This window comes from Oncorhynchus keta, chromosome 8, assembly GCF_023373465.1.
Source record: "Oncorhynchus keta strain PuntledgeMale-10-30-2019 chromosome 8, Oket_V2, whole genome shotgun sequence".
NCBI classification, from domain to species: domain Eukaryota; kingdom Metazoa; phylum Chordata; class Actinopteri; order Salmoniformes; family Salmonidae; genus Oncorhynchus; species Oncorhynchus keta.
The window spans coordinates 362,581-434,669 of NC_068428.1; the positions used below are offsets into that span (position 1 = coordinate 362,581).

Sequence of the window (72,089 nt, forward strand, 5' to 3'; positions counted from 1 at the left end):
GCCAGCTCTAGGAAGATTCTTGGTGGTTCCAAACTTCTTCCACTTAAAACTTCTTCGGGATCGGTGTCCCTTCCACGGGACGGATGAGCTAACGTAGGCTAATTCAATTAGCATGCGATTGTAAGTAAACAAGAACATTTCCCAGGACATAGACATATCTGATATTGGCAGAAAGCTTTCATTCTTGTTAATCTAACTGCACTGTCCAATTTACAGTAGCTATTACAGTGAAATAATACCATGCTATTGTTTGAGGAGAGTGCACAATTTTGAACATGAAAAGTTCACATCACATGTGTGCTTAAAGCACTACAGAAAACCCGCTAACCAAACAACAGTGCAGGGCATGCTCACGGAATTAAAGGGCAACTATACTGAAAAATAAAAGTTTCTTACATTTTTTCCAGACCTCAAAAGTCATCCGCTGATGTGCATAAGCATTGTTGTGTACAAAGAAAATCCAATTGAGTTGTTTTTCTATTAAGAAAGTGTGAAAAAAAATGGGGTAATCCAGAATTTGGGTGGGGAAATCTGAAAGGGTTCTGTCACATTTGACATTGGTGGTTATGACACATTTATGAGCCCTTTATAAAGCATGACATATGGTTATAGATGGTTTGTAACGGATTTATGTAGCGTTTAGGAAGGCTTTATAAGCTGCATGTCGTTTAAAGTGGGAGCCCCCCATTGAAAAAGCATTGGCTCCATTCAACATTTTCAGACACAAAATCACAAAAGTGATTGATCAATATAATGAATGCATATGGTAATATTTCATTGTCACTAATGACATTTTCCTCTTTAAATGTTTGTCCCTTTATACTGTAGCACTCATTTTTAAACATTACAATTTAGAGCCTCTCTTTAACCTCTTTTACTCTCTTTTACCAATGTGGCATATTGGAAAACCAAGATGGAAACCAAGATGGCTGCTCTCTCTTTCTGTTCTCCAACCATAGAAGAACTTGACAGAGGAGGGGGTAATAATATCCCTCAACATGTGGAAGCGATTTCCAACAGGTCTGGGAACAGGTCCACAGAACAACAGAAAAGCGTAGCTGGCAGAGTTTGAATACATATGCCGCTCATTCATAAGACTCTTTAGGCCTACTGACGGACCCATGCCCAGTGGTAATTTGGTAGAAAGCTTCGGGTTGTTAGCACAAACAGGACCTTTACTGTGGGAACCAGTCACAGAGGGATAAAGTGGGGGTACAAACTTAAGTGGAACAGCTTGAATGTGGGAGGAAGGCTGGCTACGGGAAAGGCTGCATTGGGAGAGATACTGTGTGGAATCCAAATTTGGTAATGCACTTTCTTAACACTGGCAGGTGTAATGCATTAACTTATTAGGCAAGACTTGTCAAATGACTCCTTAAAATGTTGAGTTTGGGAGGTTGGCTATGGGAAGGCTGCATTGTGAGAGAAGCAAAGTTAGATAATTCACTTTAACACTGGCATATGTAATGTATTTTTAGGCAATACTTGTCATATTACTCCCCTTAAAATGTATTTTTTTATTTTATTTCATAATGATCCTGATAAAATAACAGGCATGCTGTGCAGAACATTTACTACATAGAAACATGACATTATACTCCTTATAAGACATTATATATTATCATATATGCTTATAACAAGTTATTAAGAATTATACCTGTAAATGTCTACTCTGATTAGTTGTAATAATGGCACACAGTAGGAGGAGTGTCTTTGAATGGATTTAAATCAAATCCACACTGCATTGACACTGGCCATGTGCTACAACATGTGTATTTAAATAAATACATTTAGATTCATATTAAAGTGTATATTTGCACAGCACATGATGAGCATTTTTTTGTCTACCATTTGACTGGATTATGCCTCAACATAACATGACATTGCAATTGCACTTGTGATCCGGGGATAAACACATTGGCTTAGATACACTATCCATACAAAAGTATGTGGACACCCTTTCAAATGAGTGAATTTGTCTATTTCAGCCACACCCGTTGCTGACAGGTGTATAAAATCGAGCACACAATCATGCAATTTCCATAGACAAACAATGGTTCTCGAATTGCCTTACTATCAGAACTCAGGAGAAGACTCAGATGCAGACAGCTAGAGTCACATGTTTATTGACCCAAACAGGGGGCAGGCAGAGGTCCGTAATCCAGGGCAGAGTCAATAAGGTACAGAATGACAGGAAGGCTCGGGGTCAGGGCAGGCATAATGGTCAGAACCGGGGAAACTAGGAAACAGAACTTGAGATAACAGGGAAACTGGAAAACACGCTGGAAAGACCTGACAAGACAAGCCAAAATGGCAACAGACAAACAGAGAAAACAGGTATAAATACACTGGGGATAATGGGGAAGATTGGCGACACCTGCAGGAGGGTGGAGACAAGCACAAAGACAGGTGAAACAGATCAGGGTGTGATACTTACTGAAGAGCTCAGTGAGTTTCAACGTGGCACCTTTCCAACAAGTCAGTTTGTCAAATTTCTGCCCTGCTAGAGCTGCTCCGGTCAACTGTAAGTGCTGATATTGTAAAGTGGAAACGTCTAGGAACAACGATGGCTCAGCCGAGAAATGGTAGGCCACACAAGCTCACAGAACGGGACCGTTGAAGCATAAAAAATTGTCTGTCCTTGTTTGTGATACTCACTACCAAACTGCCTCTGGAAGCAACGCCAGCACAACAACTGTTAGTTGTGAGCTTCATGCATTTGTTTTCCATGGCCAAGCAGCCGCACACAAGCCTAAGATCACCATGCGCAATGCCAAGTGTCAGCTAGAGTGGTATAAAGCTTTCCGCCATTGGACTGGAGCAGTGGAAATGAATCACGAATCTGGGTTTGCTAAATGCCAGGAGAATGCTACCTGCCCAAATGCATAGTGCCAACTGTAAAGTTTGACGGAAGAGGAATAATGGTCTGTGGCTGTTTTTCATGGTTCGGGATAGGTTCCAGTGAAGGAAAATCTTAATGCTACAGCATACCCATGTTAGACGATTCTGTAATTCCAACTTTGTGCAGGCATGACAATGCCCCCGTGCACAAAGCGAGGTCCATACAGAAATGGTTTGTCAAGATAGGTGTGGGAATAACTTGACTGGCCTGCACAGAGCCCTGACCTCAACCCCATCGAACACCTTTGTGATGAATTGGAACGCCGATTGTGAGCCTAATCGTCCCCGCAACAATGTTCCAACATCTAGTGGAAAGCCTTCCCAAAAGAGTGGAGGCTGTTATAGTAGGAAAGAGGGAACTACTCCATATTAATGCCCATGATTTTGAAATGAGATGTTCGACGAGCAGGTGTCCATATACTTTTGGTCATGTAGTGTATCACCCAAACACACCAGCATGACTCTGACAGTGACAAATTAGTTGAAAAAAGCTCATTAGCCATTCATCTCATGTCTCTGTCACTGGCCGGGGGTCATTACTGTGTGTTTTGCCAAAGTCTTGTTTTTTCCCCCTCTTTTAAAAAGAGTAAACACCCAACAGTGAGGAAACCCATCCCCATGAGCAAAGTGAAGAAAGGGGAGTAACCATGCGGGCCTGACTGTTCTGCCCTGCAATTGGTCCCCACGAAACCTGCACCAATTTAAAACCAGACACCAGTTGCTCTCCACCCATCAGACTATTACCACAAGCCCCAAAAGATAGATAGGGCGAGAGAGAAAAAGTGAGCGTGTGTCAGAGACAGAGGGTCAGCCTGAGATTAACAGAGAGAGAGAGAGAGAGCGAGAGAGAGAGACACACACAGTTAGTTAATATTGGCATGCCTGCATACTCCACCAACATGAGGCTTAAGTTTCCTATCCTGGCTCTGACTCTGGAGATTATCACCATCATCCTGTTCGCTGTGTTTGTGGACTACGATGATGGGAAACACGGGGGGCACGGAGCCCACAACACCACACACCATGAGAAGAAGACGGAACAGGATCCTCTGACCCTTTATCCCAGTAAGTGACACCTGAAGGCTCCTTCATGTTAGCCTGTTCCCAGATCAGTTTCTGTGGTCTTGGAATGACAATGACCATAGGAGTTGGCAAGACAGGAACAGGTCTGGGAGCAGGCTGTCAGTGTGTCAGCCTGGTTGTGGGAGCTTGGCTGAATCATGGATTTTATTGTATTGACTCCTTAATGCCAACCCTGGTTGCTATGGATGAAGGGCTATTGAAGTTGAGTCTCAAAGATTTGACCCTTATTATCTTAATAATTGTGCAGTAGCTTTGAGGGATAAGCTATAGATCATTGGAGATGGTATTATTGAGTTATCAGATACTCCTGTGAACAATCAGAGAGAGAGATGTCGTGGGAATGCATGGTGTGAGGTTGTTGTGCACGTGCCCATTCCAGCATCCTCACACCTAGAAATACTCTTTAGGGAATGGGCCAGATGCTCGAGCTGTCATAGGGGCACCACTCTCTCTCATACTGGACAGGTTCACTGTGGCTAGCCTCCAGATGGATTGTGCAAATGGGAAGATGAATGCCAGGACTGAATGGCATCGACATACTTACAATAGAACTCGCAAGTGCACTTAAGGGAAATGCAGTCATGTATTTTAGTGAGACATAGGATTGAGTTAAAAATGTACATGAATTTGTGTTTGGAGATAGATAAGTCTATCTATGAAAAGTGGCAAAGCCCACCCCTACTACTTTACCTTTTGTACAAAAAATAATTTAGATGTTAGTCTTGTGTTCTTTGGGTGGTTCTTGGAATCCCAGAAAGTGTATTTTCTACCTATTTTAAAACAGCATAAATACTTGCAGACTTACAATATAGAGGTTTGCCCAGAAATGGGCAGGGCAGGTGTGACCCGAAGAGATTAGCGTAGTGCTTAGCATTTGGGCCGATCCTTTTCCATTCCAAGAATATTGCATATCCAAAGACATCCTAAAACCTTTAGAACTATTGGTTGTTTTTAAATAAACTGAGAGAATATTTTTATTTCAAGATGTTGTTTAATGGGTTATACAGCTAGAGATGTGTAATTAAAGGCGACATTGACTTTCTTTTCTTAAGAAAGCTTTAACATTTGCAGATTCCATTCATAACTATCATAATTGACCCCCCAAAACGGTCAATTTACTCAACAGACTGGCTAATTAACGTCCCATAACATGCTCATTCAGCTGAACAACCACAAGTTGCCGCAAATACAGGTTCATAGCAGAGGAAATAAGAGGAGGAATGCAATTTTGAAAAATATGAGCCTATGTTGTTGCTAGGCTTTACCATCAATGGACAAAATCATTGTTAAAAAAAATATTGAGAGGAACCAATGGTTTCTGTGGCTCTGTGAAGTACTTGTTTTCCTCAAAGAATGGGGACCTTAAGATTTGTTACAAAGGGTTGTTTTACAGCCATAGTCTACTCCTTTCATCAAAGTCAGGCCGAATTTGTAATTTGCAATTACAGTTCACAAAAAGCAACTTCACCAATTGCACTGGCGTAAAAAGCTCCCCAATTGTCATACCAGAATAAAAGTATAGATATCTTCATAGAAAATGTCTCAATTAAAAGTGAAAGTCACCCAGTAAAATACCACTTGAGGAAAAGTATCTGGTTTTAAATGTAAACTCAGCAAAAAAAGAAACATCCTCTCACTTTCAACTGTGTTTATTTTCAGCAAACTTAACATGTGTAAATATTTGTAAGAACACAAGATTCAACAACTGAGACATAAACTGAACAAGTTCCACAGACATGTGACAAAACAGAAATGGAATAATATGTCCCTGAACAAAGGGGGGGTCAAAATCAAAAGTAACAATCAGTATCTGGTGTGGCCACCAGCTGCATTAAGTACTGCGTGCATCTCCTCCTCATGGACTGCACCAAATTTGTCAGTTCTTGCTGTGAGTTGTCATCCTGTACCTGTCGTGCAGGTGTGATGTTCGGATGTACCGATCCTGTGCAGGTGTTGTTACACGTGGTCTGCCACTGCGAGGACGATCAGCTGTCCATCCTGTCTCCCTGTAGCGCTGTCTTAGGCGTCTCACAGTACGGACATTGCAATTTATTGCCCTGGCCACATCTGCAGTCCTCATGCCTCCTTGCAGCATGCCTAAGGCACGTTCACGCAGATGAGCAGGGACCCTGGGCATCTTTCTTTTGGTGTTTTTCAGAGTTAGTAGAAAGGCCTCTTTTAGTGTCCTAAGTTTTCATAACTGTGACCTTAATTGCCTACCGTCTGTAAGCTGTTAGTGTCTTAATGGCGGTTCCACAGGTGCATGTTCATTAATTGTTTGTTCTTTGAACAAGCATGGGAAACAGTGTTTAAACCCTTTACAATGAAGATCTGTTAATTAAGTTATTTGGATTTTTACAAATTATCTTTGAAAGACAGGGTCCTGAAAAAGGGACATTTCTTTTTTTTAGTACAGTGGTGGAAAAAGTACTACGTTCTCATACTCAATTCTCCTTATATTATGCAAACCAGGAGGCACAATTTGTGTTTTTTAAATGTATTTACGAACTGCCAGGGGCACACTCCAACACTCAGACATAATTTACAAACACAGTATTTGTGTTTAGTGAGTCAGATCAGAGGTAAAATAAAAGCTGAAATAAATAATTCTCTCTACTATTATTCTGACATTTTACATCCTTAATTTAAAGTGGTGATCCTAACTGACCTAAGACAGGGAATCTTTACTAGGAGTTTAAATGTATTTGCCTAAGGTGTATGTAAACTTCCGACTTCAACTGTATGTCTGTAAATTAGATTTTTCCAGTGCTATTACATATTTGTAATCCCTAAATGCTATTTGTTCAGTATAAAAACACAATTTCTACCATATCAACCTCACTCAAACATTGTGGTGGTGTTGTGGGGTATCCAGGGTACATTCAAGTGTCATTTCAACCTCTCCAGAGTGTCAGAATGTGGTAATTGCACTGCTTTGGCACACTGGATGTGGCAAAATATTTATTGTTCACTATAAAAACTACATTTCTACAACAACAACCTCTCTCAAACATTGTGGTGGTGGCAGGGGACATACAGGGGATATCCACTGTTTTTTTCAACCTCTCCAAAATGCCTGAATAATTAGCCTAGGCTATTGGTCCCACATACAAAGTAACTGTTTACAAAAACAATATAAAATAAATAGATGTACAGTACCAGTCAAAAGTGTGGACACACCTACTCGTTCAAGGGTTTTTCTTTATTTGTACTATTTTCTACATTTGTAGAATAACAGTGAAGACATCAACACTATGAAATAACACATATGGAATCATGTAGTAACAAAAAAAAAGTGTTAAACAAATCAAAACTTCATACTTTATATTCAGATTCTTCAAAGTAGCCACTGGACATTAAAGAAGATACAAAAATGTCTTATCAAACACAAACTTGGTTACACAAGTGTCCTCCAATAAAAAAGGTGTACAAATAGAAATTAGCTGAATGATTTACAAATGGCATTCGTGTTCATTTTTACATCCCAGATGATTGGATTTCACTTTCATCATAGCTTGTGCATGTCTTGACAGTCTTTGACGCAGTCCCTCTCTGCCAGGAAACACCCTTTTTTTCTCTTTGTGTTTTGTGCAATGCTTGCAGTTCTTCCTTTTGTCTTTTGGCAGGTGTGTTAGATAGTGGCGCTCACCTTGAGTGGAGGGTCTTGTGATGGTGGTGCGGTTGCTTTGGGCCCGCAATTCAGCCATTTCCAATACCAGCTACTCTCGGAAGGCCAACTGGGAGAGATGGGTTTGACATTTACATTTACATTTAAGTCATTTAGCAGACGCTCTTATCCAGAGCGACTTACAAATTGGTGCATTCACCTTATGACATCCAGTGGAACAGCCACTTTACAATAGTGCATCTAAATCTTTTAAGGGGGGTGAGAAGGATTACTTTATCCTATCCTAGGTATTCCTTAAAGAGGTGGGGTTTCAGGTGTCTCCGGAAGGTGGTGATTGACTCCGCTGTCCTGGCGTCGTGAGGGAGTTTGTTCCACCATTGGGGGCCAGAGCAGCGAACAGTTTTGACTGGGCTGAGCGGGAACTGTACTTCCTCAGTGGTAGGGAGGCGAGCAGGCCAGAGGTGGATGAACGCAGTGCCCTTGTTTGGGTGTAGGGCCTGATCAGAGCCTGGAGGTACTGAGGTGCCGTTCCCCTCACAGCTCCGTAGGCAAGCACCATGGTCTTGTAGCGGATGCGAGCTTCAACTGGAAGCCAGTGGAGAGAGCGGAGGAGCGGGGTGACGTGAGAGAACTTGGGAAGGTTGAACACCAGACGGGCTGCGGCGTTCTGGATGAGTTGTAGGGGTTTAATGGCACAGGCAGGGAGCCCAGCCAACAGCGAGTTGCAGTAATCCAGATGGGAGATGACAAGTGCCTGGATTAGGACCTGCGCTGCTTCCTGTGTGAGGCAGGGTCGTACTCTGCGGATGTTGTAGAGCATGAACCTACAGGAACGGGCCACCGCCTTGATGTTAGTTGAGAACGACAGGGTGTTGTCCAGGATCACGCCAAGGTTCTTAGCGCTCTGGGAGGAGGACACAATGGAGTTGTCAACCGTGATGGCGAGATCATGGAACGGGCAGTCCTTCCCCGGGAGGAAGAGCAGCTCCGTCTTGCCGAGGTTCAGCTTGAGGTGGTGATCCGTCATCCACACTGATATGTCTGCCAGACATGCAGAGATGCGATTCGCCACCTGGTCATCAGAAGGGGGAACCTTTTGGTTTGGCCATGTGCTTGTGGAGAATGAAAGCCTTTACTGTAGCAATGTCCACAAAGTGGTAGAAAAAAAGTTATATACTACCTCCTGGTCTTGTGGAAGACCTGGTAATAGCCTATCAGATGATCAGATAGGTCAAGAACCTCCATGCTGGCATTGAAGTCCTTCACAGAAACAGGAATGGGGACACTCTTCCTCACCCATATGCCCCATCGGCTAGCACAAAGAGCTTGTAACCCCATTTGGTCTGCAAGCCAATTCGAGCATTTGAGGCAACCAAGCGCTCATCTATATATAGATTTTGAGCAGGCTGGAAGTACATTTTGCTTGCCTCCACCATGTCATGATAAAGGGGCTTGACTCTTGCAAGACGATCATACCCTGCAGTCCCCTTTTTCTGGTCATTCTCCTGATCCTTTTGTGGATCACTCATGTTAAGAGTACGGTTGATGGCCAAGAATCAGTTTTCACTCAAGCTGATAGAGTGGGGATCTTTCTCCAGTTGTCAACTAATCTTGATACCTTTACCAGTCCCATGTAAATCACCAAGGAAATGTAGTTGAGTGTGTCACCCATGGTGACAGGTTTCCAGGACATCTTCCCTCCCCCTGTTGCTTCCAGCTGTGCATATTCATTTTAATTTGATTACTTTACTGTTTTATATTCCTTAATAACCAAAAAAATAAGAAATATTGGTAAATCGCTCAGCACTAATGCCAAAACTAAAGATAAAAAACAAACGAAAGGCCTCACGGCCACCCAAAACGTCCTTTTAGCACAGCACTTGGACATGGTTGGTGCTGCCACCTGGGGTGCGGAGTGTTGAAGTCTATCCTGGTCCAGTGTGGTGCCTAACTGTGTGCTAACACTAAACTACCTTCTACAGTACATAGCAATAGTGCATATCTCTGTATTATTTATTTGGTTTTGCAAGGTTGGAGATTTTAGATGACAATGTTGGGTAAGATGAATGTGTAGTGGTAGGCCGAAGAAGGGAGATATCCAATATGGACCAGATAAAAGCTGAGACTTGTTTTGCTGCTATGTTCCTAAGCTTCAAGTTTAGTACTCTACGTCTCAGTTGGTATAGTAGGGTGCTGACACCGGAAGGAATTTATCAGGTTAGTTAGTTCCCAGCAATAATACACGATACATCATGTATCCTAGTTTTTGTTACCCTATTGTCCATTCCCTTGCATCAACCCACTCATTGTGAGGTAATGTTTTGCACGTTGCTTGATTTGCACATTCCCAATCAGTACCCTCAATCAATGCTAAAGAACAGAAAACATTGCATGCAATGTATTAACAACAAAAATGCTGATTTGTTCAGTCAACACATGGCTATCTTATCTTGTACAGTCGTGACCAAAAGTTTTGAGAATGACACAAATATCAATTTTCAAAAAGTCTGCTGCCTCAGTTTGTATGATGGCAATTTGCATATACTCCAGAATGTTATGAAGAGTGATCAGATGAATTGCAATTAATTGCAAAGTCCCTCTTTGCCATGCAAGTTAACTGAACCCCCCAACAAAAAAAAATTCCACTGCATTTCAGCCCTGCCACAAAAGGACCAGCTGACATCATGTCAGGGATTCTCTCGTTAACACAGGTGTGAGTGTTGACGAGGACAAGGCTGGAGATCACTCTGTCATGCTGATTGAGTTTGAATAACAGACTGGAAGCTTCAAAAGGAGGGTGGTGCTTGGAATCATTGTTTTACTCTGTCAATCATGGTTACCTGCAAGGAAACACATGCGGTCATCATTGCTTTGCACAAAAAGAGCTTCACAGGCAAGGATATTGCTGCCAGTAAGATTGCACCTAAATCAACCATTTATCGGATCACCAAGAACTTAAAGGAGAGCGATTCAATTGTTGTGAAGAAGGCTTCAGGGCACCCAAGAAAGTCCAGCAAGCGCCAGGACCGTCTCCTAAAGTTGATTTATCTGCAGGATCGGGGGACCATCAGTACAGAGCTTGCTCAGGAATGACAGCAGGCAGGTGTGAGTGCATCTGCATGCACAAGTGAGGCGAAGACTTTTGGAGGATGGCCTGGTGTCAAGAAGGGCAGCAAAGAAGCCACTTCTCTCCAGGAAAAACATCAGGGACAGACAGATATTCTGCAAAAGGTTCAGGGATTGCACTGCTGAAGACTGGGGTAAAGTCATTTTCTCTGATGAATCCCCTTTCCGATTGTTTTGGGCATCCGAAAAAAAAGCTTTTCCGGAGAAGACAAGGTGAGCACTACCATCAGTCCTGTGTCATGCCAACAGTAAAGCGTCCTGAGACCATTCATGTGTGGGGTTGCTTCTCTGCCAAGGGAGTGGGCTCACTCACAATTTTGCCTAAGAACATAGCCATGAATAAAGAATGGTACCAACACATCCTCCGAGAGCAACTTATCCCAACCATCCAGGAATAGTTTGGTGATGAACAATGCCTTTTCCAGCATGATGGAGCACCTTGCCATAAGGCAAAAGTGATAACTAAGTGGCTCGGGGAACAAAACATCGATATTTTGGGTCCATGGCCAGGAAACTCCCCAGACCTCAATCCCATTGAGAACTTGTGGTCAACCATCAAGAGGCGGGTGGACAAACAAAATCCCACAAATTCTGACAAACTCCAAGCATTGATTATGCAAGAATGGGCTGCCATCAGTCAGGATGTGGCCAAGAAGTGAATTGACAGTATGCCAGGGTGGATTTCAGAGGTCTTGAAAAAGAAGGGTCAACACTGCAAATATTGACTCTTTGCATCAACTTCATGTAATTGTCAATAAAAGCCTCAGACACTTATGAAATGCTTGTAATTATAATTCAGTATTCCATAGTAACATCTGACAAAAATTATCTACAGACACTGAAGCAGCTAACTTTGTGGAAATTTATATTTGTGTCATTCTCAATACTTTTGGCCAAGACTGTATATATCTTACAAGGCATTTTGTATATCTTACATATTTTACATTGTTCAGACTTTGATATCAGGGAAAATATTGGATAGATTTTAGTTATTTGTTTGTTACCGGATAGGCGCAGGTGTTCTGGCCAGTGCCAGAGGGGTTATAATGTATCCTATGACGTCTCGGAGGCATTGCATAAGTAATACTAAACCTGATTATAATCATGGTCCAGTGCGCTGAATCTCATCCATAGCAATATACAATGCACTCCTGGGTAGAAAGAGACAGTCACATGTAAACACGATAATGAGTGAGGAATTCATGGACTTCTAATTTGAGACTAAATCTGTGTAGAAGAGCTAACCTTCCTGTTTATTCTGTCTCTATCACTGTGTGGCATAAAGAGGGAGCCTCCGAACAAACTCAACTCTTAAATGAATTGCCAGTTACAATTGCCTAAAATGTAGCATCGGTTTTTACTTATAGTAAGGCCTGGTATGGCACAGAGACACATACAGAGAAAGAGATGTGTATGGCACTGGAATGGCATGCTGGTAGACATGTTTCTTGGAGAGTCATACACAGCTTACATAGAGTACATAGAGTAGTCACATATAGTCACAGACAAAACAAGACAACGGACCTATCGGGCTAGTCTATGCTGCACCTAAAGCCCCCCAACCGCACACCCTGTATTCCATTACTTCCCCAGGACAGTCTGGGTGGTGACTGTCCTTTTTTTATTTTTTATTTTACCTTTATTTAAGTCAGTTAAGAACAAATTCTTATTTTCAATGACGGCCTAGGAACAGTGGGTTAACTGCCTGTTCAGGGGCAGATTGACAGGTTTGTACCTTGTCAGCTCAGGGGTTTGAACTTGCAACCTTCCGGTTACTAGTCCAACGCTCTAACCACTAGGCTACCCTACCCAGCTTCCCTGACACCACAATGCTAACTTCACACCACAATGCTACCCAGAGGTGGGGAAACACGGACTATTGTTTCCACATTCTGCAAACGGCCACACCTTGATGTACTTTCCAGATGAGGACCCGTCATCCATCGCACAATGACTGATCACTTTTGGGAATTGGGAGTCTGGCTTCCTGTGGTCAGGCATTTCAGGGAAGATAACCTTTTCTGAGTGTCGAGCGAGAGTGGGAGTAGAGTGTGTGGGTGGGAGTGGGAGTGGAGCTTGGAGAATTAGGATTGTTCCTCCAGCGGTGGTGGACAAACCGTTTTAAGCTCCACGCACCTACGTACGTACGCACACACATACACACATTTGGTCAGTCTCTTGGGCCAGTAGCCTGATCCTTATCTGCAGAAACTCGGATAGTGCTCACATCCTGCTGTCCGCACACAGAGTGAGCTAAAGTCCTTATAAGTAAAGTCTGTCCTCTTGTATACATCAATCTAAACATGCATAAAGTGCGAGCACAGTGATCCATCTATTAAGTTTAGAATTGGGAGCCTCAGTTCTCAGTATCCCATTCACAGACTAATCTAATTGGTCTTCCCTCCTCAGGATTTTCATTGACCCCCTCATGGGGATAGGGGTTACTAATGTTGCTGCACAATCCAATGCGGGTGCTCTGTGAATCATTTGAGCAGCCAAAGTCAAAGCAACATAATGAATGGCATATTTACATGCCACTTATAGCCCTAGGTTTTGATCAATAGCTAGACTGTCAACTGATGTGAATGTCTTTGACGTGTTGTAATAGAGGATTATACTCACATAGCAAGCCCTCCCAGGGTTTTATTCATTTGTTTTAGTTTTCATTCACTATTCATTCAAAGTGAATAAATCATATGGGGCCTGTTTTATAGAGAAAATATGCAATTATATTATGTTAACACTACCACCAATGTGTTTTGGATTTCATGTGAATTTAAAATGTTAATATCTCTGCCATTTTGGAAGTCACTTTTTTTAATGAATCAAACTCCACTGAGCTGACCTCTGACCTGCCATTTGTTCCCCAGTGTTCCAGGATGTCCACGTTATGATCTTCATTGGCTTTGGCTTCCTGATGACCTTTCTGAAGAGATATGGCTTCAGCAGCGTGGGCCTCAACCTGCTCCTGGCCGCCTTCGCTCTGCAGTGGGGTCTAATCATGCAAGGCCTCTGGCACCTGGACGACGGCAAGATCAAAGTCTCCATCTTCAAGTAAATACAAATAGTACACTAACAGAACGTTCAGAATAAATAAAGCTAGAAGTATCATCATAGTACCCATGATAGAAGACATCTTCAAGTAAATACAACATAGACATTACCAAAACCGTCAAAACCAATAATCAGCTTGCAGTAATAGCACATGTACGTACAGTTGAAGTCTGAAGTTTGCATACACTATAGCCAAATACATTTAAACTCAGTTTTTCACAATTCCTGACATTTAATCCTAGTAAAAATTATGTTTCAGGTCAGTTAGGATCACCACTTTATTTTAAGAATGTGAAATGTCAGAATAATAGTAGAGAGAATGATTTATTTCAGCTTTTATTTCTTTCATCACATTCCCAGTGGGTCAGAAGTTTACATACACTCACTTGGTATTTGGTAGCATTGCCTTTAAATTGTTTAAATTGGGTCAAACGTTTTGGGTATTATTCCACAACCTTCCCACAATAAGTTTGGTGAATTACGGCCCATTCCTCCTGACAGAGCTGGTGTAACTGAGTCAGATTTGTAGGCCTCCTTGTTCGCACAAGCTTTTTTCAGTTCTGCCCACAAATATTCTATAGGATTGAGGTCAGGGCTTTGGCGATGGCCACTCCAATACCTTGACTTTGTTGTCCTTAAGCCATTTTGCGACAACATTGGAAGTATGCTTGGGGTCATTGTCCATTTGGAAGACCCATTTGCGACCAAGCTTTAACTTGAGATGTTACTTCAATATATCCACATAATTTTCTTTCCTCATGATGCCATCAAATTTGTGAAGTGCACCAGGCCCTCCTGCAGCAAAGCACCCACACAACATGATGCTGCAACCCCCGTGCTTCCCGGTTGGGATGGTGTTCTTCGGCTTGCAAGCCTCCCCCTTTTTCCTCCAAGCATAACAATGTTCATTATGGCCAAACAGTTCTATTTTTGTTTCATCAGACCAGAGGACATTTCTCCAAAAAGTACGATCTTTGTCCCCATGTGCAGTTGCAAACCATAATCTGGCTTTTTTATAGCGGTTTTCGAGCAGTGGCTTCTTCCTTGCTGAGTGGCCTTTCAGGTTATGTCGATATAGGACTCGTTTTTACTGTGGATATAGATACTTTTAGACCTGTTTCCTCCAGCGTCTTCACAAGGTCCTTTGCTGTTGCTCTGGGATTGATTTGCACTTTTCGCACCAAAGTACGTTCATCTCTGGGAGACAGAACGCGTCTCCTTCCTGAGCGGTATGACAGCTGCGTGGTCCCATGTTGTTTATACTTGCGCACTATTGTTTGTACAGATGAATGTGGTACCTTCAGGCATTTGGAAATTGCTCCCAAGGATGAACCAGACTTGTGGAGGTCTTGGCTGATTTCTTTTGATTTTCCCATGATGTCAAGCAAAGAGGCACTGGGATTGAAGGTAGTCCTTGAAATACATCCACAGGTAAACCTCCAATTGACTCAAATGATATCAATTAGCATATCAGAAGCTTCTAAAGCCACGGCATCATTTTCTGGAACGTTCCAAGCTGTTTAAAAGCACAGTCAACTTAGTGTAACTTCTGACCCAATGGAATTGTAATACAGTGAGTTATTAGTCAAATAATCTGTCTGTAAACAATTTTTGGAAAAATGACTTGTGTCATGCACAAAGTAGATGTCCTAATCGACTTGCCAAAACTATAGTTTGTTAACAAGACATTTGTGGAGTGGTTGAAAAACAAGTTTTAATGACTCCAACCTAAGTGTATGTAAACTTCCGACTTCAACTGTACACATTAGATGACAGTCGTAGAGAAGCCTTCTATTCTAGACACATTAACCTTTCTAGTGCGGAACCCCTCGACAACATTCCGCTGAAAAGGCATTGCGCGAAATTCAAAAATGTTTTTTAGAAATATGTAACTTTCACACATTAGCAAGTCCAATACAGCAAATGAAAGATAAACATCTTGTTAATCTACCCATCGTGTCCGATTTCAAAAATGCTTTACAGCTGAAGCACAACATGTGATTATGTTAGGTCATAGCCGTGTCGAAAAAACACACAGCCATTTTCCCAGCCAAAGATAGGAGTCACAGAAATATAGATACAATTAATAACTAAACTTTGATGATCTTCATCAGATAACACTCATAGCACATCATGTTACACAATACATGTATGTTTTGTTCGATAATGTGCATATTTATATCCAAAAATCTCAGTTTACATTGGCGCCTTACGTGCAGTAATGTTTTGATTCCAAAACATCCAGTGATTCTGCAAAAATACTCATAATAAACATTGATAAAATATACAAGTGTTATTCACAGAATTAAAGATAAACTTCTCCTTTAATGCAACCGCTGTGTCAGATTTCAATTTTTTTTTACGGAAAAAGCATAATATGAGAACGGCGCTCAGAACCCAAAACAGCCAGAGGAATATCCACCATTTTGGAATCAACAAAGTTAGAAACAACACCATAAATATTCACTTACCTTTGATGATCTTCATTAGAAGGCACTCCCAGGAATCCCAGTTCGACAATAAATGACTGATTTGATCCATAAAGTTCCATCATTTATGTTCAAAAAGCCACTTGTTGTTAGAAGTAATCCATCTTCATGAGGCGCAGGCACTTCATCCAGACAAAAACTCAAAAAGTTCCATTACAGTCCTTTAGAAACATGTCAAACGATGTATGGAATCAATCGTTAGGATGAAATTAACATAAAACACCAATAATGTTCCAACCGGAGAATTCCTTTGTCTTCAGAAAAGCACTGGAACGAGAAGTAACTCTGTCGGGAGCGCGCATCATGAGACCAAGGCTCTCTGCCAGACCACTGACTCAAATAGGTCTCATGAGCCCCTCCTTTATAGTAGAATACTCAAATGAGTTTCTAAAGACGGTTGACATCTAGTGGAAGCCCTAGGAAGTGCAACCTCATCCAAATCTCAATGTGTATTCGGTAGGCCAAGCTTTGAAAACCTACAAACCTCAGATATCCCACTTCCTGGTTGGATTCTTCTCAGGTTTTCACTTGCCATATGAGTTCTGTTATACTCACAGACATCATTCAAACAATTTTGGAAACTTCAGAGTGTTTTCTATCCAATATTCCTAATGATATGCATATATTAGCATCTGGGACAGAGTAGGAGGCAGTTCACTCGGGGCACGCTATTCTTCCAAAAGTGAAAATGCTGCCCCCTATCCCAAAAAGGTTAATACAGCAACAGAACGGGTAGAATGAATGAAGCTAGCATTAGTGGTATTCTGTGCACAAGATAGAGGACAATCATAGAGAAGTGTTCTGTTCTAGTGTTAACAAGACATCTCTCGCTCTCTCTTTCTCTCTCTCCTACTCGTCCTCTCCCTCCTCACCATAAGGATGATCAACGCAGATTTCAGCACAGCCACCGTTCTGATCTCGTTCGGGGCAGTGCTGGGTAAAACCAGTCCTGTCCAGCTCCTCATCATGACCATCCTGGAGATCACCATCTTCAGCATCAACGAACATCTGGTGGCCGAAATCCTGGAGGTCAGTGCACTTCACCATAATCTCAGATCCCAGAACTAACCCTTATTCTAACAGTCTGTCACAACAAACTAACTTCAACCTTGTCCACTCATCAAAGAACTTGTGAACATGAAAAACACTATACTAGAAAATGATATTAGTTAATACAGTTCAATAAGCAATATTGCATGCAATCTTGTGAGTAGCAGCAAAAACTGTGTGAATCTCCTGTTGACCCATATATGTGCACTATCTGTTTACCGGGGACCTTATACACCTGGCCCATAACCCTAGTGAGACTGCCCTCCAGTGGTGAGAAGTGACAGCCCAAGATAACCGCGATCAGACAACATGAACTAACTACTTTATGTGGTTTGTCCCACTCACAGGCCAATGATGTTGGGGCCTCCATGATTATCCATGCCTTTGGGGCATACTTCGGTCTCGCAGTGGCCCGCATGCTGTACCGGCCAGCTCTGAGGAACAGCCATGAGAACGATGGCTCTGTTTACCACTCTGACCTCTTCGCCATGATCGGTAAGAGCAGCTCACATGGCAGTCATCAAGATCAATGCATTTTGGCCTCCCGCGTGGCGCAGCGGTAAAAGGCACTGCAACGCAGTGCTAGAGGCGTCACTACAGACCCGGGTTTGATCCGGGCTGTGTCACAGCCGGCCGTGAACAGGAGACCCATGAGGCAGCGCACAATTGGCCCAGCGTCGTCCGGGTTAGGCGACTTCGGTCGCCAGTTGTATGTTGTTTCCTCTGACACATTGGTGCGTCTGGCTTCTGGGTTAAGCAAGCAGTGTGTCAAGATGCAGTGCACCTTGGAGGGGTCGTGTTTCGGAGGACGCATAGCTCTCGACCTTTGCCTCTCCCGAGTCCGTACGGAGTTGCAGCAATGGGACAAGCCTGCAACTACCAATTGGATATCATGAAATTGGGGAGAAAGAAATGTATCATAATAATCTATGCATTTTATTGATTAGCGTAGACAGTCACTAACAACTGTTATAGATTAAAGAGTAGTAGATAGATCCGCTAAATATTGTTAAAATGTTCTTTGGAACACTAGAAAAAACAATTCAGCAATAAGGGGGTTCTAAGTATCAAGCATCTCAGAGTAGGAGTGCGGATTTTAGTATAATTTTAGTATCATTCATTTAAACATTTATTTTACTAGGAAAGTCAGTTAAGAACAAATTCTTATTTACAATGACAACCTACCGGGGAACTTCCTATGCCTTGTTTAGGGGGAAAACAACAGATTTCTTATCTTGTAAACTTGGGGATTCAATCCATCAACACTTTTGGTTACTGGCCCAACGCTCTGACCACTAGGCTATTCGCCACAACATTTTTAGATCACAATTAATGGGATTGCATGGACAGCGGGACCTGAACCTAGATTACCATTCCTACTCTGAGACGCTTGATACATACGGCTCCTGGTGTCTGTTTGCGCTGTACATTTTATCACAGGGGAAGTGGAAGCTCCCCCAAATCATAGTCTCATTCACCACCTAGTGGAAATACAGTGTATCACTTCTAAAACTCACTGTATTATAAAAACAGTGACACTAGCAGGCATAATTCTGTTCAATGTAGTTTCAATATATTTAATACATCACTTTTTTGTTTATATATTTTAGAATTAACTGAAGTAGCAGACAAATCAAAATCCTCCTTGAATATCTTCTCCAGGTACCGTGTTCCTCTGGATGTTCTGGCCCAGTTTCAACTCTGCCATCGCTGAATCTGGCACTGATCAGCTCATGGCGGTGACCAACACCTACTTCTCCCTGGCTGCCTGCGTACTCTCTGCCTATGCCGTCTCCAGCTTGGTGGAGCACAAAGGCAAACTAGACATGGTGAGTCTTCCAATGCTTCATTCAAACCACAAAGGATCACAGCAAATCTGTAAATTGTTTACTTTCTTTCAATTTATTTTTACTTGTTTATGTTCAAACAAGAATATTGAGTGTGTGCGCGTGTATTGTGTGTCTTCGGGAAAGCGACAATAAAATCTCACACAGCGCCTACTATAGCATAGCTCACTACAGACCCTGGTTTGATCCCGGGCTGTATCACAATTGGCAGTGATCGGGAGTCCTATAGGGCGGCGCACAATTGGCCCAGCGTCATCCGGGTTAGGGCAGGGTTTGGCCGGGGTAGGCCGCCATTGTAAATAAGAATTTGTTTTTAACTGACTTGCCAAGTTAAATAAAGGTTAAATAAAATATAAAATATAAAATAAAAAAGATGCTTCTGTGTCTTCTATAGGTCCACATCCAGAATGCCACTCTGGCAGGAGGTGTTGCCGTGGGAACCTGCGCTGACATGGACATCGGCCCTTTTGGTGCCATGATCATCGGGTTCGTGGCTGGCATCGTCTCCACCCTGGGCTTCAAGTTCCTCACTGTGAGTTCAAAGGTCACACAAGTCTGAACCAATAGAAAGGGAGATACCTAGTCATAACGGAATGCATTCAACCAAAATGTGTCTTGTGCATTTAACCAAAGCCCTCTGAATCAGAGAGGTGCAGAGGGCTGTCTTAATCAACATCATCAGTCCCTGGGGAGTAGTTGTTTTTGTTGGGGGTTAACTGCCTTGCTCAAGGGCAAAACAGCAGATTTTTCCATCTTGCCAGCTCTGGGATTTGAACTAGTGACCTTTCAGTTTCTGGACTGATGTTCTTAACCACTAGGCTACCTGCCACCACAACCCTGCAGTGGACCAGAACACCACATTGTCTATGAAAAGCCGACTAGTGTTGCAACATAGACATGCCTTGTGAGTTGCAATAAACCTACATTCCTTTGAATGTCAGCATCCTCACTAACCAGTTAGGGGGAGGAAATAGTGTCCTCAGCCCAATGAGAAAATCTGGTTCTGGTTTGTTAAACGAGTTTTGCCTGCTGGGAGAAACTTGCATTTTACTCAAAACAATCACCCATCCATCCATGACTGACTAACCTGCCATCAGATGGCTAGAAATATGTTGAAATGAGTGGGCACTAGGGAATACAGAAATTACACAACTGTTTCTCTCTGTGTTTCAGCCAATCCTGGCATCCAACCTGGGCATCCAGGACACCTGTGGTGTCCACAATCTGCACGGCATGCCTGGCATCCTCGGGGGTATCGCTGGAATTGTGGCTGTCGCTCTGGGCAAGAAGAACGGGTAGGGCTCATCCAATGGCATTCTTCATACTGTATATCTATAAAGGCATTGGATAAAGGAATTAGAGATATTAGAAATAAAAGGCATTTGAAAAGGAATGATTTTCTAAAGACCTTTGGTAAATGACGATGTGTAGTCAATATCAGATACAGATAGTGTAGTTCTTGAACGTCTAATAATTCACTTTTCCGTTAAGGTGTGAACTTGGCCTCAATAATTTGTCTCAAAATAAGGGTCTCTTGCCATAAGTACTGTCATTTTCTCATCTCCGCCATTCTTCCCTCAGGAGTGCTGCCATGCAGGGTGCAGCCCTGGCCTCATCCCTTGGGTTCGCTTTGGTTGGAGGAACTATTACAGGTGGGTGTAGAGAGACTGACATTCTTTGTCATTCAAAAAATCTACATCACATTTGAACAGACAGTTTTCATATTTTATAAAACTATGCAGTTTGTTTTATACGATGCCCGCTGGGAAACATATATTTAATAATACTGTTAATAACTTTTCTATTTGTACAGGTCTGATAATGAAGCTTCCATTCTGGGGACAGCCTCCAGATCAGAACTGCTTTGATGATTCCATTTATTGGGAGGTAATAATCTGAAAGAAACAAATACAACACATTATCCTGATCCATTAATGACCATCACTAGCTTACAGTTGAATCAAATGCCTGAGGTCTATGGTATAACGTATAGGATGTTACATTATTGGTGTGACACTCATGTAACATTTGACATATCCAGTCTCATAATGTGGCATTAGCCACATATAGATTGTTATTAGTCACACATGGCAAATGTGGCATACTGTCTTGTATTACATGTACATTTTAAAAATACTATTTTATAACAAATATGATTTGGTATAGATTAAATTGTGGCTAAATTCTGAGATCTGTGACTGACTGAGATGTGACTGTGTTCTAGGTTCCTGGGGAGGAGGAGGAGGAGGGCGAGGAGAGCCTGGCTCACGGAGACCAAAAAGCAGAGGCGTAAAGCTCCCACTCGTTGCTGCACATTCACGACCTACAACCCTCTGAGCTAGAAATGGGAAAGTGAGGAATCATGAACCACACATTAGACATTGGGTGTACTCTATCTCAATAGTCTTAACTGGCTTCCTCTCCTTGTCACCTCTCCTTCATCTAATTGGTAGATCCCTACCAGGACTTCATGCGTCACCCGTCTAATTTCTTGACCATCAGTGCAGAGGACGTAAAGGAGAGAATCTATGTGGTACTATTGAATTCAACCCAGGATGGCCAGTGCTGTGAAATTGTCAGTTATTTTCAACTACTGCATAAATAATTGGATTGATATGAGACAAATTGAGATCATATCGTGATTCATGCTACCTTATTAAGCCATCTCTAAATCAACTCGATCAGCAGGGAAATGTTAGCCTATGTTGCACTTTTCTAGGTCCAAACTAGGTCCTCATTGTCCATAGATTTGTACTAAATATTTTAATCTTCAATTGAAGTAGGTCCACTGAAGAGCATTTGAAACATGTCATAGCTCATTATAATTTCAACTAATGTGTAAGAGGTGGGTGGGTGTGTTACATTTTTGTATTTTTTTTTACTATTATTAGGTCTCAATGCAATTTAGATAATATTGTAAGGATTTTCTTATCTTAAACAAATAATGTTTACAGAAACTCATTTCAAGCAACATGCTTGCAGTGCTTTGGATGTGTTAGTCTGAAAATTGATTTAAATGAAGGAGCATTTTGATATAAATGATCCTGAATAAGTTGCATTGAAACATGAACTGTTCTTTCACACAATCGGAGGAAAGATACTTTCAGGGATTCTTTTTTTTACACTGAATTTGATGACCACCGTTCTGAGCCATTAGAAACTGTATAGAAATAGTAGAAACAGTATATCAAGCTGACAATATCACCAATTGTCTCACATGCTTTGTGACACTATCAAAATGTTAACAGACATTTGTTTTGCCTCATTAGTTGGGGCTATACATTGTATATTTTTTTCAACGTGTCTTTTTATGTCGCCATCCAACTGACATAGCCGATATTGTGTGCTGGACCTTGTTTAGTTAATAAAATCAACTGCTACTTTAGCCTGCTGCAGAGCTAGGCCGCGTGACTGGAACTCACTACTCCTACTGGAGAGAATCTGATACCAGACCAGGCTGCAAAGTTTAGGCAGTTTCTAAGGGCCAGTATTTATCAAGCGTCTCAGAGTGGGGGTGCTGATCTTGGATCAGTTTTACCTTTCTAGATCAGCACTCCTGAGACGCTTGATAAACACGGGCCCAGGTCTCACGGGGAACGGAGCTGGGCAAGAATAGGTTCTGCATTAAGCTACTCCCTGTGTGCATCCAAATACTCTAAGGTTCCCCTTCTTCTACCCCAGTATCCTCACAGCTAAAATGGAGTTGAGTGTCTTTCATTTTCATTTTTCAAACACAGAAAGTCAATTGAAATCTGACATGTCCAATTAAAAACCGGATAGTCTACATGGCACGTGGGTTCTGAATAAATGGGGCATGAGAAAGAAAGCCACTAAGAGATTTAGGATACATAAGCTTTCCATATTTCTTTCACTTCTTATTGTAACCTCTTAATGCAAAGTGTAGTTAGTTACATAATGGATATAGTCAGTTTCTCTAAATCCCTGCACCTAGAACTAACAATTGGTACTTAGTGATTCAGATCACAAGTATCTCTTTATACACTGAGTGTACAAAACATTAAGAACACTTTCATCATATTGAGTTGCACCCCCCCTCTTTTCCCCCAGAATAGTCTCAATTTGTTGGGTCAATGACTCTACAAGGTGTCGAAAACATTCCACAGGGATGCTGGCCCATGTTGACTCCAATGCTTGACCCCAAAGGTGTTCGATGGGGTTGAAGTCAGGGCTCTTTGCAGACCAGTTAAGTTCTTCCACACCAATCTCAACAAACCACTTCTGTATGGACCTCGCTTTGTGCACGGGGGTATTGTCATGCTGAAACAGGAATGTGCCTTCTCCAAAATGTTGCCACAAAGTTGGAAGCACAGAATCATCTAGAATGTCATTGTATGCTGTAGCATTAAAATTTCCCACAGTTGTGTCAAGTTGGCTGGATGTCCTTTAGGTGGTGGACCATTCTTGATACACATGGGAGTCTGTTGAGTGTGATAACCCCAGCAGCGTTGCAATTCCCAACACAAACCAGTGTGCCTGGCACCTACTACCATACCCCGTTCAAAGGCACTTAAATATGTTGTGTCTTGCCTCTTCATCCTCTAAATGGCACACATACACAATCCATGTCTCCATTGCCTCAAGGATGAAACAAAATCCTTCTTTAACCTGTCTCCTCTTCTTCATCTACACTGATTTGAAGTGGATTTAACAAGTTAGATCAATAAGGGATCATAGCATTCACCTGGTCAGTCTATGTCTTGGAAAGAGCAGGTATTTATAATGTTTTGTACACTCAGGCTAATATCGCAACCATTTTGTTGAATAAAGCTGATTAAAGTGATTACCTGAGAGTGCAGGAGGAAAATAGTCAACAATAGTTCCTGTACTAGACCATTGTAGCAGGTAAAGATGAAACTGACTACAGATACACTACATGGCCCAAATAATGCTTGTCTAACATCTCATTCCAAAATCATGGGCATTAAAATGGAGTTGGTCCCACCTTTGATGCTATAACAGCTTACTTTTGGCCATGTAGTGTAGCTAGATAAGTAGTACATTTGGCTGATGTAGTAGCCTATGTGTGATTTAGATGTAATGCTTAGAACACCAGCAGGCGATATTTTAAAAAAAAATGCTTGATATGACTTTTTTTTTAAGTTACAGAAAATGAATATGTATTACATTTTTGTTAATGTATAAATATTTATACTGTAATTTATGAATGTGGTTTTATACAATATAAGAGTGACTCTGTGTGTGTTCTTTGACATGATTCCATTGAATTATCACCATCAACATTCTTTTCACAATCAGAACGGAGAAGGCGTGTTGTACATTTTCAACGGCCAAGACACTAATTGTGCTATCAAGACAATCGGAGCTCTAGAAAGATGCCAGAGAGTCGGATGACCATTCAAAACGAATTTCCCAGTCGGAGCTCGTTTCATAGTTTCCAGTTGTCGTGAACTAATGCATCGTTCAAAACAACTGATAACTCGGAACTGGGAACTCGGCTATTTCCGACTTTTGACTCCGATTGAGAAAAATCGATTTGAACAGTCATCCAACTCGGAATTCCAACTCGGGATCTCTGGTCTCTTTCTAGAGCTCCGACTTTCCAACCTGAAGATCACTGACATCATGATTTGACCTGATATTTGCCCGAATTCCCAGTAGATTTGAACACCGCAACACTGAAGTCGGAAGTCTGACATTTCCGAGTTCTCAGTTATTTTGAATATGGCATAATGATTCTTCATCCTTTGACCACATAGACAGCGATTTTTCAGTGGATGACACGTCCGATGACTTGGCACGCAACCATTGGTTGTTGCGTCTCCTCGCCTAGCTATGGAACGCGCTCCCAAATTCCATGTTTTATTATGAGTTTCTTTTAATAAGACATTGTTAATAAACTATGAGAGGTCAGGTTTATTCTGTATAAGGAGCATCAAATATGTCACTGAATTATTTTGTGTATTCAGGACTCGTGTATCCTATTAGAGAAAGACATTTTCTCTCTTTCTGTTTTAATTATTACCTTGCTGCCAAGCCATCAAACCGAAAATAACGTGTCCGCATCGAGGTTTAAAATTATTGTGGTGTTCCTTTAATAAATTAACGGTGCATTGTGGGATGTAAAATGGCTCCATGGTGTTGTCAGCAAACTAGCCAACCAGTCAACTCTTACAGCCATAACGTTACATTTACAAATAACTACCCTCGATGAAGCATTGCTATTAATTTCTTAATAGTAGTATACAGAATATAGCTTTGAGAATCAACAACTTTTATTGCATTCACCTCTTTTTTTTTTCGTCGAAACAACAGCCACCATGGTAAGTACCTAGCGAGCTAGCTCCCTAGCCTTCTTCACTTCCGTTAACGTTATATGCAACTTGCTATTATATATGAGCGCTAACGTTAGCTAGCTAGCTAACTTGTCAGCGCAATTAGTAAGCCACCTTACCGAAATTCACCATTGTCGATCTGATGGGTGACAACCGGAGAGAGTTATCGCCAACTTTATCCTAACTCCAATCTGCATGAACGGCTAGGCTAACTAATTTAGCGTACTAATCTACTGCTCTGTCTGGGTTTGTAAACTCAGACGAGCTTATGATAGAGGTTTGGCCTCACAATACTTACAAACTTACTTTATTTTTGTTAGTCTGCCGAAGTAGACAAATTGAGAAGTCAGTCCAGCACAAGAAGAGATGATAGAAGAAGTACTGAGTCCTCCACAAGAAGAGATGACATTAGAAGAGATGACAAAAGAAGTACAGAGACTGCCAGAAGAAGAGATGACAAAAGAAGTACTGAGACTTCCAGAAGAAGATATGACGGAAGAAGTACTGAGACTGCCACAAGAAGAGATGACCGAAGAAGTACTGAGACTGCCACAAGAAGAGATGACCGAAGAAGTACCGAGACCGCCATAGGAAGAGATGACAGAAGAACAACAAGTACAGGTAATTTTATGGTCTGTGGTGATCACTTATCAGCTGATATCACGTGTGTGTGCCTACCTTGAAGTCATGGATAACACACACTGTGCTTCTATATTTTTCTATTGAAGGGAAAGAAAAAATTAAAAGGAAAAGCCGCAGTAGATCATCTTCCTCCGCATCCAGCTCATCCTCAGCATCGGGATCCTCTTCATCATCCTCATCCCGCTCCTCGTCTGGCAGTAGGAGTAGTTCGAGCAGCAGTGGTGAGTGTGCCAGTACATGTACCGTAGTTAAGACGCAAATATATCTGAAATATCTGAAACAAAAAGCAGTTAAAGCCTGATAAAGTGTCCCAGTTAGATTTTGCAATCTCCTTTCTAGATTCCCACAGCAAGTCCAGAAAGAATTCTAAGAAAAGGAAAAAGGAAAAACAACTCAAAAAGGTAAATATTCATTCGTTTTCAGTAGTTAATTATTTTGTTGGTGTAGTCTGTACCTTGTTAGATATCAAATGGTAATTTTAAGATATTTCAAATATGCTCTGTTTTCACTCTGTTTTAAAAGAAAGGGAAAAGGGAGAAAAAGCTTAAACGGAAGAAGGACAAGAAAATGAAGACGGAGGAGGAAAGCGCTGGACCTGGACCTATTCAGATATCCAAGGTAGAAAACGTTTATGGGGCTATTTTTCCTAAAGGAAGTGCACTACAGCCATACCTGTAGTTTGAAGCTGTCTGAAAGCTGTCATTTTGAAATGAATTGTCTTTCAGTATTTAAAAGAGAGAAAGAGAAAAAGCAAGTTCAGCATGATTTCAGGAAAGAAGATAAAAATGAAATTGAAGAAGTCAAAGAAAGACAAGCTGGTGAGTATTCCATGACGGTTTTTACTTGCAATGATTGTGGTATGTGAAGGTTGTTTACCGACCTTAGTTGATTTCACTGATTCTAAGTTGACTCGCTCTTGGTGCTAGAGTCTGCTGTGTGTGTGTGTGTGTGCATACATGTATGCATGCATACATACATAGCAGTCAAAAGTTTGGACACCTACTCATTCAAGGTTTCTTTATTTTTTACAATTTTCTACATTGTATAACTACTACTAACAACTATGAAATAACACGTATGGAATCATGTAGCAAGCAGAAAAGTGTTAAACAAATAAATCAATTTGACATTTTTCAAAGTAGCCACCCTTTGCCTTGACATTAGCTTTGTACACTCTTGGCATTCTCTCAACCAGCTTCACCTGGAATGCTTTTCCAACTGTCTTGAAGGAGTTCCCACATATGCTGAGCACTTGTTGGCTGCTTTTCCTTCACTCTCCGGTCCAACTCATCCCAAACCATCTCAATTGGGTGGAGGTTGGTTGATTGTGAAGGCCAGGTCATCTGATGCAGCATTCCAACACTGCTTCTTGGTAGTCCTTACACAGCCTAGAGGTGGGTTGGGTCATTGTTGTGATAAAAACAAGCAATAGTTCCGCTAAGTGCAAACCAAATGGGATGGCAAATAACTGCAGAATGCTGTGGTAGTCATGCTGGTTAACCTTGAATTCTAAATACATCAGACCGTGCTTGATGGTGGGAACCACACATGCGGAGATCATCCGTTCACCTACTCAGCATCTCACAAAGACATGGCGGTTGGAACCAAACATGTCAAATTTGGACTCATCAAACCAAAGAACAGATTTCCACCAGTCTAATGTCCATTGCTCATGTTCCTTGGCCCAAGCAAGTCTCTTTTCTTCTTGGTGTCCTGTAGTAGTGGTTTCTTTGCAGAAATTTGACTATGAAGACCTGATTTCACGCAGCCTCCTCTAAACGGTTGATGTTGAGATGTCTGTTACTTGAACTCTGAAGCATTTATTTGGGCTCTAATTTCTGTGGCTGGTAACTAATGAACTTATCCTCTGAAGAGAAGGTAACTCTGGGTCTTCCTTTCCTGTGGCAGTCCTCGTGAGAGCCAGTTTCATCAGTACTTGATTTATTTTGCGACTGCACATCAAGAAACTTTCAAAGTTCTTGACATTCTCCTGATTGACTGACCTTCATGTCTTTAAAGTAATGATGGACAGTTTTGCTTATTTGAGCTATTCTTGCCATAATATGGACTTGGTCTTTTACCAGATAGGGCTATCTTCTGTATACCACCCCTACCTTGTCACAACACAGCTGATTGGCTCAAATGCATTAAGAAGGAAAGCAATTCCACAAATTAACTTTTAACAAGGCACACCTGTTAATTATAAGGCATCCCAGGTAACTACCTCATGAAGCTGGTTGAGAGAATGCCAAGAGTGTGCAACACTGTCAAGGCAAAGGGTGGCGACTTTGGAAAATATGAAATATATTTTGTTTTATTAACACTTTTTTGGTTACTACATGATTCCGTATGTGTTATTTCATAGTTTTGATGTCTTCCCTATTATTCTTCAATGTAGAAAACGGTAAAAATAAAGAAAAACCCTTGAATGAGTAGGTGTCAACTTTTGACTGATTTTGTGTGTGTTTTATTTTTTCAACAGAGAGACAAGAATCGCGCAGAACTGCTTGAATTCCTCAACTCCACGTTGTAATGCATGGACCGTCACCGATAGTTGCGTTCCAGAATCTTCCACTTTTTTCCAGAACAGAACTCAGGGAAAGAACCCATGTGATAAAGCTCTGAAAGAAAATACATTTTTAGGTTTATTATCACAGGAAGAGATTGGGGATATGGCCCAGGTTGTTTGAAAATGTCAGTAAAAGCTATGTCTCGGAAATTTGACTTTGTGCTGTCACTTGGTTGCCGGCGCCTTTCTGCAGACTATTTGTAACCGATGTCTCTGTTTTGATTTTTAGAAGTAATTTTTACTATAATATTGAAGGAGCCAGTCGCTGACTTTGTGTCTGTATGTTTGCTAAGCAAGATAGTGTTGCTGTGGTGGAATTTACTGTCATCTGCAAAGATCTTAGTGATGAACAACCTACCTGAGTTCAAATTGTATTTGTTTTCTTTGGGATTGATCAAAGGGGCAATCTGCTGTTGCTAAATCAATTTTTAGATTTAAATGAATGATATACTCGTTTATTCTCGAAGAATATAACTTTTATAGATACCTAACTGTCGTTCCCCACCATGACCTAAAATATAAGCTTGTTCTAAATGTAAACAAACACTATATAGTCTTTAAACATAGTTTTAACCATCATTTGGCTGTCATGGATGGTCAGTCCTTGTTTTCATAGCTCTGTTATTGAGTTTGTTATCCAATTTCTCCAGCCCCATAGCTGAGCTATGTACCTAATCAATGGCAGGGTGTCTGCTTTGTTATTGTTTTGAACTGCAGATTTCCCCCTTTAAGCATGCCTGGCACAATGGAACAAAGGAAAAGTGCCAACTCTGTCCATTTTTCTCTCCAGGCAGGCTCAAAGTATTTGAAATCAAATACTATTTGAACCCAGATGTGATGAACAAAGATTTGTGTAAGCTTCATTGTAGTGTAATCTGTCAAATAAAACACCAGTCTGGCATTGCATTGTTTGATGATCTATGTTTTAAAGAACGGACAAAACTGTCCTGCAGCTAACTCTTGACTGTATCCCCTGGAGTTTTATTTCTTTAATGGTTGGTGTTTAAGACATCTATATTTAATATATCAGATTCATCTATAGAATGTACAAATCTGAGACCCGTAACTGGATGTCATCCCATGTAAATCAAATGTATTTTGGATGAGTGTTATACTTTGTGAAGGCAACTTGATTTGTGACAGTCCACTCAATACAACAGCTCTTTTCTCAACAGCAATAAACTGCTGCTGTTATACTCTACAGTAGTGATGTGCAATGTTCCGATACAAAACATCCATTCCCTTTGTATGTGAATTATTGCTGCCATTGTGAAACTGTTGTGAGACAGTTTGTCCTGTATCTAGGATTTGTCAATTTTCTTGGACACAGCAAATAGCACAGGCTCCTGGATATTAGTTGCTATGCAATAAAACAGTGCCTATATACTTACCACTTAGAAAATGTGGATTTTCTGCTTCTCTCTTGAGAAAATGCCATAAGAAGGTGATGGGCTTTCAAAATATTTGCACAGAAATAAGTCAATAGCAATGAAGTAAGACGGACAACACAGACGTGAATCAAGATGCGCTGTATTCCAACTAAATAATTAAAAGATCGATACAATTTCATACTGAACATAGTGTAATAGACCAGTCAGTGATACATTTTCTTCTTTTTTAGCTATAAAGCTGTTTTTAGTACTACTTCCCTTTTACAGTTCTAAAAATGTCACATAACTTCTTGTTAATTGCTTTTAATGTAAGTCTCATTGGTTAATTAGTTTTAAGTATAAATAGTTACCAATAATTAAGTTGAAAAGGCACTGAAAATGTATCATTTACAAGACAAAGATTTCAATAGTACAGTACAGTACAGCAAATAAGGTGTCTGACAATCACATTGTGAAGTATTCTAAGCATAGCTCCCCAGTCAAAAGCATTCAATAGGGATCACCCCATCCTGCCAAAGGAGAGGATGGGAGAGATGTCTCCTATTTCTCCCCATTATTGTGCAAAGCAGACTGGGCAGGTTCCGGGGGGATTATTATAGGCTACATCTCACTGGCTTCTCTCCGTCCCCCGCTGAACCACAACACTGTCTTGTGGGTCCCCAGCTCAGATGGCCTTGGTAGTGTAAAGCCCTTTGTGTCTGAAGTCAGGCATGCTCCTAACCCTCTGGGCCCTGTCAGCCCTCTCTTCCAGTGCCTTCTCCACGTCTTCCGACACCGTCTTCAGCTCGCCCTCCCCCCTGGTCGAGGTCAGGCCCACGGTGCTGCCAAAGGGGTTGATTTTGATGCGTGACTTGAAGTTCATGAGAGACATGCTCATGGCCCGCTTGTTGTTCCACTGGCGCGAGAACCGCTGTGCCTCCTGCTCCTCCCTCAGGTGGTCCAGGGCCTCGAGGATGACAGAGCGGAAAAGGGCCAACACCTCCTGCATCTCTGGCTCGTTCTCAGTCACCACCTGGCGGAACCTGGACGTCAGGTAGGGAACAAGGAAAGAGAGAGAAGTCATATATTCCCTGGTTTTCCTGAAATCCTGGATGGACAATTACAGATTTCCTGCTTATTCCCTCCCAATTTCGGGGAAACCAGGGAATTTAATGAAAGTTCCAGGAATTTTGAAACCCTGAACCCTCAGCAATGTGTGACTGGTCGGGTTTCGAACACAAGTTTCCTTTGCGCTACATGACTGTTAGGTTAGCCCCCTGAGCTCCAGCCAAGGAATTACCTCAGGGAGCCAGCGCAGGTCTTCATGTTGCTGGCCAGGGTTCAAATCCGGGTATCTTGCACACCACAATACTTTTTAAGCCCACTGAGCTAAAGCCTAGGCATTGATACAAGAAGCCAACACAAGTCTTCAGGTCTCAGGCTCAGGTACTCATCACACGAGCATGGTTCCCAACCACCCCCAATACACATGCATCTGGATTGAATGATGTTTCATCTGTGGATTTTAAAATGGTACAAACCAAGAGACCTTTTTCCACCCGCTATAATCAATAGCTTTGTTTCACTTTGCCTGGTTATGGTTTCAGCGGAAAAACTGTGTGCGCATCCACTTTTACTCATGGAGGGGTCAAAGGAGCGTACATTTGAAACCTGTGGGAAGGTGATGAGCGCGGGCTATTCCACTCACCAGCTTATACCATTCTCACTGTACCACCACAACATGTGCTATCACTAATGCACTAGAAAAACATTTCATCCAAAAAAGCCTATTATATAGTTAACTGCCAAAATAAAGGAAACACCAACATTGAGTGTTTTAGTAGGGTGTTAATAAGGTGTCAGGCCACCACGAGCCGCCAGATAAGGTTTAATGCGCCTTGGCATAGATGTGTCTGGAACTCTATTGAGGGATGCGACACCATTCTTCCATGAGAAATTCCATAATTTGGTGTTTTGTTGATGGTGGTGGAAAACGCTTTCTCAGGCGTCGCTCCAGAATCTCCCATAATTTGTTCAATTGGGTTGAGATCTGGTGACTGAGACACACGCACACACACACCCTTAAAACCCCTTATGCTACTTTGCGACCCATCTTTCAAAGTCATTGAGATCTCTTCTTCTAGCCATGGAAGCCAAAATTATGGTCAACTGGTCATTTTTATACATGACCATAAGCATGATCTGATGTTAATCGCTTAATAAGCTCAGAAAACCACTCCTGTTTTGAAAGCATGTGTATTGAAAGCATGTGCTGATTCCATATACTTTGCATCCTTTATTTTGGCAGACCTGTATATCGGAAGAGCATCTCTGCTTTTCCCCATGCTTTTGTGACATCAGTGCTCTCAAGTCCCTTGCCCATCAGCCAGTATAGCAGGTAGATAGCGAACAGCAGGGCAGGGGGAGAGACAGGAAGGCTTGCCAACTAAAGCCACTTACTCCCCTCAAGACAAGGCTGATAAGTTCTTAGGATGCCTTTAAATAGACCAGCCCCCACCAGCCCTTTTACTCCAGTTGATTTGGCAGATTGGCCTCCAGTGTTTTCTGTTCCCTCCACCAACTCACTCTCTCTCTCTCTCTCTCTCTCTCTGCCTTTTCAATATTAACGTGGGTACATTTTCTCTCCACAGAAGGAAAATCACCATCAAATATGTGAACTCTATCTCAACAGCTACTGTACATTATACTGCACGTCGTATGTTTTTCACAATGGTCCAGGAATAATGATCCTCTGCACGTACAAAACCAGTGGGAGTTGATTTACCTGAAACCACCTCTCATTCCCCAATGGGCTTCCTTCCAGTACCTGTGGTTAATATTCAATTATCACCTGACTGAGCCCTTGGATAACACCTAGGTCAGTACCACCTTTCCACAAATAGATCAACTAGCACCAACTAACGATTAGTGCAAGACACCTGAGACAACCAATCGATAGCTTCACCTTTCCCAATTTGAACTGCTTTGTGCTGAGCAGGGTAGTGTTCATTTGGCATCAAATGGACTAAAACAGGAAGGGACTACCTAGAGTTGTTTAAATAAGAAATGCTCACTTTAGTTTTCCATTGCATGCCTTACACAACCTTGGTCAGAGGGTTCGTTCAGGGAGTATGAGGATTCTGTGTTATGCACTATAGCCCGTTAGCATATATGTGATAGAATATTATCTGCTGTTGGCTTGTGTGGATGTATGTATGTGTTTTGCAACATAGCTGACTTGAAACATTGCTAACAGTTTCAGGGCCATGGGCCTTTCTCGTGATGGAAAAATACAGAATAACATGAAGACAGGCACTGTGCAATGAGTTGGGGGGGGGGGCACATTCAGAACGTAGTGTTGCGAGAACAAACAGTCTTTTGTTAGATAACAGGAGCCAGGTGCGAGATAACGGTATCGAGCATGAGCGCATAGATATTCTTCACAGCAAGTTACATCTATCAACTGGAGCGCCCGGAGGCTGGTACCAGCTCGTACGACAACAATCAACGATAGGCTGGGTGAGTTTAAACCACGCCCCAGTCTCTACTCTGACAGGCCGGCTCGGAGGCAGGAACTATTTCTGTCAGGGTATATTTATAATATCTTTGTCAAGAACAAGTCAGTTCTCTGTTTGCCCTGCGAGGTGGGACAGAGAGCCCGTATATACGAAAATTGTATTTACCACTTATTGCTTAGCAAATAAAAGATACATAGTATACAATCAGTGACTCATTATCATATTTATCCTGATACCAGATTCGAATTGACGCAACTCTTAACAATTGGTGACCCCGAACGTGATCTGGTAAAGGACATCAAAACTATTAAGCTCTCTGATGCAGGCACTTACACCCTCGGACTACAAAGGACCGGGACAGACACGATGGGTGTGTTTTCTATTAAGGTGCTGCCAAAACCACAGAGGTCCCAGACGAACCAGAGCCAGACACACTCCTCTACTACCCCTGGACCGAGCCTTCCACCCACCACCACTGTGTCAAATCCCATTCAGGTAATTAACGTTACAGACGATTCAGCTATTGATCAATTAGGCACTGAGACTGGTTTTGATGGTACGGACAATTTGTGGCTGTCTTATATGAGGTATACAGCTAAGACCCTGAAAAGAAAGGACTGCATTATATGTGGTCATGCTAGACCTGTTCTGGCTACACACCCATTTGCTATAGGAGAAGGAGAGGAGTGGTTGTGTATTCTGAGAAGTTTTTACCAGGTTAAGCCCAATTCAACCCTCTGTTCCTCTTTGAGCCTTGTGTTTCCTACAGGGCCTCCTCATCGGGCCCCTTGGGGTGTTAAGGCGTATGGGGGCAATTACAGTTGCATCACGGGTACAGGTAATGGCATAGACTATGGGAGATTGCCTGAAGCTGATTGCAGTAGTAACATGACCATCAATGCCACTTGGCCAGTTGCAGGCTTAAACCAAACTAGTGGTCTGGCTGATGTGTGGAGAATATGTGGACCCAAAAGAGTACTGAGACCCATTCTTAGAGGAGACTTGCAAGGTGCGTGTGCTCTGACCAGTTAGATAATTCCACTGACCATTGTTGATGTTACTGCTGAACAGCTGTTGGGTTCTGTATCCAGGGGGCCTGAAAACATTCCATCCCATGGGAGACATAGACGTAGTGCTCCATGGACGGAGGATGTAGTTGACATACACACTAATCTGTTGGGGGTGCCTGTTGGGGTTCCTCATGAATTTCAGGCATTGGGTAGGAATGATGGACTCTGGCACTTACTATTATTATAGGTCCAGCCATAGTGGATGCAAGACAGACTGCATGGATCAATTATATCTACTATAATCAACAGCGTTTTGTGAATTACTCCCGTGATGCACTCACTGGTATATTTGAACAGCTGGAGGCCACATCTAGGGTTGCCAGACAGAATAGACTTGGTAGTATATCTAAGGCCCTTAGTGGGCTTCATGCACAGGCCGGCTCAGAAGCAGGAACTATTTCTGTCAGGGTATATTTATAATATCTTTGTCAAGAACAAGTCAGTTCTCTGTTTGCCCTGCGAGGTGGGACAGAGAGCCCGTATATGCGAAAATTGCATTTACCACTTATTGCTTAGCTAATAAAAAATACATAGTATACAATCGGTGACTCATTATCATATTTATCCTGATACCAGATTCGAATTGACGCAACTCTAACAGGAGTAAGAGGGTAATCGATCATGAGAACACCATCGAATCAATGGGGGTCAAGGGTTGGATAGATAACTTGACCAGAAGGCCAGTGTAGATTATGGGGTTAAGTAAAGAAACAAATAAGGTCAAGACAAGGGTTTTTCACCTCAGTATGACGGTTCCACAGTAGGACGGATGCACCTTGGAGCACAGGTCCTCCAGGCCCAGCCTCTCGCCAGTCGACACATTGTAGGTGTTGCGTGGCGTGTTGACTAGCCAGGTGTAGTCCACGCCTGTCTGAAGGCGCCGATACTCGTTGTCCCTCTCACGCTGCATCCTCTCTGCCTCCTTCAGCTGCCAGCTGAGCTCCAGCATCAGGGTGTCTGTGACCACGTCAGATGGGTCCCGCCGTGGACTCCGGTAGTCCGGCTCGCTGCTCCAACCGAACCACGAGGCCATCACCACTGTTGCCTTGTCCCCCTTTTACCATGTGCTTGCATGGGAGGAACCAGAGCGTAAGAAGAGAACATGGTGTAATTCAGTACATGGCATACAGTGCATTTGGGAAGTATTCAGACCCCTTGACTTTTTCCACATTTTGATACGTTACAAGCCTTATTCTGAAATATATATATTTTTTTATGTAAATGTCATCAATCTACACACGATACCCCATAATGACAAAGCGGAAACAGAAATGCCTTATATAAATAAGTATTCAGACTCTTTGCTATAAGACTTGAAATTGTGCTCAGGTGCATCCTGTTTCCATTGATCATCCTTGAGATGTTTCTACAACTTGGTTGGAGTCCACCTGTGGTAAATTCAATTCTTAAATGGAAGAAGCTTGGAATTAAAAGGCACATGACAGCCTGCATGGAGTTTGCCAAAAGGCACCTAAAGGACTCTCAGACCATGAGAAACAAGATGGTCTGGTCTGATGAAACCAAGATTGGACGCTTAGGTGCAAATGCCAAGCGCCATGTCTGGAGGAAACCTGGCACGTGATGTTTTTCAGTAAGTAGGGACTAGGAGACTTTGTCAGAATTGAGGGAAAGGCGAACGGAGCAAAGTACAGAGATCCTTGATGAAAACCTGCTCTGGAGAGTTCAGGACCTCAGACTGGGGCGAAGGTTCACCTTTCAATAGGACAACGACCCTAAGCACACAGCCAAGACAACGCAGGAGTGGCTTCGGGACACGTCTCTGAATGTTCTTGAGTGGCCCAGCCAGAGTCCGGACTTGAACCCGATCGAACATCTCTGGAGACCTGAAAATAGCTGTGCAGCGACGCTCCCCATCCAACCTGACAGAGCTTGTGAAGATATGCAGAGAAATATGGAAGAAACTCCCCAAATACAGGTATGCCTAGCTTGTAACGTCATACTCAAGAAGACTTGAGATTGTAATCGCTGCCAAAGCTGCTTAAACAAAGTACTGTCTAAAGAGTTTGAATACTTATGCAAATGTGATATTCCTGTTTTTATTTTATTTTATATATATTAGCAAAAATGTCTAAAAATATGTTTTTGCTTTGTCATTTATGAAGTATTGTGTGTAGATTGATGAGGTTAAAAAACATTTGATTCCAATTTAGAATAAGGCTGTAACGTAACAACATTTTGACAAAGTCAAGGGGCTTGAATACTTACCGAATGCACTCTAATTCTTTGCCTCCGCACCAAAAGAAAAGTATACTGTGTTTGCTAGGTTGTGGTATGGACTGTTTGTCTGAAAGGGTTGCTTTTGTGCAATGACGTTTTTCTCAGTATACTGTATCTTTGATGAACCAGGTCAACTAAATGGAAATGGCACTGTACTAAAATACATTGCATCATTTTAATCTTAATCAATTTTATAATCTTATATTTTGTATAAATGAGGTTTGTTAGTAATTTCTTGATATCGCTGGATGGATTGGGTGAATGTCTAGATAGTCTGTTTAGCCTAGGTTGTGGTCACATCAATGTAACCCATGGGAGGTACAGGTACTGTGTGTACCTCGTTAGCTAATGCCGTTTTTTTTACAACAGTTTGGAGGCTGTCTCCCCCGGACAGGCTGTTATCACAGATTTAAAAAATATCCCCAAAGGGGAACAGCACAGAGATAGTTGTCTCTCTCACACACTCCTGTTATTCAGGTGTCTGTACAAGCCAAAGCCCATAATATCCCTTCACATCCACTATCCTTGTGTTTGTGTTCCAAATGGCATCCTGTTCCCTACATAGTGCACTACTTCATGGATCAATCACAACCAAAGTTGCTTACTTCCAATTCATGTCAAACTCTTCAGGGTTGCCATGTCCATTAAAACTGAGGAGGCCGTGTTATACATTTGTACAATTTATTTTTACCTTTATCCTAGTAAGGCAAGTCAGTTAAGAACAAGTTCTTATTTTCAATGACGGCCTAGGAACAGTGGGTTAACAGCCTGTTCAGGGGCAGTTAACCCCCTGCAAACCCAACCTTGTCGGGGGTTTGAACTTGCAACCTTCCGGTTACTAGACCAACACTCTAACCACTAGGCTACCCTGGTATTAGGCTACCCTGGTATTGTTTGTTATACGCATAATTAATCGAAAGATAATGAATTTGGCCTTCAGTGCCACTTCAAAAAAAGTATGTGCACTGTATTGGCTTGATTTTGTCTTCTAGTTTTGGGGGGAGATTTTGATATCAATGTATATTTTGTATGTTTGTGTTGGTTTTGTATTGTAAATCATGTAGATTAAGAGTGTGTTTATAAACATATGCTTCAGGGGCGTATTGGACAGAGAGAGACGGCATGAGATAAATCCAATTATGTACACTGAACAAAAATATAAACGCAACATGTAAAGTGTTGGTCCCATATTTCATGAGCTGAAATAAAAGATCCCAGACATTTTCCATTCGCACAAAAATTCTGTGCACACATTTGTTTACATCCGTGATGGAGAGCATTTCTCCTTTGCCAAGATAGTCCATTCACCTGACAGGTATGGCATATAAAGAAGCTGATTACATAGAATGATCATTTAACAGGTGCACCTTGTGCTGGGGACAATAAAAGGCCACTCTAAAATGTGCAGTTTTGTCACACAACACAATGTCACAGATGTCTCAAGTTTTGAGGGAGTGTGCAATTGACATGCTGACTCTAGGAATGTCCACCAGAGCTGTTGCCAGAGAATTCAATGTTAATTTCTCTACCATAAGCTGCCTCGAGCGTTGTTATAGAGAATTAGGTAGTTACGTCCAACCGGTCTCACAACCGCAGACCACGTATGTGGCGTCGTGTGGGCGAGTGGTTTGCTGATGTCAACATTGTGAACAGAGCGGTGGCCGTGGGGTTATGGTATGGGCAGTCATAAGCTATGGACAGACAACAAATACAATTGCATTTTATCGATGGCAGTTTGAATGCACAGATCTACTGTGACGAGATTTGTCGTGCCATTCATGCCCGACCCCATGTCGCAAGGATCTATACATAATTCCTGGAAGGTGAAAATGCCCCAGTTCTTCCATGGTCTGCATACACACCAGATATGTCACCCGGTGAGCATGTTTTGGATGCTCCGGATCGACATGTACGACAGCATGTTATCCAACAGCATGTTATCCAACAATATCCAGGAACTTCGCACAGCCATTGAAGTGTGAGACAACATCCCACAGGCCACAATCAACAGCCTGATCAACTCTTTGCGAAGGAGATGTGTCGCGCTGCATGAGGCAAATGGTGGTCACACCAGATGACTGGTTTTCTGATCCACGCAGCTACCTACTTTCTTTTTAAGGTACGGTGCCTTGCGAAAGTATTCGGCCCCCTTGAACTTTGCGACCTTTTGCCACATTTCAGGCTTCAAACATAAAGATATAAAACTTTATTTTTTTGTGAAGAATCAACAACAAGTGGGACACAATCATGAAGTGGAACGACATTTATTGGATGTTTCAAACTTTTTTAACAAATCAAAAACTGAAAAATTGGGCGTGCAAAATTATTCAGCCCCTTTACTTTCAGTGCAGCAAACTCTCTCCAGAAGTTCAGTGAGGATCTCTGAATGATCCAATGTTGACCTAAATGACTAATGATGATAAATACAATCAAGTCTCCGTATAAATGCACCTGCACTGTGATAGTCTCAGAGGTCCGTTAAAAGCGCAGAGAGCATCATGAAGAACAAGGAACACACCAGGCAGGTCCGAGATACTGTTGTGAAGAAGTTTAAAGCCGGATTTGGATACAAAAATATTTCCCAAGCTTTAAACATCCCAAGGAGCACTGTGCAAGCGATAATATTGAAATGGAAGGAGTATCAGACCACTGCAAATCTACCAAGACCTGGCCGTCCCTCTAAATTTTCAGCTCATACAAGGAGAAGACTGATCAGAGATGCAGCCAAGAGGCCCATGATCACTCTGGATGAACTGCAGAGATCTACAGCTGAGGTGGGAGACTCTGTCCATAGGACAACAATCAGTCGTATATTGCACAAATCTGGCCTTTATGGAAGAGTGGCAAGAAGAAAGCCATTTCTTAAAGATATCCATAAAAAGTGTTGTTTAAAGTTTGCCACAAGCCACCTGGGAGACACACCAAACATGTGGAAGAAGGTGCTCTGGTCAGATGAAACCAAAATTGAACTTTTTGGCCACAATGCAAAACGTTATGTTTGGCGTAAAAGCAACACAGCTCATCACCCTGAACACACCATCCCCACTGTCAAACATGGTGGTGGCAGCATCATGGTTTGGGCCTGCTTTTCTTCAGCAGGGACAGGGAAGATGGTTAAAATTGATGGGAAGATGGATGGAGCCAAATACAGGACCATTCTGGAAGAAAACCTGATGGAGTCTGCAAAAGCCCTGAGACTGGGACGGAGATTTGTCTTCCAACAAGACAATGATCCAAAACATAAAGCAAAATCTACAATGGAATGGTTTAAAACTAAACATATCCAGGTGTTAGAATGGCCAAGTCAAAGTCCAGACCTGAATCCAATCGAGAATCTGTGGAAAGAACTGAAAACTGCTGTTCAAAAATGCTCTCCATCCAACCTCACTGAGCTCGAGCTGTTTTGCAAGGAGGAATGGGGAAAAATTTCAGTCTCTCGATGTGCAAAACTGATAGAGACATACCCCAAGTGACTTACAGCTGTAATCGCAGTTAAAGGTGGCGCTACAAAGTATTAATTTAAGGGGGCTGAATAATTTTGCACGCCCGATTTTTCAGTTTTTGATTTGTTAAAAAAGTTTGAAATATCCAATAAATGTCGTTCCACTTCATGATTGTGTCGCACTTGTTGTTGATTCTTCACAAAAAAATACAGTTTTATATCTTTATGTTTGAAGCCTGAAATGTGGAAAAAGGTCGCAAAGTTCAAGGGGGCCGAATACTTTCGCAAGGCACTGTATGTGTGACCAACAGATGCATATCTGTATTCCCATATGTATGTAAAATCCATAGATCAGGGCCTAATGAATTTATTTCAATTCACTGATTTACTTATATGAACTGTAACTAAGTCAAATCTATATATTAACCCTGGATTACTGATGCTATGTATTGGCCATTGAGAGGCTTTGAAGCCACCGGTTGACCATATTGGCACTCCCCAGTTGGAGCAGTCCTCCATAGGAATGAACGGAATTTTACAGTATTTCAATAAAATGTATAAGTATTTTGTTGTTGTAGTGGGGACAGTAATATTAATCTCTAATAATTATATTTTAAGGAAAATATGCAGAAATTGTTCTGCCATTTCCTAGTTGCTAAAATTGGAATAGTTCACCTTATTTTAATTTGTGACAAAACAAGTAATCACTGCGTAGAGAATCATTGTACCATCTAAACTGCTGTGAAATATATTTTCCATAACGACAAATATTGTATTTTCAGTTGTTTGAAGCTAGTGTACAAAACCAAAAGTAAAATACTAAAAAAGTGAAACATACAAATGAGAAGCCTAGAAATAGAACACATAGAACATATCTATCTACCTGTTGCTGACATGCCTCATTAGTCCTGATCTTTAGGACTAAGATCTGATCAAAATCGGTTGACAATGCCTCTTTTAATCGTCTACACCCGTCTGAAAATGTGGGCATTCTCAGAATGTGAACATGATCCGGACACAGGTTGCATGTCAGCACCAGCTATAAACACGGCTAATAATGTACTAATTATCTCAAACACATGGAATTTTCTAGTTAATTGGCTTGCCTGTTTTTTAATTGTCATGCAATTGTAGGTAGGTGTTATTAGATTTAATGTTAAAGATGTTCTCGTCTAATGTATAGTGCTTCTATCTCAGACAGGAAATTCATCCAACAAATACATTTATGTGACTATATTTCCCACTTTTAACACCCTGACGACCAGAAATCTCACTTGACACACAGTATTGTAGTCCATAGTGCTACTACAAATTTCCCCTTGAACTAAAACAAAGCATTGAATGAATAAACTCTGCTTACCTGAACTCTTGTTAGTCTCGGGACCTATAGCAGGAAGTGAATTCACAGTGGAGTGAATATATGATAAGTCCTTGGACCAAAAAACAGATGTAGAGAGAGAGAGATGTTGGTGAAAGACGTATTTCTGTTGGTCGCACGGGACTCTGATACTTCACAAGCAGGAGGGGGATTATTTGAGCACACACACTCTTAATCGGTCTTATACAGTAACCCCCACCCTTTTCTCTCTCCCCCCCGGGAGGCCTGGCCTGTTGTTTCTTGTTCCAGAAGGTTGGGGGCACTGTCTCAAAGGGAAAAAGCGGATCACAGCTCCTGATGAGGTGCTTGGTAAAGCCTCTTACGACTCCCTGTTGCCATAGCAATGCTCCTAAGCCTATTGGCCTCAATAAGCTCTATCAGCTGAGAGGGAGGTAGAGAGATAAAAGGAGGGGGGAAGAGAGAGAGATGACATGACAAGACTGATGGGTCGTCCCAGACGCCTTTTAATAGCCCCTCGGAAGACTACAGTGCCCATTTTTGGCTTCTCTGAATATACGCCTCTTTGGCTCTGTCCAGTGGTTGGCTGCATCATTACAATACAAAAAATGTAACTCATTGCTATGTCACATCAATGGGCCGGTCCTTAGAAAAGCTGCTCTCAGCGGACTTGATCGGGACACAGACATCACTGGATTCCTATTTTTTTTAACCTTTATTTAACTAGGCAAGTCAGTTAAGAACAAAAGCTAATGTACAATGACAGCCTACCCCGGCCAAGCCCTAACATGGACAACGCTGGGCCAATTGTGCACCGACCTATGGGACTCCCAATCACGGCCGGTTGTGATACAGCCTGGAATCAAACCAGGGCTGTAGTGACACCTCTAGCACTGAGATGCAGTGCCTTAGACCACTCAGGAACTCTTTTGAGCTGGTGGTTTTAAATATATAACTTTCATAGCTGTACGATAAAGAATAAGTAAATAAATAATATTCTGTTTAAGTCAAAAACTTGTTTTTACTTCTGAAACAGATGGGGCTGGATTAAGAAATCATAGGCCCCTGTAAACCCCTGCATCAATCAGGCCCTGGAGAAAGACACAAAGCACGTCAGTAGCACCAAGATAATGGGCTCTTTTCACAGCACATCTCCTTTCACATCTCCCCTCGGATGGACACATGCTGTTCGAATGACCAAAATGTTGATTTGGACGTTCACATATCTCACAAATTTTGACTATCCCTAAGGTCAATATTTGGGTAATGCAATAAAGGAGTTGAAATATTTTTGGTAGATGTTCCTAAAACTGATTGTAACTATATATCGACATATTATAAAGTATGAAAAGGCTTATTCATTCACGTCGTTAGTTGACTATGTTATCATCATATTTGAATATGGTTTATTATACTCTTATTATGTATGAGATCATATGGGTTGAAAAATAGTGTAGACACTAACTCCGCCATAGTTAGTTGGACAAAGCCTTCGGAGAAAATGAATGGCATTTGTGTAGTGTTTTTGGATAAAAAAGCCAAAAATAAGGTCTGTGGTAAATGCAGGCTTAGGATATATATTACGTTTTGTTCTATGAGACAATCTTCATCAGCTAATGTCACTTTTTGTGAATTTTGAAGAATTGATGTTATTAAAAAAAGCACTTCAAGCACATAAAGGCTTCATAATTCATAAAGGTCATGTTAACTGATTGCTATTATCTCAAACAAAACAAAACATACAAGATCTCCTAAGCCTGTGTTAATCTTGGACTTGATTTTTCTGAGTTTATTCCAAAACCCCATTCTTTTGCCATTACATTTTCCCATAGGGATGGCTGAATGAACAATATGTGTCACGACTCCCGCCGAAGACGGTCCCTCTTCCTGTTTGGGCGGCGTTTGGCGGTCGACGTCACCGGTCTTCTAGCCATCGCCGCTCCACCTGTCATTTTCCATTTGTTTTGTCTTGTTTTCCCACACACCTGGTTTACATCCCCTCATTACTCTACGTGTATATTATCCTCTGTTCCCCCCCATGTCTGTGTGTGGTATTGTTCGTTCGTTACGTGTGTGTCACTACAGGCTAGTTTTGCGCCGGGTATTGTTGTAACCCGTGATTTTGTTATTTTGTACCTATTTGGGTGATTTGTGTGATATCGCTCTTCTCCTTGGGCCGGAGTGTTGTGACGCAGTTGCGTCCGGCTGTTTTCCTCTGCCTGAATAAAGTGTGCCTGTTCACTCATCTCCGCTCTCCTGCACCTGACTTCCTTTGACCAGTTGCGCCCACTCTGACAATATGAAACTAATTCCCAGGTTTTAGGACTACAAGCTGGCGAGCTCTATTGCATTCTTGCTAGATTGATAAATACAGCCATAGAAAAACAATGCAAAACAGCTGTCAGCTCAAGATTAATAGCCCTTGCTTGCATGGTTGGTGTGTGGCTGTTCTTAGAATAAACACTTGCAAGAAAAAACAACTGCTGGGTCATTCCTACTTTCCAGTGCCTTTTGGACCTCATAACATTTGGGGAAAAAAGTATATTTAAAAATGCATTTGATCAGAAAAAGTACATCTTTGACTTTCAGAAAAAAATATTGATCAAGCTCAGGCACCAAAGAAATACATCCAATAATTATTCACCACTGTTAGATGCATAATCCTAACAGGGTGGAACCTAACAAGTTGGACATTTGGGAGCCTAAATTAGCCATAGGTCTGTGGGTGATTGAAATTGAGCTAGTATAATGGTTAAACTTGAAGAGGATTTTAACTTCTATATTAAACGTATTTAACTTTTTATTTTATTTGAGATATTTTATCTGTAATTTAGCCTAACAATGTGGAAATGTATGAGTGATACAAACAGACTAACATCATGAAAAAACAATTATCACCAAAAAACAATTATGACACTTGCTGAATGTGATGTCATTGTGGGATTTATTTTTTAAGGGGAACACAAAAAGACTTGAAAAATGCTAAATACAATAATAACAAATGAAATAATAATGAGGAAGGAAAAATTTGGTTCCGGTTCCAGTGGCAAGCATTGCAATATGTGGCCTTATCATGGCCATATTTTGCAAATGACTCTGAATTAACAGACTTATTTCCTAAAACTTGTCAATACTAACCATCATTTTAAGGTGTGGGACATTCATTGTGTGACAAAAAAATAACTAGCAGGTCTATTTTGCTTCAGCAGCTAGAATTTGTCAGTCCACAATTCCACTGTGGGAAAACGGCGGCTCTCAACACCAGACTATACGAGAGATTGTTTGTGAGGAGATTACCTCCACCCTCGATTTATAATTAAAATCTGTAAATGAATTGTTGGTAGTGCTCACTGTGAAAGTGGATACCTATTCAACTAAAGTGGAAAGTCTTGAGAAGACAGCCAATGTGACAGAGTTATGATTCCACGACCTGCAAACAGCGCAAGCTAAATTGGAAGGGGAAATAATCAAACTCTTAAAAGAGAAAACGAAATCACATGAAAATCATTCCCATAAATTCAATGTGTGTGTGACAGGACTTGAAACTGGTGTGGAGGCGAGCAACCCAACTTCCTTCTTATTTTACAATGCCGGCCAACCCGGACGATGCTGGGCAAATTGTGCGCTGCCGGATCACGCCGGTTGTGATACAGCCCGGGATCAAAGGTCCACTATGGCTCTTAATGATTAACACAGCCGTTCACAAAGGTTCATTTGGGAGATGTAAATGCGGCACTGATTTCACTTTTAGAAAATAAAGGTAAGGATGCCACCCAGTGTTCTCACAGTTCTAAACACAGAAATTAAACTGTTTTCCAAAAGGTTGTTGTCTCGTCTCGAGACTTACAACCCAAAGTGGGTTTGTTCAACAATTATCCGTTCAATATTACAGATCTAAGACTCTTCATCAGAAACAATAGCTCCTTTGGATGTTTTATCTCTCGATGCAGGAAAAGCTTTTTGATAGACAAGAATGGTCATACACTACATGACCAAAAGTACAAACATCGTCGAACATCTCATTCCAAAATCATGGGCATTAAAATTGAGTTTTGTTCCTATAACAGCCTCCAGCCTTCTGGGAAGGCTTTCCACTAGATGTTGGAACATTGCTGTGGGGACTTGCTTCCATTCAGCCGTAAGAGCTTAGTGAGGTCTGGCACTGATGTTGGGCGATTAGGCCTGGCTCGCAGTCGGCATTCCAATTAATCCGTAAGGATTTCGATGGGGTTGAGGTCAGGGCTCTGTGCAGGCCTGTCAAGTTCTTCCACACGGATCTCATCAAACTATTTCTGTATGAACGTCGCTTTGTGCATGGAGGCATTGTCATGCTGAAACACAAAAGGGCCTTCCCCAAACTGTTGCCACAAAGATGGAAGCACAGAAGTCATGGATTACAGGCAACATTTGCATTGAGCTAAAGGGTAGAGCTGCCACTTTCAAGGAGCGGGACTCTAACCCGGAAGCTTACAAGAAATCCCGCTATATCCTCCAACGAACCATCAAATAGGCAAAGCGTCAGTACAGGACTAAGATTGAGTCGTACTACACCGACTCCTACACTCATCGGATGTGGCAGGGCTTGCAAACTATTACAGACTACAAAGAGAAGCACAGCCACAAGCTGCCCAGTGACACGAGCATACCAGACGAGCTAAAGTACATCTACTCTCACTTCAAGGCAAGTAACACTGAAGCATGTATGAGATCATCAGCTGTTCCGGACGACAGTTTGATCACGCTCTCCGTAGCCGATGTGAGTAAGACCTTTAAATAGGTCAACATTCACAAGTCCGCAGGGCCAGACGGAATACCAGGATGTGTACTCCGAGCATGTGCTGACCAACTGGCAAGTAGCACTCACGTCGGTAGCCATGAAGTGCTTTGAAAGTTTAGCCAGCAGCATACCACCCTGCATACCACTGCTGGCTTGCTCCTGAAGCTCCCTGGATGGGAGACCAGATGCTGCTGGAAGTGGTGTTGGAGGGCCAGTAGGAGGCACTCTTTCCTCTGGTCTTAAAAATATTCCAATACCCCAGGCCAGTGATTGGGGACACTGCCCTGTGTAGGGTGCTGTCTTTTGGATGGGATGTTAAATGGGTGTCCTGACTCTCTGCGGTCATTGTCTTGTTTTCCCACACACCTGGTTTACATCCCCTCATTACTCTACGTGTATGGGAGACCATGGTACTTATCTTAAGAGTAGGGGTGTTAACCCCGGTGTCCTGGCTAAATTCACAATCTGGCCGTCAAACCATCGCAGTCAAATAATAATCCTCAGTTTACAATTGGCAGATTCATCCCCCTCCTCTCCCCTGTAACTATTTCCCAGGTTGTTGCTGCAAATGAGAATGTGTTCTCAGTCAACTTACCTGGTAAAATAACGGATAAATCAAATAAAATAAGTGTCTTCGCTGATATTTTCAACCTGTCCCTGACTGAGTCTGTAATACCAACATGTTTCAAGCAGATGACCAAAGTCCCTGTGCCTAAGAACACTAAGGTAACCTGCCCAAATTGACTACCGACCCATAGCACTCAAGTCGGTAGCCTTGAAAGGCTGGTCATGGCTCACCAACACCATTATCCCAGAAACGCTAGAGCCAAAGCCCGGGAGAGTGAGGGGGGTGACTGACGAGCAACCCTAGTTGTTATGGGGAAGGGGTGGGAAACATGGTTTTTGGGAATGGGGGGTGGGGCGTTGGATGACGACATGTTGGCTGGGTGGGGTTGGGGGAATGGGATGGGATGTGATGGGATGCGATGGGAGGTTGGGGGTGGAGGCCCACTTCTTCATTGTTTACTTTTCATGTTTATATAGAATTTCTCATAACTTAAACTCTGTATCTATTTCTTACTGTTACTTTTGAGTGGCAGCCTACAGGTACATGTTTTATATTTGAGTGGCAGCCTACCAGATACCTGTTTTATATTTGAGTGGCAGCCTACAGGTACATGTTTTATATTTGAGTGGCAGCCCACAGGTACATGTTTTAGAAACTTAGAATTTGAAATTGATAATGTACCTTTAACCCCCCCCCTCCCCCCAACAACAAAAATAACAAAACAAATAAACATTTAGTCAAAAATAATAATAAGGTTTTTGATGAAAAACTAGGACTATAAAATAATGAAGAACTATTTTAAATATTGTATTATTTTATGGCTGATATTCCTCATAGAAGTTGATGGTCCCATTTGGCTCAGTTGGTAGAGCATACTGCTTGCAATATCAAGGTGGTGGGTTTGATTCACACGGGGGACCAGTGCAAAAAATGTATGCACTCACTACTGTAAGTTGTTCTGGAAAAGAGTGTCTGCTAAATTACTAAACTGTATGAATAACACCCAGGGACATGGCAAGAATGCCTACATCCACTGAAAAATAGAGTTACAAATTCATACAATTCCCTTTCAATAACAATGTTTTTAAGGTAAAGGACACCTGACCATAATTTTAAAACCTTTTTGAATCCACATTTTACACTATTTTAAACTAAATAATAAGTCATATTTCCTGGTGGCAGAAAAGGCACCCCATTGTAGGAATGACCCTGCTAGCTCTGTATGAATGACCCTGCTAGATCTATAGGAATGACCCTGCTAGCTCGGTAGGAATGACCCTGCTAGCTCTGTAGGAATGACCCTGCTAGCTCTGTAGGAATGACCCTGCTAGTTCTGTAGGAATGACCCTGCTAGTTCTGTAGGAATGACCCTGCTAGCTCTGTATGAATGACCCTGCTAGCTCTGTAGGAATGACCCTGCTAGTTCTGTAGGAATGACCCTGCTAGCTCTGTAGGAATGACCCTGCTAGCTCTGTAGGAATGACCCTGCTAGTTCTGTAGGAATGACCCTGCTAGCTCTGTAGGAATGACCCTGCTAGCTCTGTAGGAATGACCCTGCTAGATCTGTAGGAATGACCCTACTAACTCTGTAGGAATGACCCTGCTAGCTCTGTAGGAATGTAGGGGAGAGGAGGAGGATTTTCACCCAATGAGGGCATGCGGGATTGTGGGAAGGTGAGCAATGAGAACCCTGCTAGCTCTGCTCAACTTCATGCAAATGTCAGCAGCCACCGCTGCCGTTAACCAATCAGGTGAGGAGCAGGTGTTAGTTTGAAAATCTTCCATTCATGAAACATTTGTCAAGCCAAACAAAGAAAAATGGAGGAAAGCCAATCATGGCCGTGTCTGATGTTCCAATTCTATAATACAGAGACAAAATCAGAAGGGAAATGGTATGGAGGAGGATTGCAAGAGATTGCTGGTGTTGATGGTGGGTGAAAAGAGATTTGCACAACAATGTTTGCATGTGCTGCTAGCTAGCTATGAGCCTCAATCAACTATTATAAACTTCAAAACTGTGATCAAAGCCACCACCATTTCTGAATGTTGTGACACGATTGTGAAATTTGCCCACCACAGGACAGAATTCACAAGTAACACACATTATAACACTGTAAATGAAACACTAAGCATGAATTTCCCATGTAATTTGCTACCGACTGGATTGTGGTATCTTAACATTATGATTCTCATATATTCTTCTATCTTTTTTCTCTTTCATTATACCTGTCATGACATTGATGATTATCGCTCCCTTCCCGTAGAATACAAAGGCCTACATGTAAAATGCACATGAATGGGTACTTTGGATCACATAAATTGTGGCTTTGACTTGCAAACATTGTTGTGAAATGAATCAACATCAACAACAATTTCCAAATAAGCAAATTTGTTTGTAAATGTTAGACATATTAGTAAATAGGCGATTATTACTAAAGCAGACTTTTATTCCAGATAAATGGTTGGTCTCTCTCTCTCACTGTAATGCTCCGGGTGTCGTGGGTGTGGAGTCAAACGCAGGAGACAGAGAGTGCAATGCTGTGCGTCTTTAATAGCACCAACGCACCAGAGGGTGCTCACAATCGTAACGGCCCCAAACACAGGGAATGAAAATGTACAACGGAAAAATCAAGACCAGGCACTAACACATACCTCTACAACAGAGCCGAAGGTTACACTGAAATAATCCCGCACAACAACCAGGCGGGCCGGCTGTCTAATAAAGACAAACGAATCATCCATAAACAGGTGCTACCAATAAACATACAAGGAGGGGGAGGAAAAACAATCAGTGGCAGCTAATAGGCCGGTGACGACGACCGCCGAGCGCCGACGACCGCCGAGCGCCACCCACCCGGGAAGGGAAACCACCCTCGGTCGGACTCGTGACACTCACCTTGTTTTACCAAGACCAAATACCTTTACAAGAGGTTTTTGTATTTTTGGACATTCTCATAGGAGTTCCATCATTTTCTGTTCAAAATATCCTTCATGGCCATATCCAAATAATTTCCCCCTGTAATTGCTGTTTAAGTTTGTCCAAATATTGTTGAGGCACCAAGTACATTTTATTTGCCATCACACTCTGTGTTCAACCCCCACGTCTGGCAGCAATAAGGCTGGTGATGAAGGGCACGGCTATACTTAGTAAAGGTAGAAGAAAACCCCCAGACTTTTGTATGTATTTTCTTTTGAAGACTGGCCCTTTTATTGGCAAAGAGTTTGATCGCAGTATTTTGTCTCTTTAATTTTTGTAATTGGGTCAGGGTGAGTGGAATGCGTCCCTTGAGAAGATTCAAAGCAATCTCACATAGTGATAATATGAGATCTGAAGAACAGTGACCCAATGGCCTTTTGTTCTTTAGGGGTAGCCCCAACTAGGGTTCTCAAGAGCGGTAGGTTTCTTTTTAAACGCAGAGACATATCGGTTACTTTTTAGGAATGTAAACCGTCAGCCACTCCCACAGAAACAATCCTTTTCGGAGCCTCATGTATTCTGGAGTATTTGATTTTAAATCCACGATTAAATAAGAAAATGGCGCTTTGGTCGCGTCCTCATAGCTTTCCATAAAGTAGGATTTCCTTCCCGGGTACATCTGCTGAGCTAGAGTGTTAATTTGTAGTTTGTCCCTAGGATTTTTGAACAAAACCATGTAATTGGCGTTCAAACTAATGGTGCGGCTATTTTTACCTTGGTGAAACACATTTTGTACCAAGTAAAGCACGGACAGGTTTCGATGATGAGTATATTGTGTAAAAGCTCGGGCAATTTCAGGATGTTCGCTACCAGCAAATAGCATATCGTCCAAAACCAGCAGATTGTTTTTATGAGGTAAAAGTTCATCAGACAGGGATGCGGGTATTCCTTCAACAAACTTGATTATTATTTTCTTCAACAACTCATCATACAAAGGTAAAGAAAGAATGTAAAGAAAGGGCGTTTATTATACAAGTCCAAAGAACAGGAACAAGATCACAACAGTAGCCTCAAAACAACAACGCAGTCCAGAAAAACACCTGTTCAACAGAACAGACGAAAACGCAACCCAAACAAATGACAGTAAACAAAACAATCCCGCACAAAACCAAGAGGGTAGGGCGAGATTAAAATACCTCATTAACCAAAATAGGACACAGATGAACGACAAGACAGACAAAACCAAATGAAAAAGGATCGGTGGCAGCTAGTAGACCGGCGAGCGCCGCCCGAACAGGGAGAGCAGGTACCTTTGGCGGAAGTCGTGACAACTAGCCGGAATCTTTTAGTAAGTTGGAACACCTTTTTTATCCCTAACAATCTTTTTGTAGGAGTTCAAAATGTCCAATTCACTATTCCGGTCGTTTATGAACCCCTCGACCAAGCGTGTGATTGATTCCAAGACACAATATTTCACTCCACTCTAAAAATATACTTTTGGATTAGAAACATGTCAATAGAAAATAGAAAAGGAATACTAAAATAGCCAATGTATCGTTGTGTCCTATACATCATAACCCGAGGAGTATCACCGTTGTTCAAGTGTCGCATATACGATTTTTTTAGTATCTCGATATTGTGTTACATGTTAGAATGTCTAATAAACAACTATACTGTATACATGAAAAATATTGTTTTGTCAGAAATATATAAATATGATAATAAAGTTTTACCTGCACTTGCATGCCGACGATGCAGTTGTGTACTCTATCGTCTGCCCTGCTGATCATGCTCTATCTGAATTACATTATGCTTTCATTATTTTGCATAAAATCTTAATTGACCTTAAATTATTATTGAATACGTGTAAAACTAAGTATATGTTGTTTTCTAGAGTGTACAAAAATAATTCTAATGATTGAAGTTGTATCAGCATAGACGTTAAGCTGACTTTTAAAAAACATAAACAAGAAACATTAACTATATAGTTGTTTATGTTTGTGAAACCTTGAAATGTACACAATGAGAAGTGATTTTGTAACAACAGATTTTAACGGGGTAATTTGTATCAAACATATAACATTGTTTGTTTGAATTAGAGCTCATTTAAAATGTTTTCATCACTTTGGCTCTACTGTACATGATTAAATGTACAGTAGAGCTGCAAAACCTGGACCCGTATAAATCAGCTGGGCTTGACAATCTGGAAACTATCCGCCGCCATTGTCGCAACCCCTATTACCAGCCTGTTCAACCTCTCTTTCATATCGTCTGAGATCCCCAAGGATTGGAAAGCTGCCGCAGTCATCCCCCTCTTCAAAGGGGGAGACACCCTGGACCCAAACTGTTACAGACCTATATCCATTCTGCCCTGCCTATCTAAGGTCTTCGAAAGCCAAGTCAACAAACAGGTCACTGACCATCTCGAATCCCACCGTACCTTCTCCGCTATGCAATCTGGTTTCCGAGCCGGTCACGGGTGCACCTCAGCCACACTCAAGGTACTAAACGACATCATAACCGCCATCGATAAAAGACAGTACTGTGCAGCCGTCTTCATCGACCTTGCCAAGAGTTTCGACTCTGTCAATCACCATATTCTTATCGGCAGACTCAGTAGCCTCGGTTTTTCGGATGACTGCCTTGCCTGGTTCACCAATTACTTTGCAGACAGAGTTCAGTGTGTCAAATCGGAGGGCATGCTGTCCGGTCCTCTGGCAGTCTCTATGGGGGTGCCACAGGGTTCAATTCTCGGGCCGACTCTTTTCTCTGTATATATCAATGATGTTGCTCTTGCTGCGGGCGATTCCCTGATCCACCTCTACGCAGACGACACCATTCTATATACTTTCGGCCCGTCATTGGACACTGTGCTATCTAACCTCCAAACGAGCTTCAATGCCATACAACACTCCTTCCGTGGCCTCCAACTGCTCTTAAACGCTAGTAAAACCAAATGAATGCTTTTCAACCGATCGCTGCCTGCACCCACATGCCCGACTAGCATCACCACACTGGATAGTTCCAACCTTGAATATGTGGACACCTATAAGTACCTAGGTGTCTGGCTAGACTGCAAACTCTCCTTCCAGACCCATATCAAACATCTCCAATCGAAAATCAAATCAAGAGGCGGCTTTCTATTCCGCAACAAAGCCTCCTTCACTCACGCTGCCAAGCTTACCCTAGTAAAACTGACTATCCTACCGATCCTCGACTTCGGCGATGTCATCTACAAAATTGCTTCCAACTCTCTACTCAGCAAACTGGATGCAGTTTATCACAGTGCCATCCGTTTTGTCACTAAAGCACCTTATACTACCCACCACTGCGACTTGTATGCTCTAGTCGGCTGGCCCTCGCTACATATCGCCAGACCCACTGGCTCCAGGTCATCTACAAGGCCATGATAGGTAAAGCTCCGCCTTATCTCAGTTCACTAGTCACGATGGCAACACCCATCCGTAGCACGCGCTCCAGCAGGTGTATCTCACTGATCATCCCTAAAGCCAACACCTCATTCGGCCGCCTTTCGTTCCAGTACTCTGCTGCCTGTGACTGGAACGAATTGCAAAAATCGCTGAAGTTGGAGACTTTTATCTCCCTCACCAACTTCAAACATCTGCTATCTGAGCAGCTAATCGCTGCAGCTGTACATAATCTATTGGTAAATAGCCCACCCATTTTCACCTACCTCATCCCCACAGTTTTTATTTATTTACTTTTCTGCTCTTTTGCACACCAATATCTCTACATGTACATGATCATCTGATCATTTATCACTAGAATAGAAGTAGAATATCGTCGGTTTCAGCCTCCGAAGTCCATATTTCCTCGGGTATTCAAATCAAATCTAATCAAATATTCTTGTTGGGGTTCTGTCCGCTGTAAACACAAGATTAGCTTTTTAAAATAGTGTACACACTTTTGTTTTAATGCTTAATATATAAAGATTGTTAAGACTTTTTATTTTGGGGATTTACGTCGAAAATAGCTTGATGGTGTAGGGCTGCGTAAAGAAGAATCGACCGGTTTGTTGTTCTGAATCCTCATCATGGATAGTTATAACATCTGATGTTGGATGATCCAAATGAATTATTCCCGGTAGCAGCTGTGTAAATGTCGGGTATCCTATAGACGTTTTTAAATAATATTAAAATATTGTAACGACCCTGGGTTTATAAGCGCGGAAATCGATTCTGCCGCACGAGCATGATTTTTGCGGCACGATAGCGCGCCGGACCTCGGGGTCGAGGGTTCGAGACCTGCTCCCTGCTGTTTCATTGCATTGGTGTCAGAAGTGATCGGCCCTTGCATCCACGACAGTGCGTGTGCTTGGCCGGTGAGCGCGTTCCTGTAAAACGTAGTCGCAAGCTAGCGCGAGGACGCAGGACCCGCTCTTTGAAAAGAGGGAGTAGTGTAACAACCCTGGGTTTATAAACTCGGAAATCGACTCTGCAGCACAAGCATGCTTTTGCGGCACAGTCGATAGCGCGTCGGACCTCGGGCTCGAAGGTCGAGGATTCGAGACCTGTTCCCTGCTGTTTCATTACAATATGTTTATACGAAATATATACTTTTTAACTTTTAAAAAATACATACAATTGACATAAAAACATACGTGAAAATTCGATGTCCTCCACTTTTAGAATATCTGTAAAAACCATGTTTAATATTTGAGGAAACCTTATTAGAGAGAGAGAGAGAGTTCCAAACAGTGCAGTAATCCATAACAGGTAATATCAAACATTTCCCACAAACTACCCAACGCACACAAAATCTAAAATAATATATTATTTCCACACCTTCAAAATTATTAATGTGTAAAGGCTGTGTCCTGACTGAGCCAATGTATGGAATGAACTTACAGACCGGGGGATTGCTTGTTGGTCCCCACCCATCCTCGGGAAATAACACCTGTTTTTTGGGGGTAGACAACCTATGTGCAAATGACACCCTAGTGTTGATATTGTTTAGAAAAAAACATTGTTTATAAACCTTAGGGGGTGTCTAGGCCTATGGTGGTTGTGGGGTTTGACTGTTGCTCCCCTCCATCCTCGGAAAATAAAATAACACATGCTGTTTTTGGAGACATCCTGTGTGCAAATGACCCCTAGTGTTTAAAACAATGTTTAGAAAAAAACATTGTTTCGACACACAATTGCAGAGACCCCCCCCCACACACACACGCACACGCACACACACCTCTTTCCCAGAAGCCTTTCTCTGAGACTGAAAGAGAGAGAGAGAAAAAACCCATTATTTAATTCTAAATCTGTATTACAGACCTTTTAAACATGTTATAATTAGTTAAACAATTTTACTATTCCTTTCGTACAGAAAAGGGGATGATCAACCAATCACCAACCAACTCTATGATCAACCAATCACATCCACCCGTCTCTAAATCCCCGTTTTCAGGGTCTGACCAGTTCAGACCGTGTCTCTTCCCTGCAAGATAACCCGCTCCACCCAGGTTCCATATGTTTTCTTTCCCTGGATAGATCAAACGTCTTGCCTTTAGGCCCTGGGTCAAACTAGCTGATTTGTTTGCATTGGAACTATCGAATTGGGCACCAACTAAAATTGTCACTTTGGAGTCTGGACTATACGCCAATGAAGAGATTCTTATGGCTTTCAAATTATCTCGCCCGCAGACTTCCTCTTCCAGTGCGTACCCAGGCAGGGTTGTCCCACTCAGGGCCTGTTCGATCTGGCATAGCGCCAGCCGTATCTTAAGCCATTCTCTCATCCACAGCGCAGGAGAAAAACTCCCTGATTTTTGTTTGCAAAAGGGTGCTGTGGCCACTGTTTGTGAAAATCTTCACAGTTGAATTGTCCGGTTGGAAAATGTAACGCATATGGCCATCACTCATATCCAGCACTCCATAAAAAAATCAGGGGTTTCCCAAAGAATGTCTTCGATGATTTTGTCATTGTGTTCTTGATACGAGAAACACAGTACACCTACAATTTGTCTAGGATACATGTTTAATTTCCTCTTTAGTGTTCTGGGTTTAATTTAATTTCGTATTTAGTGTTCTGGGGTTTGTCGCTTGTAGTGTTCACATACCCCCAGACATTACTGTTTTCATATACAACAGCCAGGACCTAAGCCCCCCGGCCATACTCTTTGAAATGTTCAAACACATTCCACAGTTCAACGAGGTCACTACACACCAATCATCATGACAGCTTTAAGCTTTAACATAAACAGATGCACTATCTGGTTAAATAAACACTCACTCGAGAGCGTGAGAACGGAAGGACAGGATGTACATATATGGGCATAAGCACTCACTCATACTGTGGGAACCGAAGGACAGGATGTACATATATGGGCGTAACCAAGTGACCCATAAAATAGGTCATAAGTCACTCGTTTGACGGATGCCGTCTACTGTATCCTCCCTTACTGTATTAACAGTACTTTCTACTTTTTTTTACAGCATCTGAGTGAATCATTTATATTTACCCAGGCTCGAATGATACTGTCCCAAAGAGCGTCTGGAGGACGGAGTTGTCAAGCGTGATGTCTTTGAGTGGGCAGACCTTCCCTGGGAGGAAGAGCAGCTGCTTTTTGTCTAGATCATGGCTAGGAGGGGCTCGGCCTTAGGGGTGAGGGAGTAGCTTTCTTAGGCTCAATAGAATGTGGGCTCCAAGTTCGAAGAAGATCTAATCATGTTGGATCATTCTTGGGTGGTCTCCAACTCAGAATGCACATACAAGGATAACAGGTGTTGTCGGAGATACATCAATTGCGAAAAGAAGCTACTCGCTGTTCACTCAAACCAACACTGTTTTGGATGGGAATGTCAATTCTACTGATTCTAATTCTATGGGACAATCGCTATATATCCACCTGAACTACTCCAAAGCTGGGTGGTTGGTAATTTATAGTTTTACAAAGCTATAGTTGGTAATAAATATTTTACCAGTTCAATACATTTTACTGATAACCATAAGAAATTAGATTCTATCCACCTCCTCATTCTCTTTCCTGTTGTTGTATAGAGATTGCAGCATTGTATCTGTGTCATTATGGCGTCTGTGAGCGCATGGGCAGTGCCATTGAGACAGATACATAGTTGTGATCTGCTAGCTACTATGCCATGGGACTTCCAGCAATTGTGCTAAACTAACGATATACTAACTTCAAAAATCTCCAAACTGCACGAATAAACTACAGACATAAGAATTGTATTCATGAGTTCATCTGACTCTGGGTAAGTAGAAAAACAACCTAAATCTCACAACATCCCATAAAAAATGTATACACCATAGTAGGGTTGGGATCAATTTCAATTCAATTCATTGAAGATGTTAAAGGGATAGTTCATTTTTTTACACCTTATCATCAGATGGCTAACAAAGAAACAATGGGGGTGATGGGGGCTAGTCGTCAAATGTTTGTGGCCAAATCCCCTCAAGTTAATAGTGGCTACTTAATCAACTCTGAATCATGGATTACAGTTTTCCCTGGCCCATGGACTACTTTCGGGGTAAGGAACCATCTGACTGACTATAAGGTGTAAAAATGTGAACTAACCCTTAATTTAATTTACAAATCAATCATTGCAAATAGGGCATTAATGGTCAAGGATATCTTATTAAACTGAATATGATAAGCTTTTTACATGAAGGTTTTTCCTTTTCTATTTGTTTTATTCATGACCCCAAACCCAACCCCTGAATGTACTATGTAATATTTATGCCATATTTGTTGTTTTCCCTCCACAGTTGCTGTCATGAAGCGCTTACCGGGTGCAACAAAGGGACAAGAGGGAATGGCTTAAAACAGTAAAGACTGAACTGAGAAGCGATGAAAGGAAAAGAAAATGAATAGGATTAAATCAAGTTGTGTCGTTTGATCTGTTTTATTACCTTGACTACAAGTGTCACTGAAATAATTATCCAGTAACATATATGTGAACAACATTTGAATACTATGTGTCACACATATATGAGCATATAAGGTAACATTATGACATATAAGGGACATATGTAATAAACATTTTAATACTATGTGTCACACATGAGCATTTAAGTATTATACATATGCACATGTGTGTATATAAGATTAAGATATGTCATACATGAAAACAGCCAATTCTTGTATATTTCAACTTATGTGACATACAGTGCCTTGCGAAAGTATTCGGCCCCCTTGAACTTTGCGACCTTTTGCCACATTTCACGCTTCAAACATAAAGATATAAAACTGTATTTTTTTTGTGAAGAATCAACAACAAGTGGGACACAATCATGAAGTGGAACGGAATTTATTGGATATTTCAAACCTCTTTAACAAATCAAAAACTGAAAAATTGGGCGTGCAAAATTATTCAGCCCCCTTAAGTTAATACTTTGTAGCGCCACCTTTAACTGTGATTACAGCTGTAAGTCGCTTGGGGTATGTCTCTATCAGTTTTGCACATCGAGAGACTGACATTTTTTCCCATTCCTCCTTGCAAAACAGCTCGAGCTCAGTGAGGTTGGATGGAGAGCATTTTTACATACATTTTTATATCTTTATGTATGAAGCCTGAAATGTGGCAAAAGGTCGCAAAGTTCAAGGGGGCCGAATACTTTCGCAAGGCACTGTATGTACTTATATATGTGTGGATACATATGTTTCCATCATATATGTAAGCCCATTGTGGCAGACCAGGGGGTTGGTCAAGACGTTTACACAGATCAGACACGGATACAGTAGGATTAGCTCGGTTTCAAGGGTGTTTATTTAAATAATAAATTAAAAAGAAAAGGATAGGATATGTATTGTGTAACATGAAGTCCTATGAGTGTCATCTGATGAAGATCATCAAAGGTTAGTGATTTATTTTATCTCTATTTCTGCTTTTTGTGACTCCTCTCTTTGGCTGGAAAAATGGCTGTGTTTTTCTGTGACTTGGTGGTGACCTGACATAATCGTTTGTGGAGCTTTCGCTGTAAAGCCTTTTTGAAATCAGACACTGTGAATGGATTAACAAGAATGTTATCTTTAAAATGGTGCCTAATACTTGTATGTTTGAATTTGGCGCCCTGCAATTTCACTGGCTGCACTAGCTCCTAGCGGAACCCCGTTCCCAGACAGGATAACCGTCCCCAACTGTACTGGAGTCCTTTCTTCCCCCACTCTCTCTGTGTGCTGAGCCCTTGATTACTCACCAACTCCCAATCTTCCCCAATTAGTCCTTGCCGGTGGATGTGTACACCATCTGTCACCAGGCCTCGATGAGTCTCCCCCTGGTGGCTGACCTGCTGTAGCCCCCCTAGCTCTGTCAGGGAGGGGACTGTCATCAGTGCGATGTATGTCTCCCTTCTCGATAGGGCATCCGCGTTTCCATGCTTCGCCCCTGACCTGTGCACAACAGATAAAGAGAAGCATTGAAGGGACAAGAACCACCTGGTGACTCGATCATTTGTGTCCTTTCCCCTGGCCATCCAGACCAGGGGAGCATGGTCCGTGACCAGGGTGAAGTGTTCCAGGTGGGAGACAGGGTGAAGTGGTGGAACGCCTACGCCAGAAAAGTTAAGACCAACACCCTGTCTCCCACCTGGAATTTTCAGGGCTGGGCTCCCCGATTGTTATTGGGGTTGGGCGCGTTGGGCCTTCACCATTTGTTCCCTCACAACTGGCCATATGGCTGTCATCCACTCCCTCATTGTCTCCACGTGCTCTACCATGCTGCCAAATGGGGTCGGTTGGGCTTCCCACACCTCCTTGGCGAGTTCCAGTAGGCCGCGTGGGTTCCTCCTGTAGAGGAGTTCGAAAGGGGAAAACTCAGTGGAGGACTGGGGTACTTCTCGGAATGAGAACATTAGGTGGGGTAGGAGCTGGTCCCAGTTCTTCCCGTCCTGCTTGATGACCTTCCGCAGCATTTGTTTGAGCATTTTATTGAAGCGCTCAACGAGCCCATCCATCTGCGGGTGAAATACGGAGGTCCAGATCTGCTTGATCTGCAGGAGAGCACACAACTCGTTCATTAGGCAGGACATAAACTCAGTACCTTGGTCTGTCAGATCTCATTCAGGATGCCCACGCCGCTATAAAGGTGGAACAGCTCCCGGGCGATTCCCTTGGATACCGTCGCCCATAGAGGAATAGCCTCGGGATACCGGGTGGCATCATCTACTATCACCAGGATGTACCGGTGTCCTCGTGCTGTTTTTACCAGGGGTCACACTATGTCCATGGCGATGTATTCAAAGGGAACCCTGATGATCGGTAGGGGGACCAACAGCTTTCGGAAGTGGGCTCTCGGGGCAGTGAGTTGACACTCCGGGCAGCTGCGACAGTAGTCTTCCACGGCCCTTCTCATCCCTGGCCAGTGGAACTGGGCGGCGATCCGTTCCCGGGTCTTCTCCATTCCCAGGTGCACCCCCAACAGGTGGGTGTGGGCCAGCTGAAGAATGGGGAAGCAACAATACCTCTCGAAATTCCCCCTGTTGGCGCGACACCTGATACAGAAGGTTATTCCTGATTTAGAAATGATTTGGAAATCACTCCCAGAAGTCACTGTCCATCCACCACTATCACTTGGGCTGCGGCGGCTGTCAAGTTCGGATGCTCCCACTGGGCCGTCCCGAGTTGTCCCCTCAGTTGGCCCCCAGCGGCTTCGCGTTCCTAGGAAACTATGCAGTATTTTGTTTGTTTGTGTGTTATTTCTTACATTGTTACCCCAGGTAATCTTAGGTTTAATTTACATACAGTCAGAAAGAACTATTGGATATAAGAGCAACGTCAACTCACCAACATTACGACCAGGAATACGACTTTCCCGAAGCGGATCCTCTGTTTGACCCACCACCCAGGACAATGGATTGGATCCCAGCCGGCAGAAGGGGCAGACGGAGCGGTCTTCTGGTCATGCTCCGTAGACGGGCACATCAAGCACCGCTCCCGAGCATACTACTTGCCAATGTCCATTCTCTTGACAACAAGGTAGACCAAAATAGGTTGCCTTCCAGAGAAACACCAGAGACTGTAATGGTCTTTATTTCATGGAAACATGGCTCACTCGAGACACACTATCGGAGTCGGTACAGCCACCTGGTTTCTTCATGCATCGCGCCGAAAGAAACAAGGATCTCTCTGGTAAGAAGAAGGGCGGGGGTGTATGCCTTATGATTAACGAGACGTGATGTGATCATAACAACATAGAGGAACTCAATTCCTTTTCTTCACCTGATTTAGAATTCCTCACAATCAAATGCCTACCGCATTAACTACCAAAATAATTATCTTCGATAATAATCACAGTCGTGTATATTCCCCCCCAAGCAGACACATCGACGGCCCTGAAAGAACTTCATTCGACTAGATGTAAACTGGAAACCACATATCCTGAGGCTGCATTTATTATAGCCGGGGATTTTAACAAGGCTCATTTGAAAACAAGGCTCCCTAAATTCTATCAGCATATTGATTGCGCGACCCGGGCTGGCAAAACCCTGGATCATTGTTATTCTAACTTCCGCAACGCATATAAGGCCCTCCCCCGCCCCCTCCTTTCGGAAAGCTGACCACGACTTCATTTTTGATTGCTTCATGATTGCTTCGATCACGTGGACTGGGATATGTTCCGCATAGCGTCGAACAACAAGATTGTTGAATACGCTGATTCGGTGAGCGAGTTTATTACCAAGTGCATCGGTGATGTTGTACCCACAGCATTTATTAAAACATTCCCCCAACCAGAAACCATGGATTGATGGCAGCATTCGCGCAAAACTGAAAGTGCGAATCACTGCTTTTAATCAGGGCAAGGTGACCGGAAACATGACCAAATACAAACAGTGTAGCTATTCCCTCCGCAAGGCAATCAAACAAGCTAAGCATCAGTATAGAGACAAGTAGAGTCACAATTCAATGGCTCAGACACGAGAGGTATGTGGTAGGGTCTACAGTCAATCATGGACTACAAAAGAAAAACCAGCCCTGTCGCGGACCACGATGTCTTGCTCCCAGACAGACTAAACAACTTCTTTACACGCTTTGAGGACAATACAGTGCCACTGACACGGCCCGCTACCAAAACCTGCGGGCTCTCCTGCACTGCAGCCAACAGGAGTAAAACATTTAAACGTGTTAACCCTCGCAAGGCTACACGCCCAGAAGGCATCCCCAGCCGCGTCCTCAGAGCATGCGCAGAAAAGCTGGCTGGTGTGTTTATGGACATATTCAATCCATCCTTATCCCAGTCTGCTGTTCCCACATGCTTCAAGAGGGCCTCCATCGTTCCTGTTTCCAAGAAAGCTAAGGTAACTGAGCTAAATGACTACCGCCCCGTAGCACTCACTTCCGTCATCGTGAAGTGCTTTGAGAGACTATTCAAGGACCATATCACCTCCACCCTACCTGACACCCTAGACCCACTCCAATTTGCTTACAGCCCCAATAGGTCCACAGATGACAAAATCGCAATCACACTGCCCTAACCCATCTGGACAAGAGGAATACCTATGTAAGAATGCTGTTCAACGATTACAGCTCAGCATTTAACAGCATAGTACCCTCCAAACACGTCATCAAGCTCGAGATTCTGGGTCCCGACCCCGCCCTGTGCAACTGGGTCCTGGACTTCCTGACAGGCCACACCCAGGTGGTGAGGGTAGGTAACAACATCTCCACCCCACTGATCCTCAACACTGGGGCCCCACAAGGGTGCATTCTCAGCCCTCTCCTGTACTCCCTGTTCACCCAGGACTCAATCATCAAGTTTGCAGACGACACTAAAGTGTTAGGCTTGATTACCAACAATGACGAGACAGCCTACAGGGAGGGGGAGAGGGCCCTCAGAGTGTGGTGTCAGGAAAATAGCCTCACACTCAATGTCAACAAAACAATGGAGATGATCGTGGACTTCAGGAAACAGTAGAGGGAGCAGCCCCCTCTCCACATCGACGGGACAGTAGTGGAGAGGGTGGAAAGTTCCTCGGCGTACACATCACTGACAAACTGAAATGGTCCACCCACACAGGCAGCGTTGTGAAGAAGGCACAGCAGCGCCTCTTCAACCTCAGGAGGCTGAAGAAATTTAGCTTGTCACCGAAAACACTCACACACTTTTACAGATGCACAATCGAGAGCATCCTGTCGGGCTGTATCACCGCCTGGTATGGCAACTGCTCCGCCCATAACCGTAAGGCTCTCAAGAGGGTGGTGAGGTCTGCACAACGCATCACAGAGGGCAAACTACTTGCCCTCCAGGACACCTACAGCACCCGATGTCACAGGAAGACCAAAAAGATCATCAAGGACAACAACCACCCGAGCCACTGCCTGTTCACCCCGCTACCATCCAGAAGGCGAGGTCAGTACCGGTGCATCAAAGCGGGGACCAAGAGACTGAAAAACAGCTTCTATCTCAAGACCATCAGACTGTTAAACAGCCATCACTAACATTGAGTGGCTGCTGCCAACTCTAGCCATTTTAATAACGGAAAAATGTATGTAAAAAATGTATCACTAGCCACTTTAAAAAATGCTACTTTATTTCATGTTTACAAGCCTACCACTGATGTAATAAATGTATCACTCGCCACTTTAAACAATGCCACTTTATATAAAGTCTATATACCCTACATTACTCATCTCACATGTATATATTGTACTCTATACCGTCTACTGCATCTTGCCTATGCCGTTCGGCCATCACTCATTCATATATTTTTATGTACATATTTTTACTTATTCATTCCTTTACACTTGTTTGTATAAGGTAGTTGTTGTGAAATTGTTAGGTTAGATTACTTGTTAGATATTACTGCATGGCCGGAACGAGAAGCACAAGTATTATGCTACACTCGCATTAACATCTGCTAACCATGTGTATGTGACAAATAAACATTTGATTTGATTTCCATGTCATTGTCTTCCGTTAGCTTGATTAAAAACGGTCTGGGATGTGATTCGGGAGATGATCCTCCTTGCAGCTTCCTGATTTCCTCAATCAGGCGGACGTTTTGTAGTCTCTGTTCCTCCAGCGTTCGTTCCTGAAAATCCTGTTGTGCGGAGATATCAACTCGTCCATGCTGATACTGTGTAAACGTCAACCCTGATCTGACCACGTTATCGTAGTGCCCGCATTCTCCACAAGTGGCAGACCAGGGGGTTTGGTCAAGACGTTTACACAGATCAGACATGGACAGAGTAGAATTAGCTCGGTTTCAAGGGTGTTAATTTAAATAATAAATAAAAAAGTAAAGGATAGGTCTCCCACATGAGACCCTCTCCGGGATACCGTCTTCTGGGCTCCGGGTCTTGCTGTATCCTATCGGGATCAAAACTGCACTCACTCCTGCTACCTCTTTAACTGTCCCCAAACTATACTCTCTCTCTGTGTTGCCCTTCTGGCAGCCCTTGATTACTCACCAACTCCCAATCAGCCCCAATTAGTCCTGGCTGGAGAACCCGTCGAGACCTGGCACGTCCAGCAGATGGAGCCATCGCCTCGTGATGTGCACACCATCTGTCACCAGGCCTCGACGAGTCTCCCCCTGGTGGCTGACCTGCTGTACGTCACACCATATAAAACATAAGTAATATACATATATTACTTTTCCGTATGGGATGGTACAATTAAACCCACCCTGTATTCAACCGGCACACAAAGGCAACCATCTAAATGATGAATCTTATGAAGGCTGAATAACTCATTGCTTACAGTTAACTGCCATTGAATGTATGTCAACCCCACATCCACTTTTGTCCTCCCTCCCTCCTGAAAAGGAGGACTACAAGTAGCACATTGTAAAACTTAGGCCTTTTCACTCCTCCAACGATTAGACAAAGTAACACACTGGCCCTCTTAAAGAGAGAGCAAGAGAGAGAGAGCCGGTGGGAGAAAGATGGAGATAGGGAGAGAGAGAGATAATGAGAGTGATAGAGAGAGAGAGAAAGAGGGATGGAGCAAGGGAGAGTGAGAGAAAGAGAGAATTGGGGCTAAGCAGTGGAGGACTGTGGACACAGCCAAGCAGAATAAAAGCATTGTTCTATTCTCAGTCTAGTCCACATTGGGCCCCTGCACGCGCATCTGTTATTACGTCAGGCTGAATGTGACTGCATGCTGTACTGAACTGAGGACAAGTGAACGGCAGAATCACATGTTGAGCCGATATATCGACATGATGATTGAGACATTGCCTGGTCTCCATGGAGCCATTAGCTCTGCCCACTAGAGAGAGAGAGAGAGAGAGAGAGAGAGAGAGAGAGAGAGAGAGAGAGAGAGAGAGAGAGAGAGAGAGAGAGAGAGAGAGAGAGAGAGAGAGAGAGAGAGAGAGAGAGAGAGAGAGAGAGAGAGAGAGAGAGAAACAGAGAGAGAGAGAGAGAAACAGAGAGAGAGAGAGAGAAACAGAGAGAGAGAGAGAGAAACAGAGAGAGAGAGAGAGAAACAGAGAGATGGGAGGGAAATAGAGAAAGGGAGATAGAAGAGAATGAACGAAGGAGGGAAAGACATATTATGGGAAACTGGGGAGAGGGGAGAAGGAGGAGGAAGCAGTAGACAAGACGAGAGGGTAAAGGGGGAGACATTGGGTGAGTCGAGGGGAGAAGGAAGTGTTGGGCCAGAGAGGGGAGGAGAGGGGGATACAGAGAGGGTTAGACGTGTGGGAGAATCAGAAGCAGGCCAGGCAAATCTGACCTAGTGTACAGAAGGTGTGTGTGCGGTTTGTACAGTTTGTGCAGTCTGACTGAGTGAAAAAGAAACGGGTGCAATAAGTGCACGCATCGGTCAAAGCCATGTTCCTAATTGCAGTTCACACAAAGACTTGTACTTTTGAGAAAGGGGCAGTAATTTTATGAGTTGAAGAAAACTGAAGGAGACATTGGTCATGGAGACATTGGAATTACAGTGGTGCGAGTTGTCTAATAAGTTACATTTTTAACTTAGAATTTCTTAAATTAGGCCTATAATTAATTATACAGTTCAAGTTGGAAGTTTACAAACACTTAGGTTGGAGTCATTAAAACTTGTTTTTCAACCACTCCACAAACTTCTTGTTAACAAAGTATCGTTTTGGCAAGTCGGTTAGGACATCTACTTTGTGCATGACACAAGTCATTTTTCAACAATTTTTTACAGACAGATTATTTCACTGAATCACAATTCCAGTGGGACAGAAGTTTACATACACTAAGTTGACTGTGCCTTTAAACAGCTTGGAAAATTGCAGAAAATGTCATGGCTTTAGAAGCTTAAGATAGACAAATTGACATCATTTGGGTCAATTGGAGGTGTACCTGTGGATGTATTTCAAGGCAATCCTTGCTTGTCACCGTTTCAAAACCGCCATAAAAAAAGCCAGATTATGGTTTGCAACTGCACATGGGGACAAAGATCATACTTTTTGGAGAAATGTCCTCTGGTCTGATGAAACAAAAATAGAACTGTTTGGCCATAATGAACATTGTTATGCTTGGAGGAACAAGGGGGGGGGGGGGGCTTGCAAGCCGAAGAACACCATCCTAGCCATGAAGCACGGGGGTGGCAGCATCGTGTTGTGGGGGTGTTTTGCTGCAGGAGGGACTGGTGCACTTCACAAAATAGATTGCATCATGAGGAAGGACAATTATGTGGATATATTGAAGGAACATCTCAAGACATCAGTCAGGAATTTAAAGCTTGGTCGCAAATGGGTCTTCCAAATGGACAATGACCCCAAGCATACTTTCAAAGTTGTGGCAAAATGGGTTAAGGACAACAAAGTCGGAGTGGCCATCACAAAGCCCTGACCTTTATCCTATACAATATTTGTGGGCAGAACTGAAAAAGCATGTGAGAGCAAGGAGGCCGACAAATCTGATTCAGTTACACCAGCTCTGTCAGGAGGAATGGGCCGAAATTCACCCAACTTATTGTGGGAAGCTTGTGGAAGGCTACCTGAAACGTTTGACCCAAGTTAAAATATTTAAAGACAATGCACCAAATACTAATTGAGTGTATGTAAACTTCTGACCCACTGGAAATGTAATGAAAGGAATACAAACTGAAATAAATCATTCTCACTACTATTATTCTCACATTTCACATTCTTAAAATAAAGTGGTGATCCTAACTCACCTAAGACAGCAAATTTTTACTTGGATTACATTTTTGGAATTGTGAAAAACTGAGTTTACATGTATTTGGCTAAGGTGTATGTAAACTTCTGACTTCAGCTGTATATGTTTTTATGACACATCAAATGTTTATCACCCTGACCACAATGGAAATACGTTCTAAAACTTTTGTGATGTCCTCCATGAAGGGGAGCTTCTACTAAAATTCACCTTTCCAGAAACAAGTCTCTCACCTCTGCCGCTTGCTATAGAGCACCCTCTATATTGTAATTACTTCGCCACCATGGCCTATTTATTGCCTTACCTCTCTTATCCTACCTCATTTGCACATGCTGTTTATAGATTTTTCTACTGTATTATTGATTGTATGTTTGATTACTCCATGTGTAACTCTGTGTTGTTGTATGTGTCAAACTGCTTTGCTTTATCTTGGCCAGGTCGCAGTTGCAAATGAGAACTTGTTCTCAACTAGCCTACCTGGTTAAATAAAGTTGAAATAAAAACTTTTTTTTTTAAATGTCTGTATTAAATGCTTTAGGTTAAATGAATTAGTCTTTGACGATTTTTGAAGCATGCTTTGTCGTCATCGTGCAGTCCGCTCCTATACTGTGGGTCTGCCATCCTCCTCAATTTGTCAAAGGACCAGCCTCCACTGATCCACATGTGTGGTTGTATTATGTTTTTAAATTGTCAAATAAATCAACAAAAAGTGTCTCTGTTGTTAACTTTTAGCATAACTGGTTTCAGATTCAGTATTACTGTGCCGAGAACACCTACTGACCCAAATAATTACATGCACAACGTAAACAACTATCCATCCTAGATTCATCATCAAATTACCATAATATAAGGCAGCAAAACGTTATTTGTCCCGTTCCTGTAGAGGTTCTGTGCCATTCACATGAGCACTGCTGTGAAAAAGCCCTGGATTAGCTGACAACCCCTTTTTTCATTGGCTTTTACCCAAAAGGTCCTGTTTCGAAAGCACGGGTCTCCCTGAATTATGCACTGGGGTCAGTCTCTCTCTTCTCTGTGTTAACTAGTATGTGGTATTGCTATGGTAACACACAACTTATCACTGTCCAAGCAACTAGATAAGATACACATTAGTAGGCAACTGTAAAGCCAAGGTTATTCCAAATGTCAGCATTACATAAAACAGCAGCAAGTAAAGCCTTTATGGATGAAAGTAATAGGTAGCTTATTATCTTTTCCTAGGAATTTATGAGGACAACGGGAACCTAAGTGAGTGTCAGACTGAGACAGACAGCATGTGCCATTTGTTATCTTCTCAAAACAATTTGTACAATCTTAAAAAACACTTATTTTTAAAAATGTTGTGCTTATTTTCAGCTAACAAATTGAAACAACACCCTATAGAGAAGCAGAAACAGACTGGCAATAGGGCAGATCAGGCAAGAGCCAGATGGTCTGGTCCTAAATTTTCTGTCTAAATTGGTGTTGCATATATTTATCATTATGTGTCTAATAATGGAGCCCTCGAATGGGAAATGGGCCGGTGTGTTAGAAATTCCGGGCTGATTTTTGGTCCGTCCCTGTAGTGAAGTAAAAAATCTCCTAAAACATCAAAGTTAACTACTGTATCTGGCATGTACAAAATTGATGATTTATGCTAAATATCTTGCTCCGTTAGTTTGTTTTGCAGATAGACCATTTTTTTCTGAGTGGAAAACAGTGTGCCAGGTCAGCTTGCCCTAGTCAGAGTGCATCCGCTTATGATGAGGTCCCCGTGGCCCATATCACAGCCTGTTACATGAGCGAACCCAGATAAGAACAGATGGCTGGAAATGTACTGAAATGAAGTCATAAATTCACTGATAACAAGTATCTCAGCATATACACAATATGTTTTCCCTGCTGCCGCATGATCTCGCTGACCTGCAAAGTTAAAGATTATTGGCCTAATGTTTATGGCTAATTGTTGGAAAGATACTCCATTGTGACACCCATTCAAAGTTCCTGTTGTGGTGACAAGATTTACAATCACATCAGTTGTTGTTGTTTTGTCAGTGTAAATCAGATGTCATGTAAAGGAACTATCCATCAAATGTCCTACTGTTAAGGCCTTGGAACAGGCCCAGCTACTGAATGTAAAAGAGCTGCATTAGTCACTTCAGTTTACCTCATTATTCTGATTCAATCCATCTGACACACACACACACACACACACACACACACACACACACACACACACACACACACACACACACACACACACACACACACACACACACACACACACACACACACACACACACACACACACACACACACACACACACACACACACACACACACACACACACACACACACACACACACACACACACACACACTTGCATAGGACTTCTGACAACACACCGCAGGTGATGAAAACAAAACCTAATATAACTCAAACGGAAAGCATTTGCATTTTTGCGCAGTCCAGGCAGTGCTGAGAGGGCCTGCTATTTGTTCTGGTTCTGGTTGGATGTGTTGGGGAACTGGGAGGTAGGGAGACCAGCACGCCTCTGCAACCAGTGGGTCCAAATGAAGAGGGATCAAATTCATTCTTGTGACCAGTGACCACAGGCTTGGCTGCAGGGTCAAAGAAGAAAATATGTAAAATATTTATGATACAAACATTGCTCATGAGGTTTCATGTGTCACCTGAATGAGCTACCATGTAAATATGTGGTATTGGTAAGATAAACCAATTAAAATAGTTCTGATTAATTCATTATTGGATAGTCAAGAAAAAATGTTTCACTCCATTGCTTTTGCAAAAGGTTAGCCTTCAGTTATCCAAGGGAGCATAACACTGCAAAAGTTGGTTAAGTGATTTCTGGAAGGCTTCAAAATAACAAGGTGTTGGGCCATGTAACCGACTACTGTCTTTTTCCGGAACTTTCGCACAATCTGTCTCACTGCCATGCTTCAGAGCCTTGTGTCTGTGCTAGAGTTGATGACCTCCCTCAGACTGTTGCAGTGATAGAGGTCACAGCCATTACACTACAGAGGGAAGGGGAAAGTGGAGGGACTGTGGATTTGTGGCAGCCAATACTCCATCAAAGTGCCTGGGTTTTGAGGATTGTTTAAAGAGGAATACCTCAGGGTTGTACGTTGTGACCTCTTACATTTTCAGTTCAATTTTCTGCAAAAACATTGGACAATATTGAATGAACTCGCACATCAATTTAGAGCTGTACAACCACTTTTGGTTTGCCAATGGATTACATTTGATGACTTATTATGAATGAACAATAGACCAATAGGCTTCTTAGTGACTGGTGTGAACTGTGTTGGGCTCTTTCCTAATATGGAAACATTCTTTGGCTGCAAAGTTGTCCAAGATTGTCTGTCACCAAGGGATGAAGCTGTTGGGAAAATTCCTAAAATGGAGCCATTCTTTGCCTGCATAAGGCATATGCATATGCATGTAAATAGTCATTTACAACATTAACAATGTCTACACTGTATTTCAGATCAATTTGATGTTTTTTAATGGACAAAAAAATGTGCATTTCTTTCAAAAACAAGGACATTTCTAAGTGAGCCCAAACTTTTGAACGGTAGTGTACCTACATGTACGCTACGGTCAGAAGACACAGGCCACCTAATTGTCCCTATAATTTCTAAGCAAACAGCTGGAGGCAGGGCTTTCTCCAGTATAGCTCCATTTTTTTGGAATGGTCTGCCTATCCATGTGAGAGATGCAGACTTGGTCTCAACCTTTAAGACGAAGAAGAATCATCTCGTCAGTAGGTCCTATGATTGAGTGTAGTCTGACCCAGGGGTGCGAAGGTGAACGGCAAGGCTGTCATGACTTCCGCCGAAGTCGGGTGCTCTCCTTGTTCGGTGGCGCTCGGGGCTCGGCGTCGCCGGTCTTCTAGCCATCGTCAATCCACTTTTCATTTTCCATTTGTTGTCTTGTTTTTCCACACACCTGGTTTCAATTCCCTCATTTACGTGTTGTGTATTTAACCCTCTGTTCCCCCATGTCTTTGTGTGGGATTGTTTATTGTAGTGCTTGTGCACGTTCCCCGTGAGCGAGTTATTTTTGTGCCTATTTATCTTGTTGTTCTGGATGCCGTTGGTTTTGCTTAATAAATCTCGTAAATCTCTTATTACCAAGTTCTGCTCTCCTGCGCCTGACTTCTCTGCTGCCAATTACGCACCCCGCCACAAAGGCACTGGAGTGACGAACCACCCTTAATGTCTCTGCCTGGCCGGCTCCCCTCTATCAACTGGGATTCTCTGCCTCTGACCCTATTATGGGGGGCCGAGTCACTGGCTTATTAATGCCCTTCCATGCCGTCCCTAGGAGGGATGCGTCACGTCATGCCAAGCTTTTTTCACTATACTCAACTTGAGTGGGTTGTGTCACTGATGTGATCTTCCTGTCCGGTTTTGCGCCCTCTCAGTCTCATGTGGTGCAGGAGATCTTTGTGGGCTGTACTCAGCCTTGTCTCAGGGTACTAATTTTGTGGTCTGTTGATATCCCTCTAGTGGTGTGGGGGCTGTGCTTTGGCAAAGTGGGTGGGGTTAAACTGGTTGGCCCTGTCCGGTGTTATCATCGGACACAGCCACAGTGTCCCCCGACCTCCCGTCTCAGCCTCCAGTATCTATGCTGCAATAGTCTATGTGCTGAGGGGCTAGGGTCAGTCTGTCTTATCTGGTGAAATTCTCCTGTCTTATCTGGTGTCCTGTGTGAACTTAAGTATGCCCCCCACTTGGTTGTGGGGCTGATCAGTTTTTTGCTGTTTTTCCTGTGGCTATTGAACCCTGACCTGTTCACCAGATGTGCTACCTTGTTGTGCTGCTGCTCCAGTTTCAACTGTTCTGCCTGCACCTATGGAACCCTGAACTGTTCACCAGACATGCTACTTGCTGTTTTCGACCCTCTCTCTCTCTCTCTCTCTCTCTCTCTCTCTCTCTCTCTCTCTCTCTCTCTCTCTCTCTCTCTCTCTCTCTCTCTCTCTCTCTCTCTCTCTCTCTCTCTCTCTCTCTCTCTCTCTCTCTCTCTCTCTCTCTCTCTCTCTCTCTCTCTCTCTCTCTCTCTCTCTCTCTCTCTCTCTCTCTCTC

The 72,089-nt window shown here is 42.5% G+C and overlaps 2 protein-coding genes and 1 long non-coding RNA gene across 3 annotated transcripts; 2 read left to right on the plus strand and 1 right to left on the minus strand.

The window, feature by feature from the left end:
• The first annotated feature begins 3,618 nt into the window (after positions 1-3,618).
• LOC118386639 (ammonium transporter Rh type A-like) lies at positions 3,619-29,904 on the plus strand. Its single transcript, XM_035774348.2, has 16 exons — positions 3,619-3,966; positions 13,609-13,792; positions 17,160-17,310; positions 17,679-17,826; positions 18,994-19,160; positions 19,573-19,710; positions 20,352-20,473; positions 20,760-20,830; positions 20,992-21,065; positions 21,403-25,480; positions 25,813-26,113; positions 26,221-26,355; positions 26,474-26,535; positions 26,657-26,752; positions 26,860-26,952; positions 28,617-29,904. The coding sequence occupies exons 1-10, from the start codon at positions 3,780-3,782 to the stop codon at positions 21,469-21,471; spliced, it is 1,311 nt and encodes a 436-aa protein (XP_035630241.1). The 5' UTR covers positions 3,619-3,779; the 3' UTR covers positions 21,472-25,480; positions 25,813-26,113; positions 26,221-26,355; positions 26,474-26,535; positions 26,657-26,752; positions 26,860-26,952; positions 28,617-29,904.
• A 313-nt stretch (positions 29,905-30,217) lies between these two features.
• LOC118386641 (protein RD3-like) lies at positions 30,218-35,694 on the minus strand. The gene is made up of 2 exons (XM_035774350.2): positions 35,402-35,694; positions 30,218-31,116 (listed from the first exon to the last, which is right to left on the minus strand). The coding sequence occupies exons 1-2, from the start codon at positions 35,692-35,694 to the stop codon at positions 30,759-30,761; spliced, it is 651 nt and encodes a 216-aa protein (XP_035630243.1). The 3' UTR covers positions 30,218-30,758.
• Positions 33,192-58,474, plus strand: LOC127931317 (uncharacterized). The gene is made up of 3 exons (XR_008140643.1): positions 33,192-34,086; positions 35,590-35,750; positions 57,680-58,474. It is a non-coding gene; the product is annotated as an uncharacterized LOC127931317 (long non-coding RNA).
• Positions 58,475-72,089: the final 13,615 nt, after the last annotated feature.

What these genes read in the sequence shown, in the direction of transcription:
- LOC118386639 (XM_035774348.2), top strand. Translation starts at nt 3,780, where the DNA reads ATGCCTGCATACTCCACCAACATGAGGCTTAAGTTTCCTATCCTGGCT. An exon ending in ATCAAAGTCTCCATCTTCAA is followed by an intron (nt 13,793 to 17,159) that starts GTAAATACAAAT and finishes CCTCACCATAAG; the next exon opens with GATGATCAACGCAGATTTCA. An exon ending in TGGGCTTCAAGTTCCTCACT is followed by an intron (nt 19,711 to 20,351) that starts GTGAGTTCAAAG and finishes TCTGTGTTTCAG; the next exon opens with CCAATCCTGGCATCCAACCT.
- LOC118386641 (XM_035774350.2), bottom strand. Translation starts at nt 35,694, where the DNA reads ATGGCCTCGTGGTTCGGTTGGAGCAGCGAGCCGGACTACCGGAGTCCA. An exon ending in TGTGGAACCGTCATACTGAG is followed by an intron (nt 31,117 to 35,401) that starts GTGAAAAACCCT and finishes CCTGACGTCCAG; the next exon opens with GTTCCGCCAGGTGGTGACTG.